Genomic DNA, 71810 nt, shown 5'->3' with positions numbered 1-71810 from the left:
AAGGGGAGTGTGTATGTTTGCTTTACAATTGTTGTGGCAGATTCATGCCTCAGCTCCACATTTTGTTTTAAAAAGGTCACACCGAGTGGATATGAAGTTTACTATCAACAAGAGATCGATTCCCAAATCATCCATTTGACTCTCCCTTATAAATCATGTGCTTTGTTGCATATTTTATCAAATATACTTTCAAGCCAGATGGAGGAAGGAGGATGTGGGAATCCCTCCACCATCTTGCAACTTTTATGTAAGTAGGTTTTCAAGAAAATCATCATTTCTCTTTTAAATATGTCTGGAACAGGCATGATGGTAGTGTCAACCTGTTGGAGTTTTTGTTGCTGGAAGAAGTTGTACAAAAGGATTGGTTTTTACATTGACCAGTTACTGAATCAAGCGCAGGAATACATTGGAAATTTAGCTGGGGGTTCCTTTTCCCAGCAGACTACTTCTAGAACGAGCTTGTACACTGAAGCTGACTCTTTTGCTCTCTTTTTGTTTCTTTCCTATTTTCTTGGCTTCTTTGCCACTATCTAGACAATTTTGGAACTTTGTTCCCAACTAAAATGGTTTCAATAGTCTGATTGTGATCATACATTTTTACAAGGAATTTTTAAAATCTTTCCTCGAGTCCAGAAAGTCAAGGACTTAGATCTTTTTCTTCCCTTATCAATATTGCCATGAAATTGATAAATAAAGACCAACTCTTTATTTTTGTTTTTAACCCACGTAGATAATTCCCATCCATTAATCCATTTTGTGGACCAATAGCTGCCATTCTGATGGAAGCTGTCACTTCTTAACAATAGGCATTCTGTGACTATGTTGACAGCACTTTGGGTGAAGATCCTAACTGGTCTTAGATATACATAGGGAGAAATTTGCTCAGCCAGTGTCAGTCTTAAGCATGCGTATCAGAAGATCTTTCTAGAGCTGGGAATTTTCCCATGAAAGGGATTCAGTTAGGGAAGAGATACTTGTGCCAGAGTTTTACATTCTTCTTGAACACTGCTTAAGGAACTTAGATGCCATGTCCATTTGGATCTCTGTCTGCACAGAACTTTGTCATGCCAGTGCTTTGAAATGCATCTTGAAGAGAATTCACTAGCACAGAATGAAAGAGAGTGGAAGGGGTTGGTGGGGCTAACCAGGCCCAACCCCCCTGCCTAAACCAGGATACCTAGAGCCTCTTGCCCAGGATTCTATCTGGGTGTACTTTTAATGTCTTCAAAGATCCAGGCTCCACAATCTTTCTGGGCAGTCTGTGCCGTGGTTCAGTCACCCTGACAGTAAAGAAACATTTACTGATGTTCAAAGGCAATCTCCTGTATTTCAGTGTGTGCCCACTGCCTCTTGTCTTTTCCCTCAGCATCACTGAAAAGACACTGATTCCCTCCCCTTTGCACTATTGCTTCCATATGTATGTGTGATGCCATGTAGAGGTACGTCAAAAACCTCCCTGAAGCCCAGGCAGATAATATTCCCTTCATCTACCAGTCAAGTTGATTCATCAGAGGAGTTTAAAGTGATGTTCAGCATGAAATTCCCCTGAAAAATCATGCTAACTACATTATTTGGTCATCTGTCATGTGCCTGGCAAGGATTTCCAGGAAGAGCTGCTTCATCAACTTCCTGGGGATAAAAAAGAGGCTGGCTGGTTTGTACTATGGCGAGTCCTCTTAATTGCCTTTTTTGAAGATGGGTGTCATTTGCTAACATCCACTCTTTAGCCTCTCTTGTCGTCTACATCTTAGCAAAACGCTTTTCCACTATGTCTGGCTAGGAAAAACTGTGCCAGCACAGAAAACATCTCCCATCGTGTTCTAGAAGTTGCACGGATGTCTGCCAAGTGTTTGGCAGGAAGAAAAGAAAAGTTGTCCAAAACAGCTTCCAATCGAATGTTCCTGTGATTGGAAAAGTCAGGAGAGTGCAAAGGTACTGTTTTCTATCAGTTGGCAAGGTGCGCACACAATCCCAGTGTTGTACAGCTTGCTTCTTCACCTTCCCGAAGCTGCCGCTCTCGCCGGCTGCCGGAGCCCAAGAAGCGGCTTCTTCGCGCAAAGACGATTGTGCCGCTCACAGTGCTCTCCTTAGCGCGGCTTCTGCCGAAAGACGCCCGGCAGCGGCTCTTACCTCCGGAGAGCATCCTACCTTCGTCTTTCGCGTCTTTTGTAGTCTACATCTTAGCAAAACGCTTTTCCACTATGTCTGGCTAGGAAAAACTGTGCCAGCACAGAAAACATCTCCCATCGTGTTCTAGAAGTTGCACGGATGTCTGCCAAGTGTTTGGCAGGAAGAAAAGAAAAGTTGTCCAAAACAGCTTCCAATCGAATGTTCCTGTGATTGGAAAAGTCAGGAGAGTGCAAAGGTACTGTTTTCTATCAGTTGGCAAGGTGCGCACACAATCCCAGTGTTGTACAGCTTGCTTCTTCACCTTCCCGAAGCTGCCGCTCTCGCCGGCTGCCGGAGCCCAAGAAGCGGCTTCTTCGCGCAAAGACGATTGTGCCGCTCACAGTGCTCTCCTTAGCGCGGCTTCTGCCGAAAGACGCCCGGCAGCGGCTCTTACCTCCGGAGAGCACCCTACCTTCGTCTTTAGCTCCTCTTCTCATCTACACCTCGGCAAAAAGCTTCTCCACTATGTCTGGCTAGGAAAAACTGTGCCAGCACAGAAAACATCTCCCATCGTGTTCTAGAAGTTGCACGGATGTCTGCCAAGTGTTTGGCAGGAAGAAAAGAAAAGTTGTCCAAAACAGCTTCCAATCGAATGTTCCTGTGATTGGAAAAGTCAGGAGAGTGCAAAGGTACTGTTTTCTATCAGTTGGCAAGGTGCGCACACAATCCCAGTGTTGTACAGCTTGCTTCTTCACCTTCCCGAAGCTGCCGCTCTCGCCGGCTGCCGGAGCCCAAGAAGCGGCTTCTTCGCGCAAAGACGATTGTGCCGCTCACAGTGCTCTCCTTAGCGCGGCTTCTGCCGAAAGACGCCCGGCAGCGGCTCTTACCTCCGGAGAGCATCCTACCTTCGTCTTTCGCGTCTTTTGTAGTCTACATCTTAGCAAAACGCTTTTCCACTATGTCTGGCTAGGAAAAACTGTGCCAGCACAGAAAACATCTCCCATCGTGTTCTAGAAGTTGCACGGATGTCTGCCAAGTGTTTGGCAGGAAGAAAAGAAAAGTTGTCCAAAACAGCTTCCAATCGAATGTTCCTGTGATTGGAAAAGTCAGGAGAGTGCAAAGGTACTGTTTTCTATCAGTTGGCAAGGTGCGCACACAATCCCAGTGTTGTACAGCTTGCTTCTTCACCTTCCCGAAGCTGCCGCTCTCGCCGGCTGCCGGAGCCCAAGAAGCGGCTTCTTCGCGCAAAGACGATTGTGCCGCTCACAGTGCTCTCCTTAGCGCGGCTTCTGCCGAAAGACGCCCGGCAGCGGCTCTTACCTCCGGAGAGCACCCTACCTTCGTCTTTAGCTCCTCTTCTCATCTACACCTCGGCAAAAAGCTTCTCCACTATGTCTGGCTAGGAAAAACTGTGCCAGCACAGAAAACATCTCCCATCGTGTTCTAGAAGTTGCACGGATGTCTGCCAAGTGTTTGGCAGGAAGAAAAGAAAAGTTGTCCAAAACAGCTTCCAATCGAATGTTCCTGTGATTGGAAAAGTCAGGAGAGTGCAAAGATACTGTTTTCTATCAGTTGGCAAGGTGCGCACACAATCCCAGTGTTGTACAGCTTGCTTCTTCACCTTCCCGAAGCTGCCGCTCTCGCCGGCTGCCGGAGCCCAAGAAGCGGCTTCTTCGCGCAAAGACGATTGTGCCGCTCACAGTGCTCTCCTTAGCGCGGCTTCTGCCGAAAGACGCCCGGCAGCGGCTCTTACCTCCGGAGAGCATCCTACCTTCGTCTTTCGCGTCTTTTGTAGTCTACATCTTAGCAAAACGCTTTTCCACTATGTCTGGCTAGGAAAAACTGTGCCAGCACAGAAAACATCTCCCATCGTGTTCTAGAAGTTGCACGGATGTCTGCCAAGTGTTTGGCAGGAAGAAAAGAAAAGTTGTCCAAAACAGCTTCCAATCGAATGTTCCTGTGATTGGAAAAGTCAGGAGAGTGCAAAGGTACTGTTTTCTATCAGTTGGCAAGGTGCGCACACAATCCCAGTGTTGTACAGCTTGCTTCTTCACCTTCCCGAAGCTGCCGCTCTCGCCGGCTGCCGGAGCCCAAGAAGCGGCTTCTTCGCGCAAAGACGATTGTGCCGCTCACAGTGCTCTCCTTAGCGCGGCTTCTGCCGAAAGACGCCCGGCAGCGGCTCTTACCTCCGGAGAGCATCCTACCTTCGTCTTTCGCGTCTTTTGTAGTCTACATCTTAGCAAAACGCTTTTCCACTATGTCTGGCTAGGAAAAACTGTGCCAGCACAGAAAACATCTCCCATCGTGTTCTAGAAGTTGCACGGATGTCTGCCAAGTGTTTGGCAGGAAGAAAAGAAAAGTTGTCCAAAACAGCTTCCAATCGAATGTTCCTGTGATTGGAAAAGTCAGGAGAGTGCAAAGGTACTGTTTTCTATCAGTTGGCAAGGTGCGCACACAATCCCAGTGTTGTACAGCTTGCTTCTTCACCTTCCCGAAGCTGCCGCTCTCGCCGGCTGCCGGAGCCCAAGAAGCGGCTTCTTCGCGCAAAGACGATTGTGCCGCTCACAGGGCTCTCCTTAGCGCGGCTTCTGCCGAAAGACGCCCGGCAGCGGCTCTTACCTCCGGAGAGCATCCTACCTTCGTCTTTCGCGTCTTTTGTAGTCTACATCTTAGCAAAACGCTTCTCCACTATGTCTGGCTAGGAAAAACTGTGCCAGCACAGAAAACATCTCCCATCGTGTTCTAGAAGTTGCACGGATGTCTGCCAAGTGTTTGGCAGGAAGAAAAGAAAAGTTGTCCAAAACAGCTTCCAATCGAATGTTCCTGTGATTGGAAAAGTCAGGAGAGTGCAAAGGTACTGTTTTCTATCAGTTGGCAAGGTGCGCACACAATCCCAGTGTTGTACAGCTTGCTTCTTCACCTTCCCGAAGCTGCCGCTCTCGCCGGCTGCCGGAGCCCAAGAAGCGGCTTCTTCGCGCAAAGACGATTGTGCCGCTCACAGGGCTCTCCTTAGCGCGGCTTCTGCCGAAAGACGCCCGGCAGCGGCTCTTACCTCCGGAGAGCATCCTACCTTCGTCTTTCGCGTCTTTTGTAGTCTACATCTTAGCAAAACGCTTTTCCACTATGTCTGGCTAGGAAAACCCGTGCCAGCACAGAAAACATCTCCCATCGTGTTCTAGAAGTTGCACGGATGTCTGTCAAGTGTTTGGGAGGAAGAAAAGAAAAGTTGTCCAAAACAGCTTCCAATCGAATGTTCCTGTGATTGGAAAAGTCAGGAGAGTGCAAAGGTACTGTTTTCTATCAGTTGGCAAGGTGCGCACACAATCCCAGTGTTGTACAGCTTGCTTCTTCACCTTCCCGAAGCTGCCGCTCTCGCCGGCTGCCGGAGCCCAAGAAGCGGCTTCTTCGCGCAAAGACGATTGTGCCGCTCACAGGGCTCTCCTTAGCGCGGCTTCTGCCGAAAGACGCCCGGCAGCGGCTCTTACCTCCGGAGAGCATCCTACCTTCGTCTTTCGCGTCTTTTGTAGTCTACATCTTAGCAAAACGCTTTTCCACTATGTCTGGCTAGGAAAAACTGTGCCAGCACAGAAAACATCTCCCATCGTGTTCTAGAAGTTGCACGGATGTCTGCCAAGTGTTTGGCAGGAAGAAAAGAAAAGTTGTCCAAAACAGCTTCCAATCGAATGTTCCTGTGATTGGAAAAGTCAGGAGAGTGCAAAGGTACTGTTTTCTATCAGTTGGCAAGGTGCGCACACAATCCCAGTGTTGTACAGCTTGCTTCTTCACCTTCCCGAAGCTGCCGCTCTCGCCGGCTGCCGGAGCCCAAGAAGCGGCTTCTTCGCGCAAAGACGATTGTGCCGCTCACAGTGCTCTCCTTAGCGCAGCTTCTGCCGAAAGACGCCCGGCAGCGGCTCTTACCTCCTGTGAGTGGCAGCTTCGGGAAGGTGAAGAAGCAAGCTGTACAACACTGGGATTGTGTGCGCACCTTGCCAACTGATAGAAAACAGTACCTTTGCACTCTCCTGACTTTTCCAATCACATGAACATTCGATTGGAAGCTGTTTTGGACAACTTTTCTTTTCTTCCACCCAAACACTTGGCAGACATCCGTGCAACTTCTAGAACACGATGGGAGATGTTTTCTGTGCTGGCACGGGTTTTCCTAGCCAGACATAGTGGAAAAGCGTTTTGCTAAGATGTAGACTACAAAAGACGCGAAAGACGAAGGTAGGATGCTCTCCGGAGGTAAGAGCCGCTGCCGGGCGTCTTTCGGCAGAAGCCGCGCTAAGGAGAGCACTGTGAGCGGCACAATCGTCTTTGCGCGAAGAAGCCGCTTCTTGGGCTCCGGCAGCCGGCGAGAGCGGCAGCTTCGGGAAGGTGAAGAAGCAAGCTGTACAACACTGGGATTGTGTGCGCACCTTGCCAACTGATAGAAAACAGTACCTTTGCACTCTGCTGACTTTTCCAATCACAGGAACATTCGATTGGAAGCTGTTTTGGACAACTTTTCTTTTCTTCCTGCCAAACACTTGGCAGACATCCGTGCAACTTCTAGAACACGATGGGAGATGTTTTCTGTGCTGGCACAGTTTTTCCTAGCCAGACATAGTGGAAAAGCGTTTTGCTAAGATGTAGACTACAAAAGACGGGAAAGACGAAGGTAGGATGCTCTCCGGAGGTAAGAGCCGCTGCCGGGCGTCTTTCGGCAGAAGCCGCGCTAAGGAGAGCCCTGTGAGCGGCACAATCGTCTTTGCGCGAAGAAGCCGCTTCTTGGGCTCCGGCAGCCGGCGAAAGCGGCAGCTTCGGGAAGGTGAAGAAGCAAGCTGTACAACACTGGGATTGTGTGCGCACCTTGCCAACTGATAGAAAACAGTACCTTTGCACTCTCCTGACTTTTCCAATCACAGGAACATTCGATTGGAAGCTGTTTTGGACAACTTTTCTTTTCTTCCTGCCAAACACTTGGCAGACATCCGTGCAACTTCTAGAACACGATGGGAGATGTTTTCTGTGCTGGCACAGTTTTTCCTAGCCAGACATAGTGGAAAAGCTTTTTGCCGAGGTGTAGATGAGAAGAGGAGCTAAAGACGAAGGTAGGATGCTCTCCGGAGGTAAGAGCCGCTGCCGGGCGTCTTTCGGCAGAAGCCGCGCTAAGGAGAGCCCTGTGAGCGGCACAATCGTCTTTGCGCGAAGAAGCCGCTTCTTGGGCTCCGGCAGCCGGCGAGAGCGGCAGCTTCGGGAAGGTGAAGAAGCAAGCTGTACAACACTGGGATTGTGTGCGCACCTTGCCAACTGATAGAAAACAGTACCTTTGCACTCTCCTGACTTTTCCAATCACAGGAACATTCGATTGGAAGCTGTTTTGGACAACTTTTCTTTTCTTCCTGCCAAACACTTGGCAGACATCCGTGCAACTTCTAGAACACGATGGGAGATGTTTTCTGTGCTGGCACAGTTTTTCCTAGCCAGACATAGTGGAAAAGCGTTTTGCTAAGATGTAGACTACAAAAGACGCGAAAGACGAAGGTAGGATGCTCTCCGGAGGTAAGAGCCGCTGCCGGGCGTCTTTCGGCAGAAGCCGCGCTAAGGAGAGCACTGTGAGCGGCACAATCGTCTTTGCGCGAAGAAGCCGCTTCTTGGGCTCCGGCAGCCGGCGAGAGCGGCAGCTTCGGGAAGGTGAAGAAGCAAGCTGTACAACACTGGGATTGTGTGCGCACCTTGCCAACTGATAGAAAACAGTACCTTTGCACTCTCCTGACTTTTCCAATCACAGGAACATTCGATTGGAAGCTGTTTTGGACAACTTTTCTTTTCTTCCTGCCAAACACTTGGCAGACATCCGTGCAACTTCTAGAACACGATGGGAGATGTTTTCTGTGCTGGCACAGTTTTTCCTAGCCAGACATAGTGGAGAAGCTTTTTGCCGAGGTGTAGATGAGAAGAGGAGCTAAAGACGAAGGTAGGGTGCTCTCCGGAGGTAAGAGCCGCTGCCGGGCGTCTTTCGGCAGAAGCCGCGCTAAGGAGAGCACTGTGAGCGGCACAATCGTCTTTGCGCGAAGAAGCCGCTTCTTGGGCTCCGGCAGCCGGCGAGAGCGGCAGCTTCGGGAAGGTGAAGAAGCAAGCTGTACAACACTGGGATTGTGTGCGCACCTTGCCAACTGATAGAAAACAGTACCTTTGCACTCTCCTGACTTTTCCAATCACAGGAACATTCGATTGGAAGCTGTTTTGGACAACTTTTCTTTTCTTCCTCCCAAACACTTGGCAGACATCCGTGCAACTTCTAGAACACGATGGGAGATGTTTTCTGTGCTGGCACAGTTTTTCCTAGCCAGACATAGTGGAAAAGCGTTTTGCTAAGATGTAGACGACAAGAGAGGCTAAAGAGTGGATGTTAGCATATGACACCCATCTTCAAAAAAGGCAATTAAGAGGACTCGCCATAGTACAAACCAGCCAGCCTCTTTTTTATCCCCAGGAAGTTGATGAAGCAGCTCTTCCTGGAAATCCTTGCCAGGCACATGACAGATGACCAAATAATGTAGTTAGCATGATTTTTCAGGGGAATTTCATGCTGAACATCACTTTAAACTCCTCTGATGAATCAACTTGACTGGTAGATGAAGGGAATATTATCTGCCTGGGCTTCAGGGAGGTTTTTGACATACCTCTACATGGCATCACACATACATATGGAAGCAATAGTGCAAAGGGGAGGGAATCAGTGTCTTTTCAGTGATGCTGAGGGTAAAGACAAGAGGCAGTGGGCACACACTGAAATACAGGAGATTGCCTTTGAACATCAGTAAATGTTTCTTTACTGTCAGGGTGACTGAACCACGGCACAGACTGCCCAGAAAGATTGTGGAGCCTGGATCTTTGAAGACATTAAAAGTACACCCAGATAGAATCCTGGGCAAGAGGCTCTAGGTATCCTGGTTTAGGCAGGGGGGTTGGGCCTGGTTAGCCCCACCAACCCCTTCCACTCTCTTTCATTCTGTGCTAGTGAATTCTCTTCAAGATGCATTTCAAAGCACTGGCATGACAAAGTTCTGTGCAGACAGAGATCCAAATGGACATGGCATCTAAGTTCCTTAAGCAGTGTTCAAGAAGAATGTAAAACTCTGGCACAAGTGTCTCTTCCCTAACTGAATCCCTTTCATGGGAAAATTCCCAGCTCTAGAAAGATCTTCTGATACGCATGCTTAAGACTGACACTGGCTGAGCAAATTTCTCCCTATGTATATCTAAGACCAGTTAGGATCTTCACCCAAAGTGCTGTCAACATAGTCACAGAATGCCTATTGTTAAGAAGTGACAGCTTCCATCAGAATGGCAGCTATTGGTCCACAAAATGGATTAATGGATGGGAATTATCTACGTGGGTTAAAAACAAAAATAAAGAGTTGGTCTTTATTTATCAATTTCATGGCAATATTGATAAGGGAAGAAAAAGATCTAAGTCCTTGACTTTCTGGACTCGAGGAAAGATTTTAAAAATTCCTTGTAAAAATGTATGATCACAATCAGACTATTGAAACCATTTTAGTTGGGAACAAAGTTCCAAAATTGTCTAGATAGTGGCAAAGAAGCCAAGAAAATAGGAAAGAAACAAAAAGAGAGCAAAAGAGTCAGCTTCAGTGTACAAGCTCGTTCTAGAAGTAGTCTGCTGGGAAAAGGAACCCCCAGCTAAATTTCCAATGTATTCCTGCGCTTGATTCAGTAACTGGTCAATGTAAAAACCAATCCTTTTGTACAACTTCTTCCAGCAACAAAAACTCCAACAGGTTGACACTACCATCATGCCTGTTCCAGACATATTTAAAAGAGAAATGATGATTTTCTTGAAAACCTACTTACATAAAAGTTGCAAGATGGTGGAGGGATTCCCACATCCTCCTTCCTCCATCTGGCTTGAAAGTATATTTGATAAAATATGCAACAAAGCACATGATTTATAAGGGAGAGTCAAATGGATGATTTGGGAATCGATCTCTTGTTGATAGTAAACTTCATATCCACTCGGTGTGACCTTTTTAAAACAAAATGTGGAGCTGAGGCATGAATCTGCCACAACAATTGTAAAGCAAACATACACACTCCCCTTCATATGCCCCCCCCTCCACACACACCTAGGCACACACAGAGATCAGCATAGCAGATCATGAACACCTTGGAAAAGACTGAAATGCTAAATGCCTCTCTTGATGGGCAAAAGAGCTGGTGCAGTAATTCAAATGCCTGGTACAAAAATTCTGTTTAATATTTAGCTCCTATTTAAAACACAGCTTTTCATTTCATTCTATTTACAGAATATTTTCATTTCATTTGTTTCTTTAAAATTACTTAGTTCTCACCTGTTGTATGTCTAGGAATATTTTCTTCCAAAAATAGAAAAAAATAGATGATATCTTTTCAGCAGAAAACATTGGTTGATACAATTTTAAACCATCATGATATGGAAGAATTCTTCTGTCCCTCTCGAAGGTGGAAGAAGCATTTGGATCACAGATCATCTACAATGAAATACTTGACATGTTTAAGATGCTTTCAATCAATTTTGATCGTCAATTGCTTATTTGTTGTAAACAGTAATTTTTCAGTGAAGGGAAAGTGTGTGTGGTATATCTACATGATATGTTCAAAGGCAGTTCCTACTAATGGCCAGGCTGAATTCCAGTAAATAATGTCCCGAATGATATTTTGCCGCCTTCTTTGGCACTTCATGAAATCTTACCCCGATGAAGTGCTGAAACACAGAGATTTTCTCTTAGAGAGTGTCTCATGTTGTAACCTATCCCATGGATTTTATGCTGTAATTCTTATCTCTTTTAAAATTTACTATCTTCTGTACAGTTTTCATGAAACTTTCTGTTACAGTAGTGAATAGCACAGATAAATGTCATTTTGTACAACTTTGAATTTACCCCAAGAGCTGAGAGAAAACTTGATCCTATACTTCAATCCGAGTTTCTTCTATAGTCCAACTTTGTTTCTCTACCATCAAGCTTCTCCTTTGTTGCTGCTCCAAGCCCCGTCCAAGGTGACCTTGAATACTTTCAGGGATGGGACACCCACAACTTCTCTGGGCAACCTGTTCCAGTGTTCCAGCACTCCCACAGTAAAAAAGGCCTTCCTTTCATCTAATATGTGTAGGAAATCATAAATCTAGGCATAGAAGCTTGGAGTGCAAATTTGAAATTCTTTGGATTTGAAGCACATTTTATATGAATACTGACTTACAGATGACTAAAAGATGTTGATGGGCATTTGAGCTGACAAGTTTTGAAAAAGTGCACGGAAATTAAAATTGAAACCACTAAAATTAAAAACTCCTTGCCATTTTCTTTTTCCTCTCCTATTCAAAATTGCATATGTCAGATATCAGTGCTTCATGCAAACCTCTCAGATGCTCTCAGAGAAAAAGCTTTTCTTTCAGACTAAGTTGCGGTTGACGTAGAACACTAGCAGGAGTGAAAGATTTTCTGGGCATCGGGGCAGCCCGTTCTCCTTGGATTTGTGTGCAGAATGCATTTTATCCAAACTGGAAAATAGATCCCAGCTCTGTTCTATTCATCATTCTTACTTCATCAGGCCAGAAGATTCTGTGAAAAGTAGCCTGTGGACCTTGAAGACAGCGCATGTGAACCAGATGAGAGGTGATAGAGAAGTTGAGGGAGAGAAGAAAGAGCATGAGGCTGAAACCAGAAAGTATTTCTCCACGTGATCATGGAAGATTGCAGGAGCCACTTGGTACTATCAAACCAGCCCAACTTGGCACTGGTGCCACCTTGGGTCTGGGAACCATCCTTCCTATCGTGGATTTTCAGGGGCCAGCCGGTCACTCTCAGCCATAGGCCCCAAACACAAACCACGGCCCTTTTCTCTGGAAAACAAAACTCAACTGCCCCTCTTCTGGATGGCAGATTGCAGGAGCCACTGGGTACTATGAAACCAGCCCTACTTGGCACTGGTGCCACCTTGGGTCTGGGAACCATCCTGCGTATCATGGATTTTCAGGAGCCAGCCGGCCACTGCCAGCCACAGGCCCCGAAACACAAACAACAGCCTTTTTCTCTGGCAAACAAAATTCAGCTGCCCCGCTTCTGGATGGCAGATTGCAGGAACCACTTGGTACTAACAAACCAGCCCGACTTGGCACTGGTGCCACCTTGGGTCTGGGAACCATCCTGCGTATTGTGGGTTGTCAGGAGCCAGCCGAACACTCTCGGCCACAGACCCCAATCAAAAACAACGGCCCGTTTCACAGGCAAACAAAACTCAGCTGCCCCGCTTCTGGATGGGAGATTGCAGGAGGCACTTGACACTGTGAAACCAGCCCCACTTGGCACTGGTGCCACCTTGGGTCTGGGAACCATGCTGCGTATCATGGATTTTCAGGAGCCAGCCGGCCACTCCCAGCCACAGGCCCCCAAACACAAACCACAGCCTTTTTCTCTGGCAAACAAAATTCAGCTGCCCCGCTTCTGGATGGCAGATTGCAGGAGCCACTTGGGACTATCACACCAGCACAACATGGCACTGCTGCCACCTTGGATCTGGGAACCATCCGTCCTATCGTGGATTTTCAGGGGCCAGCCGGTCACTCTCAGCCATAGGCCCCAAACACAAACCACGGCCCTTTTCTCTGGAAAACAAAACTCAGCTGCCCCGCTTCTGGATGGGAGATTGCAGGAGGCACTTGACACTGTCAAACCAGCCCCACTTGGCACTGGTGCCACCTTGGGTCTGGGAACCATGCTGCGTATCATGGATTTTCAGGAGCCAGCCGGCCACTCCCAGCCTCAGGCCCCCAAACACAAACCACAGCCTTTTTCTCTGGCAAACAAAATTCAGCTGCCCCGCTTCTGGATGGCAGATTGCAGGAGCCACTTGGGACTATCACACCAGCACAACATGGCACTGCTGCCACCTTGGATCTGGGAACCATCCTTCCTATCGTGGATTTTCAGGGGCCAGCCGGTCACTCTCAGCCATAGGCCCCAAACACAAACCACGGCCCTTTTCTCTGGAAAACAAAACTCAACTGCCCCTCTTCTGGATGGCAGATTGCAGGAGCCACTGGGTACTATGAAACCAGCCCTACTTGGCACTGGTGCCACCTTGGGTCTGGGAACCATGCTGCGTATCATGGATTTTCAGGAGCCAGCCGGCCACTGCCAGCCACAGGCCCCGAAACACAAACAACAGCCTTTTTCTCTGCCATCAAAATTCAGCTGCCCCGCTTCTGGATGGCAGATTGCAGGAACCACTTGGTACTAACAAACCAGCCCGACTTGGCACTGGTGCCACCTTGGGTCTGGGAACCATCCTGCGTATTGTGGGTTGTCAGGAGCCAGCCGAACACTCTCGGCCACAGACCCCAATCAAAAACAACGGCCCGTTTCACAGGCAAACAAAACTCAGCTGCCCCGCTTCTGGATGGGAGATTGCAGGAGGCACTTGACACTGTGAAACCAGCCCCACTTGGCACTGGTGCCACCTTGGGTCTGGGAACCATGCTGCGTATCATGGATTTTCAGGAGCCAGCCGGCCACTCCCAGCCACAGGCCCCCAAACACAAACCACAGCCTTTTTGTCTGGCAAACAAAATTCAGCTGCCCCGCTTCTGGATGGCAGATTGCAGGAGCCACTTGGGACTATCACACCAGCACAACATGGCACTGCTGCCACCTTGGATCTGGGAACCATCCGTCCTATCGTGGATTTTCAGGGGCCAGCCGGTCACTCTCAGCCATAGGCCCCAAACACAAACCACGGCCCTTTTCTCTGGAAAACAAAACTCAACTGCCCCTCTTCTGGATGGCAGATTGCAGGAGCCACTGGGTACTATGAAACCAGCCCTACTTGGCACTGGTGCCACCTTGGGTCTGGGAACCATGCTGCGTATCATGGATTTTCAGGAGCCAGTCGGCCACTGCCAGCCACAGGCCCCGAAACACAAACAACAGCCTTTTTCTCTGGCAAACAAAATTCAGCTGCCCCGCTTCTGGATGGCAGATTGCAGGAACCACTTGGTACTAACAAACCAGCCCGACTTGGCACTGGTGCCACCTTGGGTCTGGGAACCATCCTGCGTATCGTGGATTCTAAGGAGCCAGCTGGCCAGTCCCAGCCACAGGCCCCAAAACACACACAACGGTGCTTTTCCCTGGAAAACAAAACTCGCCTGCCAAACATTTGATGGCAGATTGCAGGAGCCACTTGGTACTATCAAACCAGCCCAACTTGGCACTGGTGCCACCATGGGTCTGGTCACCATCCTGCCTATCGTAGCTTTTCAGGAGCCAGCCGGTCACTCCCAGCCATAGGCCCTGAGACACAAACCTCGGCCCGTTTCCCTGGCAAACAAAAGTAAGCTGCCCCGCTTCTGGATGGCAGATTGCAGGAACCACTTGGTAGTATCAAACCAGCCCGACTTTGCACTGTTGCCACCTTGGGTCTGGGAACCATCCGGCGTATCGTGTGTTGAAAGGAGCCAGCCGGCCACTCCCAGCCACAGGCCTCCAATCAAAAACAACGGCGCTTTTCCCTGGAAAACAAAACTCAACTGCCCTTCTTCTGGATGGAAAATTGCAGGACGCACTTGGTACTACAAAAACAGCCAAACTAGGCGATGGTGCCACCATGGATCTGGGAACCATCCTGCGTATCGAGCTTCTTAAGGAGCCAGCCGGCCACTCCCAGCCATATGCCCCCAAAAACAAACCACGGAACTTTACTCTGGCAAACAAAGATCCGCTGCCCCCCGTCAGGATGGCAGATTGCAGGAGCCACTTGGTACTATCAAACGAGCCCGACTTGGCCCTGGTGCCACCTTGAGTCTGGGAACCATCCTGCGTATTGTGGATTGTCAGTAGCCAGTCGACCATTCTCGGCCACAGACCCCAATCAAAAACAACGGCCGGTTCACAGGCAAAAGAACTCAGCTGCCCCGTTTCTGGATGGGAGACTGCATGAGGCACTTGACACTGTCAAACCAGCCCCACTTGGCACTGGTGCCATCTTGGGTCTGGGAACCATGCTGCGTATCATGGATTTTCAGGAGCCAACTGGCCACTGCCAGCCACAGGCCCCCAAACACAAACCTCGGCCCGTTTACCTGGAAAACAAAAGTAAGCTACCCCGCTTCTGGATGGCAGATTGCAGGAACCACTTGGTACTATCAAACCAGCCCGACTTGGCACTGGTGCCATCTTGGGTCTGGGAACCATCCTGCGTATCGTGGATTCTAAGGAGCCAGCCGGCCACTCCCAGCCTCAGGCCCGCAAACACAAACAACGGCGCTTTTCCCTGGAAAACAAAACTCGCCTGCCAACGTTTTGATGGCAGATTGCAGGAGCCACTTGGTACTATCAAATCAGCCCAACTTGGCACTGGTGCCACCATGGGTCTGGTCACCATCCTGCCTATCGTAGCTTTTCACGAGCCAGCCGGTCACTCCCAGCCATAGGCCTCTAGACAAAAACCTCGGCCCGTTTCCCTGGCAAAAAAAAGTAAGCTACCCCGCTACTGGATGGCAGATTGCAGGAGCCACTTTGCACCATCAAACTAGCCCGACTTGGCACTGGTGCCACCTCTGGTCTGGGAACAATGCTGCGTATCGTGGATTCTAAGGAGCCAGCCGGCCACTCCCAGCCACAGGCCCCCAAACACAAACAACGGCGCTTTTTCCTGGAAAACAAAACTCGCCTGCCAACTTTTTGATGGCAGATTGCAGGAGCCACTTGGTACTATCAAACCAGCCCAACTTGGCACTGGTGCCACCATGGGTCTGGTCACCATCCTGCCTATCGTAGCTTTTCAGGACCTAGCAGGTCACTCCCAGCCATAGGCCCCCAGACAAAAAGCTCGGCCCATTTCCCTGGCAAACAAAAGTAAGCTGCCCCGCTTCTGGATGGCAGATTGCAGGATCCACTTGTTATAATCAAACCAGCCCAACTTGGCACTGGTGCCACCTTGGGTCTGGGAACCATCCTGCGTATCGTGGATTCTAAGGAGCCAGCTGGCCACTCCCAGCCACAGGCCCCCAGACACAAACAACGGCGCTTTTCCCTGGAAAACAAAACTCGCCTGCCAACTTTTTGATGGCAGATTGCAGGAGCTACTTGGTACTATCAAACCAGCCCAACTTGGCACTGGTGCCACCTCTGGTCGGGTCACCATCCTGCCTATCGTAGCTTTTCAGGAGCCAGCCGGTCACTCCCAGCCATAGGCCCCCAGACAAAAACCTCGGCCCGTTTCCCTGGCAAACAAAAGTAAGCTGCCCCGCTTCTGGATGGCAGATTGCAGGACGCAATTGGTACTATCAAACCAGCCCAACTTGGAAATGGTGCCACCTTGGGTCTGGGAACCATCCTGCGTATCGTGGATTCTAAGGAGCCAGCCGGTCACTCCCAGCCACAGGCCCCCAAATACAAACCACAGCGCTTTTCCCTGGAAAACAAAACTCGCCTGCCAACTTTTTGATGACAGATTGCAGGAGCCACTTGGTACTATCAAATCAGCCCAACTTGGCACTGGTGCCACCATGGGTCTGGTCACCATCCTGCCTATCGTAGCTTTTCAGGAGCCAGCCGGTCACTCCCAGCCATAGGCCCCCAGACACAAACCTCGGCCCGTTTCCCTGGCAAACAAAAGTAAGCTGCCCCGCTTCTGGATGGCAGATTGCAGGAGCCACTTTGCACCATCAAACTGGCCCGACTTGTCACTGGTGCCACCTCAGGTCTGGGAACCATCCTGAGTATCGTGGATTCCAATTAGCAAGACGACCACTCCCAGCCACAGGCCCCCAAACACAAAGAACGGCGCTTTTCCCTGGAAAACAAAACTCGCCTGCCAACTTTTTGATGGCAGATTGCAGGAGCCACTTGGTACTATCAAACCAGCCCAACTTGGCACTGGTGCCACCATGGGTCTGGTCACCATCCTGCCTATCGTAGCTTTTCAGGAGCCACCCGGTCACTCCCAGCCATAGGCCCCCAGACACAAAGCTCGGCCCGTTTCCCTGGCAAACAAAAGTAAGCTGCCCCGCTTCTGGATGGCAGATTGCAGGATCCACTTGTTATTATCAAACCAGCCCGACTTGGTACTGGTGCCACCTCTGGTCTGGGAACCATCCTGCGTATCGTGGATTCTAAGGAGCCAGCCGGCCACTCCCAGCCACAGGCCCCCAAAAAAAAACAACGGCGCTTTTCCCTGGAAAACAAAACTCGCCTTCCAACATTTTGATGGCAGATTGCAGGAACCACTTGGTACTATCAAACCAGCCCAACTTGGCACTGGTGTCACCTTGGGTCTGGGAACCATCCGGCGTATCGTGTGTTGAAAGGAGCCAGCCGGCCACTCCAGCCACAGGCCCCCAAACACAAACAACGGCGCTTTTCCCTGGAAAACAAAACTCGCCTGCTGACTTTTTGATGGAAGATTGCAGGAGCCACTTTGTACTTTGAAATCAGCCGAACATGGCTCTGGTGCCACCATGGGTCTGGTCACCATCCTGCCTATCGTAGCTTTTCACGAGCCAGCCGGTCACTCCCAGCCATAGGCCCCCAGACACAAAGCTCGGCCCGTTTCCCTGGCAAACAAAAGTAAGCTGCCCCGCTTCTGGATGGCAGATTGCAGGACGCACTTGGTACTATCAAACCAGCCCAACTTGGCACTGGTGCCACCTCAGGTCTGGGAACCATCCTGCGTATTGTGGATTCTAAGGAGCCAGCCGGCCACTCCCAGCCACAGGCCCCCAAACACAAACAACGGCGCTTTTCCCTAGAAAACAAAACTCGCCTGCCAAATTTTGATGGCAGATTACAGGAGCCACTTGGTACTATCAAACCAGCCCAACTTGGCACTGGTGCCACCATGGGTCTGGTCACCATCCTGCCTATCGTAGCTTTTCAGGAGCCAGCCGGTCACTCCCAGCCATAGACCCCAGACACAAAGCTCGGCCCGTTTCCCTGGCAAACAAAAGTAAGCTGCCCCGCTTCTGGATGGCAGATTGCAGGAGCCACTTTGCACCATCAAACTAGCCGGACTTGGCACTGGTGCCACCTCAGGTCTGGGAACCATCCTGCGTATCGTGGATTCTAAGGAGCCAGCTGGCCACTCCCAGCCACAGGCCCTCAAACACAAACAACGGCGCTTTTCCCTGGAAAACAAAACTCGCCTGCCAACGTTTTGATGGCAGATTGCAGGAGCCACTTGGTACTATCAAACCAGCCCAACTTGGCACTGGTGCCACCATGGGTCTGGTCACCATCCTGCCTATCGTAGCTTTTCAGGAGCCAGCCGGTCACTCCCAGCCATAGGCCCCCAGACAAATACCTCGGCCCGTTTCCCTGGAAAACAAAAGTAAGCTGCCCCACTTCTGGATGGCAGATTGCAGGACGCACTTGGTACTATCAAACCAGCCCGACTTGGCACTGGTGCCACGTCAAGTCTGGGAACCATCCTGCGTATCGTGGATTCTAAGGAGCCAGCCGGCCACTCCCAGCCACAGGCCCTCAAACACAAACAACGACGCTTTTCCCTGGAAAAGAAAACTCGCCTGCCAACTTTTTGATGGCAGATTGCAGGAGCCACTTGGTACTATCAAACCAGCCCAACTTGGCACTGGTGCCACCATGGGTCTGGTCACCATCCTGCCTATCGTAGCTTTTCAGGAGCCAGCCGGTCACTCCCAGCCATAGGCCCCAAGACACAAAGCTCGGCCCGTTTCCCTGGCAAAAAAAAGAAAGCTGCCCCGCTTCTGGATGGCAGATTGCCGGACGCACTTGGTACTATCAAACCAGCCCAATGTGGCACTGGTGCCACCTCTGGTCTGGGAACCATCCTGCGTATCGTGGATTCTAATTAGCCATCCGGCCACTCCCAGCCACAGGCCCCCAAACACAAACAACGACGCTTTTCCCTGGAAAACAAAACTCGCCTGCCAAATTTTGATGACAGATTGCAGGAGCCACTTGGTGCTATCAAACCAGCCCACCTTGGCACTGGTGCCACCATGGGTCTGGTCACCATCCTGCACATCGTAGCTCTTCAGGAACCAGCCGGTCATTCCCAGCCATAGGCCCCCAGACACAAAGCTCGACCCGTTTCCGTGGCAAACAAAAGTAAGCTGCCCCGCTTCTGGATGGCAGATTGCAGGAGCCACTTGGTATAATCAAACCAGCCCGACTTGGCACTGGTGCCACCTCTGGTCTGGGAACCATCCTGCGTATCGTGGATTCTAAGGAGCCAGCCGGCCACTCCCAGCCGCAGGCCCTCAAACCCAAAACACGGCGCTTTTCCCTGGAAAACAAAACTCGCCTGCCAAATTTTGATGGCAGATTGCAGGAGCCACTTGGTACTATCAAACCAGCCCAACTTGGCACTGGTGCCACCATGGGTCTGGTCACCATCCTGCCTATGGTAGCTTTTCAGGAGCCATCCGGTCACTCCCAGCCATAGGCCCCCAGACACAAACCTCGGCCCGTTTCCCTGGAAAACAAAAGTAAGCTGCCCCGCTTCTGGATGGCAGATTGCCGGAACCACTTGGTATTATCAAACCAGCCCAACTTGGCACTGGTGCCACCTTGGGTCTGGATACCATGCTGCGTATCGTGGATTCTAAGGAGCCAGCCGGCCACTCCCAGCCACAGGCCCCCAGACACAAACAACGGCGCTTTTCCCTGGAAAATAAAACTCGCCTGCCAAATTTTTGATGGCAGATTGCAGGAGCAACTTGCTACTATCAAATCAGCCCAACTTGGCACTGGTGCCACCATGGGTCTGGTCACCATCCTGCCTATCGTAGCTTTTCAGGAGCCAGCCGGTCACTCCCAGCCATAGGCCCCCAGACAAACACCTCGGCCATTTTCCCTGGCAAACAAAAGTAAGCTACCCCGCTTCTGCTTGGCAGATTGCAGGAGCCACTTTGCAGCATCAAACTAGCCCGACTTGGCACTGGTGCCACGTCAGGTCTGGGAACCATCCTGCGTATCGTGGATTCCAATTAGCAAGCCGGCCACTCTCAGCCACAGGCCCCCAAACACAAACAACGGCGCTTTTCCCTGGAAATCAAAACTCGCCTGCCAAATTTTTGATGGCAGATTGCAGGAGCCACTTGGTAATATCAAATCAGCCCAACTTGGCACTGGTGCCACCATGGGTCTGGTCACCATCCTGCCTATCGTAGCTTTTCAGGAGCCAGCCGGTCACTCCCAGCCATAGGCCCCCAGACACAAACCTCGGCCCGTTTCCCTGGCAAACAAAAGTAAGCTGCCCCGCTTCTGGATGGCAGATTGCAGGAGCCACTTTGCACCATCAAACTGGCCCGACTTGTCACTGGTGCCACCTCAGGTCTGGGAACCATCCTGCGTATCGTGGATTCCAATTAGCAAGACGGCCACTCCCAGCCACAGGCCCCCAAACACAAAGAACGGCGCTTTTCCCTGGAAAACAAAACTCGCCTGCCAACATTTTGATGGCAGATTGCAGGAAGCACTTGGTACTATCAAACCAGCCCAACCTGGCACTGGTGCCACCTTGGGTCTGGGAACCATCCGGCGTATCGTGTGTTGAAAGGAGCCAGCCGGCCACTCCAGCCACAGGCCCGCAGACACAAACAACGGCGCTTTTCCCTGGAAAACAAAACTCAGCTGCCCTGCTTCTGGATGGCAGATTGCAGGAACCACTTGGTACTATCAAACCAGCCCAACTTGGCACTGGTGCCACCATGGGTCTGGTCACCATCCTGCCTATTGTAGCTTTTCATGAGCCAGCCGGTCACTCTCAGCCATAGGCCCCGAGACACAAAACTCGGCCCGTTTCCCTGGCAAACAAAAGTAAGCTGCCCCGCTTCTGCATGGCAGATTGCAGGAGCTACTTAGTACTATCAAATCAGCCCGACTTGGCACAGGTGCCACCTTGGATCTGGGAACCATCCTGTGTATCGTGGATTTTCAGGGGCCAGCCAGCCACTCTCAGCCATATGCCCCCAAAAACAAACCACGGACCTTTTCTCTGGCAAACAAAAATCAACTGCCCCACTTCTGGATGGCAGATTGCAGGAGCCACTTGGGACTATCACACCAGCACAACATGGCACTGCTGCCAACTTGGATCTCGGAACAATCCTACGTATCGTACATATTCAGGAACCAGCCGAACACTCCCAGCCACAGGCCCCCAAACACAAACAAAGGCCCATTTCCCTGGAAAACAAAACTCAGCTGCCCCGCTTCTGGATGGCAGTTTGCAGGAGCCACTTGGGACTATCAAACCAGCCCGACTTGGTAATGGTACCACCTTGGATCTGGGAACCATCCGGCGTATCGTGGATTTTCAGGGGCCAGCCGGTCATTCCCAGCCATATGCCCCCAAACACAAACCTCGGCCCTTTTCTCTGGCAAACAAAACTCAACTGCCCCTCTTCTGGATGGCAAATTGCAGGACGCACTTGGTACTACACAAAGAGCCCGACTTGGCAGTGGTGCCACCTTGGCTCTGGGAACCATCCTGCGTATCGAGCATTTTAAGGAGCCAGCCGGCAATTCCCAGCCGTATGCCCCAAAAAGAAACCATGGACATTTTCTCTGGCAAAAAAAACTCAGCTGTCCCGCTTCTGGATGGCAGATTGCAGGAGTCACTTTGAACCCTACAACCAGCCTTACTTGGCACTGGTGCCACCTTGGATCTGGGAACCATCCTGCCTATCGTTGATTTTCAGGGGCCAGCCGGCCACTCTCAGCCATAGGCCCCCAAACACAAACCACAGCCCTTTTCTCTAGCAAACAAAATTCAACTGCCCCGCTTCTGGATGGCAAATTGCAGGAGCCACTGGGTACTACAAAAACAGCCTGACTTGGCACTGGTGCCACCTTGCGTCTGGTTACCATGCGGCGTATCGTGCATTTTAAGGAGCCAGGTGGCCACTCCCAGCCATATGCCCCCAAACACAACCCACGGGCCTTTTCTCTGGCAAACAAAACTCAGCTGCCCCGCTTCTGGATGGCAGATTGCAGGAGCCACTTGGTACTATCAAACCAGCCCAATTTGGCACTGGTGCCACCATGGGTCTGGTCACCATCCTGCCTATCGTAGCTTTTCAGGAGCCAGCCGGTCACTCCCAGCCGTAGGCCCACAGACACAAAACTCGGCCCGTTTCCCTGACAAACAAAAGTAAGCTGTCCCGCTTCTGGATGGCAGATTGCAGGAGCCACTTGCTACTATCAAACCACCCGACTTGGCACTGGTGCCACCTCTGGTCTGGGAACCATCCTGCGTATCGTAGATTCTAATTAGCCATCCGTCCACTCCCAGGCACAGGCCCCCAAACACAAAACAACGGCGCTTTTCCCTGGAAAACAAAACTCGTCTGCCATCTTTTTGATGGCAGATTGCCGGAGCCACTTGGTACTATCAAACCAGCCCAACTTGGCACTGGTGCCACCATGGGTCTGGTCACCATCCTGCCTATCGTAGCTTTTCAGGAGCCAGCCGGCCACTCCCTGCCACAGGCCCCCAAACACAAACAACGGCGCTTTTCCCTGGAAAACAAAATTCGCCTGCCAACTTTTTGATGGCAGATTGCAGGAGCCACTTGGTACTATCAAATCAGCCCAACTTGGCACTGGTGCCACCATGGGTCTGGCCAACATCCTGCCTATCGTAGCTTTTCAGGAGCCAGCCGGTCACTCCCAGCCATAGGCCCTCAGACCCAAACCTCGGCCCGTTTCCCTGGCAAACAAAAGTAAGCTGCCCCGCTTCTGGATGGCAGATTGCAGGAGCCACTTGGTAGTATCAAACCAGCCCTACTTGGTACTGGTGCCAACTTGGGTCTGGGAAACATCCTGCGTATCGTGGATTCTAAGGAGCCAGCCGGCCACTCCCAGCCACAGGCCCCCAAACACAAACAACGGCGCTTTTCCCTGGAAAACAAAACTCGCCTACCAACATTTTGATGGCAGATTGCAGGAGCCACTTGGTACTATCAAATCAGCCGAACTTGGCACTGGTGCCACCATGGGTCTGGTAACCATCCTGCCTATCGTACCTTTTCAGGAGCCAGCTGGTCACTCCCAGCCATAGGCCCCCAGACAAAAACCTCGGCTCCTTTCCCTGGCAAACAAAAGTAAGCAGCCCTGCTTCTGGATGGCAGATTGCAGGAGCCACTTTGCACCATCCAACTGGCCCGACTTGTCACTGTTGCCACCTCTGGTCTGGGAACCATCCTGCGTATCGTGGATTCTAATTAGCCAGCCGGCCACTCCCAGCCACAGGCCCCCAAACACAAACAACGGCGCTTTTCCCTGGAAAACAAAACTCGCCTGACAACTTTTTGATGGCAGATTGCAGGAGCCACTTGGTACTATCAAACCAGCCCAACTTGGCACTGGTGCCACCATGGGTCTGGTCACCATCCTGCCTATCGTAGCTTTTCAGGAGCCAGCCGGTCACTCCCAGCCATAGGCCCCCAGACACAAAGCTCGGCCCGTTTCCCTGGCAAACAAAAGTAAGCTGCCCCGCTTCTGGATGGCAGATAGTAGGACGCACTTGTTACTATCAAACCAGCCCGACTTGGCACTGGTGCCACCACTGGTCTGGGAACCATCCTGCGTATCGTGGATTCTAAGGAGCCAGCCGGCCAATCCCAGCCACAGGCACCCAAACACAAACAACGGCGCTTTTCCCTGGAAAACAAAACTCGCCTGACAACTTTTTGATGGCAGATTGCAGGAGCCACTTGGTACTATCAAACCAGCCCAACTTGGCACTGGTGCCACCATGGGTCTGGTCACCATCCTGCCTATCGTAGCTTTTCAGGAGCCAGCCGGTCACTCCCAGCCATAGGCCCCCAGACAAATACCTCGGCCCGTTTCCCTGGAAAACAAAAGTAAGCTGCCCCGCTTCTGGATGGCAGATTCCAGGACGCACTTGGTAGTATCAAACCAGCCCAACTTGGCACTGGTGCCACCTTGCGTCTGGGAACCATCCTGCGTATCGTGGATTCTAAGGAGCCAGCCGGCCACTCCCTGCCACAGGCCCCCAAACACAAACAACGGCGCTTTTCCCTGGAAAACAAACTCGCCTGCCAACTTTTTGATGGCAGATTGCAGGAGCCACTTGGTACTATCAAACCAGCCCAACTTGGCACTGGTGCCACCATGGGTCTGGTCACCATCCTGCCTATCGTAACTTTTCAGGAGCCAGCCGGTCACTCCCAGCCATAGGCCCCCAGACAAAAACCTCGGCCCGTTTCCCTGGCAAACAAAAGTAAGCTGCCCCGCTTCTGGATGGCAGATTCCCGGACGCACTTGGTACTATCAAACCAGCCCAACTTGGCACTGGTGCCACCTCTGATCTGGGAACCATGCTGAGTATCGTGGATTCTAAGGAGCCAGCCGGCCACTCCCAGCCACAAGCCCCCAAACACAAACAACGGCGCTTTTCCCTGGAAAACAAAACTCGCCTGCCAAGTTTTTGATGGCAGATTGCAGGAGCCACTTGGTACTATCAAACCAGCCCAACTTGGCACTGGTGCCGTCATGGGTCTGGTCACCATCCTGCCTATCGTAGCTTTTCACGAGCCAGCCGGTCACTCCCAGCCATAGGCCCGCAGACAAAAACCTCGGCCCGTTTCCCTGGAAAACAAAAGTAAGCTGCCCCGCTTCTGGATGGCAGATGGCAGGATCCACTTGGTACTATCAAACCAGCCCAACTTGGCACTGGTGCCACCTTGGGTCTGGGAACCATCCTGCGTATCGTGGATTCTAAGGGGCCAGCCGGTCGCTCCCAGCCACAGGCCCCCAAACAAAACCACAGGGCTATTTCCTGGAAAACAAAACTCGCCTGCCAAGTTTTTGATGGTAGATTGCAGGAGCCACTTGGTACTATCAAACCAGCCCAACTTGGCACTGGTGCCACCATGGGTCTGGTCACCATCCTGCCTATCGTAGCTTTTCAGGAGCCAGCCGGTCACTCCCAGCCATAGGCCCCGAGACACAAACCTCGGCCCGTTTCCCTGGCAAACAAAAGTAAGCTACCCCGCTTCTGGATGGCAGATTGCAGGAGCCACTTGGTACTATCAAACCAGCCCGACTTTGCACTGGTGCCACCTCAGGTCTGGGAACCATCCTGCGTATCGTGGATTCTAAGGAGCCAGCCGGCCACTCCCAGCCATAGGCCCCCAAACAAAAACAACGGCGCTTTTCCCTGGAAAACAAAACTTGCCTGCTAACATTTTGATGGCAGATTGCAGGAGCCACTTGGTACTATCAAACCAGCCCAACTTGGCACTGGTGCCACCATGGGTCTGGTCACCATCCTGCCTATCGTAGCTTTTCAGGAGCCAGCCGGTCACTCCCAGCCATAGGCCCCCAGACACAAAGCTCGACCCGTTTCCCTGGCAAACAAAAGCAAGCTGCCCCGCTTCTGGATGGCAGATTGCAGGAGCCACTTGGTACTATCAAACCAGCCCATCTTGGCATTGGTGCCACCTCTAGTCTGGGAACCATCCTGCGTATCGTGGATTCTAAGGAGCCAGCCGGTCACTCCCAGCCACAGGCCCCCAAACACAAACCACAGCGCTTTTCCCTGGAAAACAAAACTCGCCTGCCAACATTTTGATGGCAGATTGCAGGAGCCACTTGCTACTATCAAATCAGCCCAACTTGGCACTGGTGCCACCATGGGTCTGGTCACCATCCTGCCTATCGTAGCTTTTCAGGAGACAGCCGCTCCCTCCCTGCCATAGGCCCCCAGAGAAAAACCTCGGCCCATTTCCCTGGCAAACAAAAGTAAGCTGCCCCGCTTCTGGATGGCAGATTCCAGGACGCACTTGGTAGTATCAAACCAGCCCAACTTGGCACTGGTGCCACCTTGGGTCTGGGAACCATCCTGCGTATCGTGGATTCTAAAGAGCCAGCCGGTCACTCCCAGCCACAGGCCCCCAGACACAAACAACGGCGCTTTTCCCTGGACAACAAAACTCGCCTGCCAAATTTTGATGGCAGATTCCCGGAGCCACTTGGTACTATCAAACCAGCCCAACTTGACACTGGTGCCGTCATGGGTCTGGTCACCATCCTGCCTATCGTAGCTTTTCAGGAGCCAGCCGGTCACTCCCAGCCATAGGCCCCCAGACACAAAGCTCGGCCCGTTTCCCTGGCAAACAAAAGTAAGTTATCCCGCTTCTGGATGGCAGATTGCAGGAGCCACTTTTCACCATCAAACCAGCCCGACTTGGCATTGCTGCCACCTCTGGTCTGGGAACCATCCTGCGTATCGTGGATTCTAAGGAGCCAGCCGGCCACTCCCAGCCACAGGCACCCAAACACAAACAACGGCGCTTTTCCCTGGAAAACAAAACTCGCCTGACAACTTTTTGATGGCAGATTGCAGGAGCCACTTGGTACTATCAAACCAGCCCAACTTGGCACTGGTGCCACCATGGGTCTGGGAACCATCCTGCCTATCGTAGCTTTTCAGGAGCCAGCCGGTCACTCCCAGCCATAGGCCCCCAGACACAAACCTCGGCCCGTTTCCCTGGCAAACAAAAGTAAGCTACCCCGCTTCTGGATGGCAGATTGCAGGACGCACTTGGTACTATCAAACCAGCCCAACTTGGCACTGGTGCCACCTCAGGTCTGGGAACCATCCTGCGTATCGTGGATTCTAAGGAGCCAGCCGGCCACTCCCAGCCATAGGCCCCCAAACAAAAACAACGGCGCTTTTCCCTGGAAAACAAAACTTGCCTGCCAACTTTTTGATGGCAGATTGCAGGAGCCACTTGGTACTATCAAACCAGCCCAACTTGGCACTGGTGCCACCATGGGTCTGGTCACCATCCTGCCTATCGTAGCTTTTCAGGAGCCAGCCGGTCACTCCCAGCCGTAGGCCCACAGACACAAAACTCGGCCGGTTTCCCTGACAAACAAAAGTAAGCTGTCCCGCTTCTGGATGGCAGATTGCAGGAGCCACTTGCTACTATCAAACCACCCGACTTGGCACTGGTGCCACCTCTGGTCTGGGAACCATCCTGCGTATCGTAGATTCTAATTAGCCATCCGTCCACTCCCAGGCACAGGCCCCCAAACACAAACAACGGCGCTTTTCCCTGGAAAACAAAACTCGTCTGCCATCTTTTTGATGGCAGATTGCCGGAGCCACTTGGTACTATCAAACCAGCCCAACTTGGCACTGGTGCCACCATGGGTCTGGTCACCATCCTGCCTATCGTAGCTTTTCAGGAGCCAGCCGGCCACTCCCTGCCACAGGCCCCCAAACACAAACAACGGCGCTTTTCCCTGGAAAACAAAATTCGCCTGCCAACTTTTTGATGGCAGATTGCAGGAGCCACTTGGTACTATCAAATCAGCCCAACTTGGCACTGGTGCCACCATGGGTCTGGTCAACATCCTGCCTATCGTAGCTTTTCAGGAGCCAGCCGGTCACTCCCAGCCATAGGCCCCCAGACCCAAACCTCGGCCCGTTTCCCTGGCAAACAAAAGTAAGCTGCCCCGCTTCTGGATGGCAGATTGCAGGAGCCACTTGGTAGTATCAAACCAGCCCTACTTGGTACTGGTGCCAACTTGGGTCTGGGAAACATCCTGCGTATCGTGGACTCTAAGGAGCCAGCCGGCCACTCCCAGCCACAGGCCCCCAAACACAAACAAGGGCGCTTTTCCCTGGAAAACAAAACTCTCCTGCCAACTTTTTGATGGCAGATTGCAGGAGCCACTTGGTACTATCAAACCAGCCCAACTTGGCACTGGTGCCACCATGGGTCTGGTCACCATCCTGCCTATCGTAGCTTTTCAGGAGCCAGCCGGCCACTCCCAGCCATAGGCCCCCAGACACAAAGCTCGGCCCGTTTCCCTGGCAAACAAAAGTAAGCTGCCCCGCTTCTGGATGGCAGATTCCCGGACGCACTTGTTACAATCAAACCAGCCCAACTTGGCACTGGTGCCACCTCTGGTCTGGGAACCATGCTGAGTATCGTGGATTCTAAGGAGCCAGCCGGCCACTCCCAGCCACAGGCCCCCAAACACAAACAACGGCGCTTTTCCCTGGAAAACAAAACTCGCCTGCCGACTTTTTGATGGCAGATTGCAGGAGCCACTTGGTACTATCAAACCCGCCCAACTTGGCACTGGTGCTACCATGGGTCTGGTCACCATCCTGCCTATCGTAGCTTTTCAGGAGCCAGCCGGTCACTCCCCGCCATAGGCCCCCAGACACAAACCTCGGCCCGTTTCCCTGGCAAACAAAAGTAAGCTACCCCGCTTCTGGATGGCAGATTGCAGGACGCACTTGGTACTATCAAACCAGCCCAACTTGGCACTGGTGCCACCTCAGGTCTGTGAACCATCCTGCGTCTCGTGGATTCTAAGGAGCCAGCCGGCCACTCCCACCCATAGGCCCCCAAACAAAAACAACGGCGCTTTTCCCTGGAAAACAAAACTCGCCTGCCAACTTTTTGATGGCAGATTGCAGGAACCACTTGGTATTATCAAGCCAGCCCGACTTGGCACTGGTGCCACCTTGGGTCTGGGAACCATGCTGCGTATCGTGGATTCTAAGGAGCCAGCCGGTCACTCCCTGCCACAGGCCCCCAAACACAAACAACGGCGCTTTTCCCTGGAAATCAACACTCGCTTGCCGACTTTTTGATGGCAGATTGCAGGAGCCACTTGGTACTATCAAACCAGCCCAACTTGGCACTGGTGCCACCATGGGTCTGGTCACCATCATGCCTCTCGTAGCTTTTCAGGACCTAGCCGGTCACTCACAGCCCTAGGCCCCCAGACACAAACCTTGGCCCGTTTCCCTGGCAAACAAAAGTAAGCTGCCCCGTTTCTGGATGGCAGATTTCAGTAGCAACTTTGCACCATCAAACTGGCCCGACTTGTCACTGGTGCCACTTTAGGTCTGGGAACCATCCTGCGTATCGTGGATTCTAATTAGCCATCCGGCCACTCCCACCCACAGGCCCCCAAACACAAACAACGGCGCTTTTCCCTGGAAAACAAAACTCGCCTGCCAACTTTTTGATGGCAGATTGCAGGAGCCACTTGGTACTATAAAATCAGCCGAACTTGGCACTGGTGCCACCATGGGTCTGGTAACCATCCTGCCTATCGTACCTTTTCAGGAGCCAGCTGGTCACTCCCAGCCATAGGCCCCCAGACAAAAACCTCGGCTCCTTTCCCTGGCAAACAAAAGTAAGCAGCCCTGCTTCTGGATGTCAGATTGCAGGAGCCACTTTGCACCATCAAACTGGCCCGACTTGTCACTGTTGCCACCTCTGGTCTGGGAACCATCCTGCGTATCGTGGATTCTAATTAGCCAGCCGGCCACTCCCAGCCACAGGCCCCCAAACACAAACAACGGCGCTTTTCCCTGGAAAACAAAACTCGCCTGACAACTTTTTGATGGCAGATTGCAGGAGCCACTTGGTACTATCAAACCAGCCCAACTTGGCACTGGTGCCACCATGGGTCTGGTCACCATCCTGCCTATCGTAGCTTTTCAGGAGCCAGCCGGTCACTCCCAGCCATAGGCCCCCAGACACAAAGCTCGGCCCGTTTCCCTGGCAAACAAAAGTAAGCTGCCCCGCTTCTGGATGGCAGATAGTAGGACGCACTTGTTACTATCAAACCAGCCCGACTTGGCACTGGTGCCACCACTGGTCTGGGAACCATCCTGCATATCGTGGATTCTAAGGAGCCAGCCGGCCACTCCCACCCACAGGACCCCAAACACAAACAACGGCGCTTTTCCCTGGAAAACAAAACTCGCCTGACAACTTTTTGATGGCAGATTGCAGGAGCCACTTGGTACTATCAAACCAGCCCAACTTGGCACTGGTGCCACCATGGGTCTGGTCACCATCCTGCCTATCGTAGCTTTTCAGGAGCCAGCCGGTCACTCCCAGCCATAGGCCCCCAGACAAATACCTCGGCCCGTTTCCCTGGCAAACAAAAGTAAGCTGCCCCGCTTCTGGATGGCAGATTGCAGGACGCACTTGGTACTATCAAACCAGCCCGACTTGGCACTGGTGCCACCACTGGTCTGGGAACCATCCTGCGTCTCGTGGATTCTAAGGAGCCAGCCGGCCACTCCCTGCCACAGGCCCCCAAACACAAACAACGGCGCTTTTCCCTGGAAAACAAAACTCGCCTGCCAACTTTTTGATGGCAGATTGCAGGAGCCACTTGGTACTATCAAACCAGCCCAACTTGGCACTGGTGCCACCATGGGTCTGGTCACCATCCTGCCTATCGTAACTTTTCAGGAGCCAGCCGGTCACTCCCATCCATAGGCCCCCAGACAAAAACCTCGGCCCGTTTCCCTGGCAAACAAAAGTAAGCTGCCTTGCTTCTGGATGGCAGATTCCCGGACGCACTTGGTACTATCAAACCAGCCCAACTTGGCACTGGTGCCACCTCTGATCTTCGAACCATGCTGAGTATCGTGGATTCTAAGGAGCCAGCCGGCCACTCCCCGCCACAGGCCCCCAAACACAAACAACGGCGCTTTTCCCTGGAAAACAAAACTCGCCTGCCAAGTTTTTGATGGCAGATTGCAGGAGCCACTTGGTACTATCAAACCAGCCCAACTTGGCACTGGTGCCGTCATGGGTCTGGTCACCATCCTGCCTATCGTAGCTTTTCAGGAGCCAGCCGGTCACTCCCAGCCATAGGCCCCCAGACAAAAACCTCGGCCCGTTTCCCTGGCAAACAAAAGTAAGCTGCCCCGCTTCTGGATGGCAGATTGCAGGAACCACTTGGTACTATCAAACCAGCCCAACTTGGCACTGGTGCCACCATGGGTCTGGGAACCATCCTGTGTATCGTGGATTCTAATTAGCCATCCGTCCACTCCAGGCCATAGGGCCCCAGGCACAAACAACGGCGCTTTTACCTGGAAAACAAAACTCGCCTGCCAACTTTTTGATGGCCGATTGCAGGAACCACTTGGTATTATCTAGCCAGCCCAACTTGGCACTGGTGCCACCATGGGTCTGGTCACCATCCTGCCTATCGTAGCTTTTCAGGAGCCAGCCGGTCACTCCCTGCCATAGGCCCCCAGACACAAACCTCGGACCGTTTCCCTGGCAAACAAAAGTAAGCTGCCCCGCTTCTGGATGGCAGATTGCAGGAACCACTTGTTACTATCAAACCAGCCCAACTTGGCACTGGTGCCACCATGGGTCTGGGAACCATCCTGTGTATCGTGGATTCTAATTAGCCATCCGTCCACTCCAGGCCATAGGGCCCCAGGCACAAACAACGGCGCTTTTCCCTGGAAAACAAAACTCGCCAGCCAACTTTTTGATGGCCGATTGCAGGAACCACTTGGTATTATCAAGCCAGCCCGACTTGGCACTGGTGCCACCTTGGGTCTGGGAACCATGCTGCGTATCGTGGATTCTAAGGAGCCAGCCGGCCACTCCCTGCCACAGGCCCCCAAACACAAACAACGGCGCTTTTCCCTGGAAAACAAAACTCGCCTGCCAACTTTTTGATGGCAGATTGCAGGAGCCACTTGGTACTATCAAACCAGCCCAACTTGGCACTGGTGCCACCATGGGTCTGGTCACCATCCTGCCTATCGTAGCTTTTCAGGAGCCAGCCAGCCACCCCCAGCCAGAGGCCCCCAGACAAATATTTCGGCCCGTTTCCCTGGCAAACAAAAGTAAGCTGCCCCGCTTCTGCATGGCAGATTGCAGGAGCCACTTTGCACCGTCAAACCAGCCCAACTTGGCACTGGTGCCACCTCAGGTCTGGGAAACATCCTGCGTATCGTGGGTTCTAATTAGCCATCCGTCCACTCCAGGCCATAGGGCCCCAGGCACAAACAACGGCGCTTTTCCCTGGAAAACAAAACTCGCCTGCCAACTTTTTGATGGCCGATCGCAGGAACCACTTGGTATTATCAAGCCAGCCCAACTTGGCACTGGTGCCACCATGGGTCTGGTCACCATCCTGCCTATCGTAGCTTTTCAGGAGCCAGCCGGTCACTCCCAGCCATAGGCCCCCAGACAAAAACCTCGGCCCGTTTCCCTGGCAAACAAAAGTAAGCTGCCCCGCTTCTGGATGGCAGATTCCCGGACGCACTTGTTACTATCAAACCAGCCCAACTTGGCACTGGTGCCACCATGGGTCTGGGAACCATCCTGTGTATCGTGGATTCTAATTAGCCATCCGTCCACTCCAGGCCATACGGCCCCAGGCAAAAACAACGGCGCTTTTCCCTGGAAAACAAAACTCGCCTGCGAACATTTTGATGGCCGATTGCAGGAACCACTTGGTATTATCAAGCCAGCCCGACTTGGCACTGGTGCCACCTTGGGTCTGGGAACCATGCTGCGTATCGTGGATTCTAAGGAGCCAGCTGGCCACTCCCAGCCACAGGCCCCCAAACACAAACAACGACGCTTTTCCCTGGAAATCAACACTCGCTTGCCGACTTTTTGATGGCAGATTGCAGGAGCCACTTGGTACTATCAAACCAGCCCAACTTGGCACTGGTGCCACCATGGGTCTGGTCACCATCCTGCCTATCGTAGCTTTTCATGAGCCAGCCGGCCACTCCCAGCCATAGGCCCCCACACACAAACCTCGGCCCGTTTCCCTGGCAAACAAAAGTAAGCTGCCCCGCTTCTGGATGGCAGATTGCAGGACGCACTTGTTACAATCAAACCAGCCCTACTTGGCACTGGTGCTACCTCTGGTCTGGGAACCATGCTGAGTATCGTGGATTCTAAGGAGCCAGCTGGCCACTCCCAGCCACAGGCCCCCAAACACAAACAACGGCGCTTTTCCCTGGAAAACAAAACTCGCCTGCCAAGTTTTTGATGGCAGATTGCAGGAGCCACTTGGTACTATCAAACCAGCCCAACTTGGCACTGGTGCCGTCATGGGTCTGGTCACCATCATGCCTATCGTAGCTTTTCAGGAGCCAGCCGGTCACTTCCAGGCTTAGGCCCCCAGACACAATCCTCGGACCGTTTCCCTGGCAAACAAAAGTAAGCTGCCCCGCTTCTGGATGGCAGATTGCAGGAACCACTTGTTACTATCAAACCAGCCCAAGTTGGCACTGGTGCCACCATGGGTCTGGGAACCATCCTGTGTATCGTGGATTCTAATTAGCCATCCGTCCACTCCAGGCCATAGGGCCCCAGGCGCAAACAACGGCGCTTTTCCCTGGAAAACAAACTCGCCTGCCAAATTTTTGATGGCAGATTGCAGGAGCCACTTGGTACTATCAAACCAGCCCAACTTGGCACTGGTGCCACCATGGGTCTGGTCACCATCCTGCCTATCGTAGCTTTTCAGGAGCCAGCCGGTCACTCCCAGCCATAGGCCCCGAGACACAAACCTCGGCCCGTTTCCCTGGCAAACAAAAGTAAGCTGCCCCGCTTCTGGATGGCAGATTGCAGGACGCACTTGGTACTATCAAACCAGCCCAACTTGGCACTGGTGCCACCTCAGGTCTGGGAACCATCCTGCGTCTCGTGGATTCTAAGGAGCCAGCCGGCCACTCCCACCCATAGGCCCCCAAACAAAAACAACGGCGCTTTTCCCTGGAAAACAAAACTCGCCTGCCAACTTTTTGATGGCCGATTGCAGGAACCACTTGGTATTATCAAGCCAGCCCGACTTGGCACTGGTGCTACCTTGGGTCTGGGAACCATGCTGCGTATCGTGGATTCTAAGGAGCCAGCCGGCCACTCCCTGCCACAGGCCCCCAAACACAAACAACGGCGCTTTTCCCTGGAAATCAACACTCGCTTGCCGACTTTTTGATGGCAGATTGCAGGAGCCACTTGGTACTATCAAACCAGCCCAACTTGGCACTGGTGCCACCATGGGTCTGGTCACCATCATGCCTCTCGTAGCTTTTCAGGACCTAGCCGGTCACTCACAGCCATAGGCCCCCAGACACAAACCTTGGCCCGTTTCCCTGGCAAACAAAAGTAAGCTGCCCCGTTTCTGGATGGCAGATTTCAGTAGCAACTTTGCACCATCAAACTGGCCCGACTTGTCACTGGTGCCACTTTAGGTCTGGGAACCACCCTGCGTATCGTGGATTGTAATTAGCCATCCGGCCACTCCCACCCACAGGCCCCCAAACACAAACAACGGCGCTTTTCCCTGGAAAACAAAACTCGCCTACCAACATTTTGATGGCAGATTGCAGGAGCCACTTGGTACTATCAAATCAGCCGAACTTGGCACTGGTGCCACCATGGGTCTGGTAACCATCCTGCCTATCGTACCTTTTCAGGAGCCAGCTGGTCACTCCCAGCCATAGGCCCCCAGACAAAAACCTCGGCTCCTTTCCCTGGCAAACAAAAGTAAGCTGCCCTGCTTCTGGATGGCAGATTGCAGGAGCCACTTTGCACCATCAAACTGGCCCGACTTGTCATTGTTGCCACCTCTGGTCTGGGAACCATCCTGCGTATCGTGGATTCTAATTAGCCAGCCGGCCACTCCCAGCCACAGGCCCCCAAACACAAACAACGGCGCTTTTCCCTGGAAAACAAAACTCGCCTGACAACTTTTTGATGGCAGATTGCAGGAGCCACTTGGTACTATCAAACCAGCCCAACTTGGCACTGGTGCCACCATGGGTCTGGTCACCATCCTGCCTATCGTAGCTTTTCAGGAGCCAGCCGGTCACTCCCAGCCATAGGCCCCCAGACACAAAGCTCGGCCCGTTTCCCTGGCAAACAAAAGTAAGCTGCCCCGCTTCTGGATGGCAGACAGTAGGACGCACTTGTTAATATCAAACCAGCCCGACTTGGCACTGGTGCCACCACTGGTCTGGGAACCATCCTGCGTATCGTGGATTCTAAGGAGCCAGCCGGCCACTCCCAGCCACAGGCACCCAAACACAAACAACGGCGCTTTTCCCTGGAAAACAAAACTCGCCTGACAACTTTTTGATGGCAGATTGCAGGAGCCACTTGGTACTATCAAACCAGCCCAACTTGGCACTGGTGCCACCATGGGTCTGGTCACCATCCTGCCTATCGTAGCTTTTCAGGAGCCAGCCGGTCACTCCCAGCCATAGGCCCCCAGACAAATACCTCGGCCCGTTTCCCTGGAAAACAAAAGTAAGCTGCCCCGCTTCTGGATGGCAGATTGCAGGACGCACTTGGTACTATCAAACCAGCCCGACTTGGCACTGGTGCCACGTCAAGTCTGGGAACCATCCTGCGTATCGTGGATTCTAAGGAGCCAGCCGGCCACTCCCTGCCACAGGCCCCCAAACACAAACAACGGCGCTTTTCCCTGGAAAACAAAACTCGCCTGCCAACTTTTTGATGGCAGATTGCAGGAGCCACTTGGTACTATCAAACCAGCCCAACTTGGCACTGGTGCCACCATGGGTCTGGGAACCATCCTGCCTATCGTAACTTTTCAGGAGCCAGCCAGTCACTCCCAGCCATAGGCCCCCAGACAAAAACCTCGGCCCGTTTCCCTGGCAAACAAAAGTAAGCTGCCCCGCTTCTGGATGGCAGATTCCCGGACGCACTTGGTACTATCAAACCAGCCCAACTTGGCACTGGTGCCACCTCTGATCTGGGAACCATGCTGAGTATCGTGGATTCAAGGAGCCAGCCGGCCACTCCCAGCCACAGGCCCCCAAACACAAACAACGGCACTTTTCCCTGGAAAACAAAACTCGCCTGCCAAGTTTTTGATGGCAGATTGCAGGAGCCACTTGGTACTATCAAACCAGCCCAACTTGGCACTGGTGCCGTCATGGGTCTGGTCACCATCCTGCCTATCGTAGCTTTTCAGGAGCCAGCCGGTCACTCCCAGCCATAGGCCCCCAGACAAAAACCTCGGCCCGTTTCCCTGGCAAACAAAAGTAAGCTGCCCCGCTTCTGGATGGCAGATTGCAGGAACCACTTGTTACTATCAAACCAGCCCAACTTGGCACTGGTGCCACCATGGGTCTGGGAACCATCCTGTGTATCGTGGATTCTAATTAGCCATCCGTCCACTCCAGGCCATAGGGCCCCAGGCACAAACAACGGCGCTTTTCCCTGGAAAACAAAACTTGCCTGCCAACTTTTTGATGGCCGATTGCAGGAACCACTTGGTATTATCAAGCCAGCCCGACTTGGCACTGGTGCCACCTTGGGTCTGGGAACCATGCTGCGTATCGTGGATTCTAAGGAGCCAGCCGGCCACTCCCTGCCACAGGCCCCCAAACACAAACAACGGCGCTTTTCCCTGGAAAACAAAACTCGCCTGCCAAGTTTTTGATGGCAGATTGCAGGAGCCACTTGGTACTATCAAACCAGCCCAACTTGGCACTGGTGCCACCATGGGTCTGGTCACCATCCTGCCTATCGTAGCTTTTCAGGAGCCAGCCAGCCACCCCCAGCCAGAGGCCCCCAGACAAATATTTCGGCCCGTTTCCCTGGCAAACAAAAGTAAGCTGCCCCGCTTCTGGATGGCAGATTGCAGGACGCACTTGGTACTATCAAACCAGCCCAACTTGGCACTGGTGCCACCTCAGGTCTGGGAACCATCCTGCGTCTCGTGGATTCTAAGGAGCCAGCCGGCCACTCCCACCCATAGGCCCCCAAACAAAAACAACGGCGCTTTTCCCTGGAAAACAAAACTCGCCTGCCAACTTTTTGATGGCCGATTGCAGGAACCACTTGGTATTATCAAGCCAGCCCGACTTGGCACTGGTGCTACCTTGGGTCTGGGAACCATGCTGCGTATCGTGGATTCTAAGGAGCCAGCCGGCCACTCCCTGCCACAGGCCCCCAAACACAAACAACGGCGCTTTTCCCTGGAAATCAACACTCGCTTGCCGACTTTTTGATGGCAGATTGCAGGAGCCACTTGGTACTATCAAACCAGCCCAACTTGGCACTGGTGCCACCATGGGTCTGGTCACCATCATGCCTCTCGTAGCTTTTCAGGACCTAGCCGGTCACTCACAGCCATAGGCCCCCAGACACAAACCTTGGCCCGTTTCCCTGGCAAACAAAAGTAAGCTGCCCCGTTTCTGGATGGCAGATTTCAGTAGCAACTTTGCACCATCAAACTGGCCCGACTTGTCACTGGTGCCACTTTAGGTCTGGGAACCACCCTGCGTATCGTGGATTGTAATTAGCCATCCGGCCACTCCCACCCACACGCCCCCAAACACAAACAACGGCGCTTTTCCCTGGAAAACAAAACTCGCCTACCAACATTTTGATGGCAGATTGCAGGAGCCACTTGGTACTATCAAATCAGCCGAACTTGGCACTGGTGCCACCATGGGTCTGGTAACCATCCTGCCTATCGTACCTTTTCAGGAGCCAGCTGGTCACTCCCAGCCATAGGCCCCCAGACAAAAACCTCGGCTCCTTTCCCTGGCAAACAAAAGTAAGCAGCCCTGCTTCTGGATGGCAGATTGCAGGAGCCACTTTGCACCATCAAACTGGCCCGACTTGTCATTGTTGCCACCTCTGGTCTGGGAACCATCCTGCGTATCGTGGATTCTAATTAGCCAGCCGGCCACTCCCAGCCACAGGCCCCCAAACACAAACAACGGCGCTTTTCCCTGGAAAACAAAACTCGCCTGACAACTTTTTGATGGCAGATTGCAGGAGCCACTTGGTACTATCAAACCAGCCCAACTTGGCACTGGTGCCACCATGGGTCTGGTCACCATCCTGCCTATCGTAGCTTTTCAGGAGCCAGCCGGTCACTCCCAGCCATAGGCCCCCAGACACAAAGCTCGGCCCGTTTCCCTGGCAAACAAAAGTAAGCTGCCCCGCTTCTGGATGGCAGATAGTAGGACGCACTTGTTAATATCAAACCAGCCCGACTTGGCACTGGTGCCACCACTGGTCTGGGAACCATCCTGCGTATCGTGGATTCTAAGGAGCCAGCCGGCCACTCCCAGCCACAGGCACCCAAACACAAACAACGGCGCTTTTCCCTGGAAAACAAAACTCGCCTGACAACTTTTTGATGGCAGATTGCAGGAGCCACTTGGTACTATCAAACCAGCCCAACTTGGCACTGGTGCCACCATGGGTCTGGTCACCATCCTGCCTATCGTAGCTTTTCAGGAGCCAGCCGGTCACTCCCAGCCATAGGCCCCCAGACAAATACCTCGGCCCGTTTCCCTGGAAAACAAAAGTAAGCTGCCCCGCTTCTGGATGGCAGATTGCAGGACGCACTTGGTACTATCAAACCAGCCCGACTTGGCACTGGTGCCACGTCAAGTCTGGGAACCATCCTGCGTATCGTGGATTCTAAGGAGCCAGCCGGCCACTCCCTGCCACAGGCCCCCAAACACAAACAACGGCGCTTTTCCCTGGAAAACAAAACTCGCCTGCCAACTTTTTGATGGCAGATTGCAGGAGCCACTTGGTACTATCAAACCAGCCCAACTTGGCACTGGTGCCACCTCTGGTCTGGGAACCATCCTGCCTATCGTAACTTTTCAGGAGCCAGCCAGTCACTCCCAGCCATAGGCCCCCAGACAAAAACCTCGGCCCGTTTCCCTGGCAAACAAAAGTAAGCTGCCCCGCTTCTGGATGGCAGATTCCCGGACGCACTTGGTACTATCAAACCAGCCCAACTTGGCACTGGTGCCACCTCTGATCTGGGAACCATGCTGAGTATCGTGGATTCAAGGAGCCAGCCGGCCACTCCCAGCCACAGGCCCCCAAACACAAACAACGGCACTTTTCCCTGGAAAACAAAACTCGCCTGCCAAGTTTTTGATGGCAGATTGCAGGAGCCACTTGGTACTATCAAACCAGCCCAACTTGGCACTGGTGCCGTCATGGGTCTGGTCACCATCCTGCCTATCGTAGCTTTTCAGGAGCCAGCCGGTCACTCCCAGCCATAGGCCCCCAGACAAAAACCTCGGCCCGTTTCCCTGGAAAACAAAAGTAAGCTGCCCCGCTTCTGGATGGCAGATTGCAGGACCCACTTGTTACTATCAAACCAGCCCAACTTGGCACTGGTGCCACCATGGGTCTGGGAACCATCCTGTGTATCGTGGATTCTAATTAGCCATCCGTCCACTCCAGGCCATAGGGCCCCAGGCACAAACAACGGCGCTTTTCCCTGGAAAACAAAACTTGCCTGCCAACTTTTTGATGGCCGATTGCAGGAACCACTTGGTATTATCAAGCCAGCCCGACTTGGCACTGGTGCCACCTTGGGTCTGGGAACCATGCTGCGTATCGTGGATTCTAAGTAGCCAGCCGGCCACTCCCTGCCACAGGCCCCCAAACACAAACAACGGCGCTTTTCCCTGGAAAACAAAACTCGCCTGCCAAGTTTTTGATGGCAGATTGCAGGAGCCACTTGGTACTATCAAACCAGCCCAACTTGGCACTGGTGCCACCATGGGTCTGGTCACCATCCTGCCTATCGTAGCTTTTCAGGAGCCAGCCAGCCACCCCCAGCCAGAGGCCCCCAGACAAATATTTCGGCCCGTTTCCCTGGCAAACAAAAGTAAGCTGCCCCGCTTCTGCATGGCACATTGCAGGAGCCACTTTGCACCGTCAAACCAGCCCAACTTGGCACTGGTGTCACCATGGGTCTGGGAACCATCCTGTGTATCGTGGGTTCTAATTAGCCATCCGTCCACTCCAGGCCATAGGGCCCCAGGCACAAACAACGGCGCTTTTCCCTGGAAAACAAAACTCGCCTGCCAACTTTTTGATGGCCGATTGCAGGAACCACTTGGTATTATCAAGACAGCCCAACTTGGCACTGGTGCCACCATGGGTCTGGTCACCATCCTGCCTATCGTAGCTTTTCAGGAGCCAGCCGGTCACTCCCAGCCATAGGCCCCCAGACACAAACCTCGGACCGTTTCCCTGGCAAACAAAAGTAAGCTGCCCCGCTTCTGGATGGCAGATTGCAGGAACCACTTGGTACTATCAAACCAGCCCAACTTGGCACTGGTGCCACCATGGGTCTGGGAACCATCCTGTGTATCGTGGATTCTAATTAGCCATCCGTCCACTCCAGGCCATAGGGCCCCAGGCACAAACAACGGCGCTTTTCCCTGGAAAACAAAACTCGCCTGCCAACTTTTTGATGGCCGATTGCAGGAACCACTTGGTATTATCAAGCCAGCCCGACTTGGCACTGGTGCCACCTTGGGTCTGGGAACCATGCTGCGTATCGTGGATTCTAAGGAGCCAGCCGGCCACTCCCAGCCACAGGCCCCCAAACACAAACAACGACGCTTTTCCCTGGAAATCAACACTCGCTTGCCGACTTTTTGATGGCAGATTGCAGGAGCCACTTGGTACTATCAAACCAGCCCAACTTGGCACTGGTGCCACCATGGGTCTGGTCACCATCCTGCCTATCGTAGCTTTTCAGGAGCCAGCCGGCCACTCCCAGCCATAGGCCCCCAGACACAAACCTCGGCCCGTTTCCCTGGCAAACAAAAGTAAGCTGCCCCGCTTCTGGATGGCAGATTCCCGGACGCACTTGTTACAATCAAACCAGCCCAACTTGGCACTGGTGCCACCTCTGGTCTGGGAACCATGCTGAGTATCGTGGATTCTAAGGAGCCAGCCGGCCACTCCCAGCCACAGGCCCCCAAACACAAACAACGGCGCTTTTCCCTGGAAAACAAAACTCGCCTGCCAAGTTTTTGATGGCAGATTGCAGGAGCCACTTGGTACTATCAAACCAGCCCAACTTGGCACTGGTGCCGTCATGGGTCTGGTCCACATCCTGCCTATCGTAGCTTTTCACGAGCCAGCCGGTCACTTCCAGGCTTAGGCCCCCAGACACAATCCTCGGACCGTTTCCCTGGCAAACAAAAGTAAGCTGCCCCGCTTCTGGATGGCAGATTGCAGGAACCACTTGGTACTATCAAACCAGCCCAAGTTGGCACTGGTGCCACCATGGGTCTGGGAACCATCCTGTGTATCGTGGATTCTAATTAGCCATCCGTCCACTCCAGGCCATAGGGCCCCAGGCGCAAACAACGGCGCTTTTCCCTGGAAAACAAAACTCGCCTGCCAAATTTTTGATGGCAGATTGCAGGACGCACTTGGTACTATCAAACCAGCCCAACTTGGCACTGGTGCCACCTCAGGTCTGGGAACCATCCTGCGTCTCGTGGATTCTAAGGAGCCAGCCGGCCACTCCCACCCATAGGCCCCCAAACAAAAACAACGGCGCTTTTCCCTGGAAAACAAAACTCGCCTGCCAACTTTTTGATGGCCGATTGCAGGAACCACTTGGTATTATCAAGCCAGCCCGACTTGGCACTGGTGCCACCTTGGGTCTGGGAACCATGCTGCGTATCGTGGATTCTAAGGAGCCAGCCGGCCACTCCCTGCCACAGGCCCCCAAACACAAACAACGGCGCTTTTCCCTGGAAATCAACACTCGCTTGCCGACTTTTTGATGGCAGATTGCAGGAGCCACTTGGTACTATCAAACCAGCCCAACTTGGCACTGGTGCCACCATGGGTCTGGTCACCATCATGCCTCTCGTAGCTTTTCAGGACCTAGCCGGTCACTCACAGCCATAGGCCCCCAGACACAAACCTTGGCCCGTTTCCCTGGCAAACAAAAGTAAGCTGCCCCGTTTCTGGATGGCAGATTTCAGTAGCAACTTTGCACCATCAAACTGGCCCGACTTGTCACTGGTGCCACTTTAGGTCTGGGAACCATCCTGCGTATCGTGGATTCTAATTAGCCATCCGGCCACTCCCACCCACAGGCCCCCAAACACAAACAACGGCGCTTTTCCCTGGAAAACAAAACTCGCCTACCAACATTTTGATGGCAGATTGCAGGAGCCACTTGGTACTATCAAATCAGCCGAACTTGGCACTGGTGCCACCATGGGTCTGGTAACCATCCTGCCTATCGTACCTTTTCAGGAGCCAGCTGGTCACTCCCAGCCATAGGCCCCCAGACAAAAACCTCGGCTCCTTTCCCTGGCAAACAAAAGTAAGCAGCCCTGCTTCTGGATGGCAGATTGCAGGAGCCACTTTGCACCATCAAACTGGCCCGACTTGTCACTGTTGCCACCTCTGGTCTGGGAACCATCCTGCGTATCGTGGATTCTAATTAGCCAGCCGGCCACTCCCAGCCACAGGCCCCCAAACACAAACAACGGCGCTTTTCCCTGGAAAACTAAACTCGCCTGACAACTTTTTGATGGCAGATTGCAGGAGCCACTTGGTACTATCAAACCAGCCCAACTTGGCACTGGTGCCACCATGGGTCTGGTCACCATCCTGCCTATCGTAGCTTTTCAGGAGCCAGCCGGTCACTCCCTGCCACAGGCCCCCAGACACAAAGCTCGGCCCGTTTCCCTGGCAAACAAAAGTAAGCTGCCCCGCTTCTGGATGGCAGATAGTAGGACGCACTTGTTACTATCAAACCAGCCCGACTTGGCACTGGTGCCACCACTGGTCTGGGAACCATCCTGCGTATCGTGGATTCTAAGGAGCCAGCCGGCCACTCCCAGCCTCAGGCACCCAAACACAAACAACGGCGCTTTTCCCTGGAAAACAAAACTCGCCTGACAACTTTTTGATGGCAGATTGCAGGAGCCACTTGGTACTATCAAACCAGCCCAACTTGGCACTGGTGCCACCATGGGTCTGGTCACCATCCTGCCTATCGTAGCTTTTCAGGAGCCAGCCGGCCACTCTCAGCCATATGCCCCCAAAAACAAACCACGGACCTTTTCTCTGGCAAACAAAAATCAGCTGCCCCACTTCTGGATGGCAGATTGCAGGAGCCACTTGGGACTATCACACCAGCACAACATGGCACTGCTGCCACCTTGGATCTGGGAACAATCCTGCGTATCGTACATATTCAGGAACCAGCCGAACACTCCCAGCCACAGGCCCCCAAACACAAACAACGGCCCTTTTCTCTGGCAAACAAAACTCAACTGCCCCTCTTCTCGATGGCAAATTGCAGGACGCACTTGGTACTACAAAAAGAGCCCGACTTGGCAGTGGTGCCACCTTGGCTCTGGGAACCATCCTGCATATCATGCATTTTAAGGAGCCAGCCGGCAATTCCCAGCCGTATGCCCCAAAAAGAAACCATGGACCTTTTCTCTGGCAAAAAAAACTCAGCTGTCCCGCTTCTGGATGGCAGATTGCAGGAGTTACTTTGAACCATACAACCAGCCTTACTTGGCACTGGTGCCACCTTGGATCTGGGAACCATCCTGCCTATCGTTGATTTTCAGGGGCCAGCCGGCCACTCTCAGCCATAGGCCCCCAAACACAAACCACAGCCCTTTTCTCTAGCAAACAAAATTCAACTGCCCCGCTTCTGGATGGCAAATTGCAGGAGCCACTGGGTACTACAAAAACAGCCTGACTTGGCACTGGTGCCACCTTGCGTCTGGTTACCATGCGGCGTATCGTGCATTTTAAGGAGCCAGGTGGCCACTCCCAGCCATATGCCCCCAAACACAACCCACGGCCCTTTTCTCTGGCAAACAAAACTCAGCTGCCCCGCTTCTGGATGGCAGATTGCAGGAGACACTTGGTACTATCAAACCAGCCCGACTTGGCACTGGTGCCACCTTGGGTCTGGGAACCATCCTGCGTATTGTGGATTGTCAGGAGACAGCCGACCACTCTCGGCCACAGAGCCCAATCAAAAACAAAGGTCCGTTTCCCTGGCAAAAAAAACTCAGCTGCCCCGCTTCTGGATGGGAGATTGCAGGAGGCACTTGACACTGTCAAACGAGCCCCACTTGGCACTGGTGCCACCTTGGGTCTGGGAACCATGCTGCGTATCGTGGATTTTCAGGAGCCAGCCGGCCACTCCCAGCCACAGGCCCCCAAACACAAACCAGAGCCTTTTTCTCTGGCAAACAAAACTCAGCTGCCCCGCTTCTGGATGGCAGATTGCAGGAGCCACTTGGTACTATCAAACCAGCCCGACTTGGCACTGGTGCCACCTTGGGTCTGGGAACCATCCTGCCTATCGTGGATTTTAAGGAGCCAGCCGGCTACTCCCAGCCACAGGCCCCCAACAAAAACCACGGCCCTTTTTTCTCGCAAACAAAACTTAGCTGCCTCACTTCTGGATGGCAGATTGCAGGAGCCACTTGGTGTAATCAAACCAGCCCGACTTGGCACTGGTGCCACCTTGGGTCTGGGAACCATCCTGCGTATCGTGGATTCTAAGGAGCCAGCCGGCCACTCCCAGCCACAGGCCCCCAAACAAAATCAACGGCGCTGTTCCCTGGAAAACAAAACACGCCTGCCAACTTTTTGATGGAGTTTGCAGGAGCCACTTGGTACTATCAAACCAGCCCGACTTGGCACTGGTGCCACCTTGGGTCTGGGAAACATCCTGCGTATCGTGGATTCTTAGGAGCCAGCCGGCCACTCCTAGCCACAGGCCCCCAAACAAAAACCTAGGCCTATTTCTCTGGCAAACAAAAGTAAGCTGCCCTGCTTCTGGATGGCAGATTGCAGGAGACACTTGGTACTATCAAACCAGCCCGACTTGGCACTGGTGCCACCTTGGATCTGGGAACCATGCTCTGTATCGTGGATATTCAGGGGCCAGCCGGCCACTCTCAGCCATATGTCCCCAAACAGAAACCTCAGCCCGTTTCTCTGGCAAACAAAACTCAACTGCCCCTCTTCTGGATGGCAAATTGCAGGATGAACTTGATACTAAAACCGCAGGCCGACTTGGTAGTGGTGACACCTTGGGCCTGGGAACCATCATGCGTATCGAGCATTTTAAGGAGCCAGCCGGCCACTCCCATCAATATGCCCCCAAAAACAATCCACGGAATTTTTCTCTGGCAAACAAAAATCAGCTGCCCCGCTTCTGGATGGCAGATTGCAGGAGCCACTTTGCACCATCAAACCAGCCCGACTTGGCACTGGTGCCACATTGCATCTGGGAACCATGCTGCCTAGCGTGGATTTTCAGGAGCCAGCCGGCCACTCTCAGATATATGCCCCCAAACAAAACCCACGGCCCGTTTCCCTGGCAAACAAAATTAAGCTGCCCCGCTTCTGGATGGCAGATTGCAGGACGCACTTGGTAGTATCAAACCAGCAAAACTTGGCACTGGTGCCACCTTGGGTCTGGGAACCATCCTGCATATCGTGGGTTCAAAGGAGCCAGCCGGCCACTCCCAGCCACAGGCCCCCAAATACAAACAATGTCGCTTTTCCCTGGAAAACAAAACTCGCCTGCCAACTTTTTGATGGCAGATTGCCGGAGCCACTTGGTACTATCAAACCAGCCCAACTTGGCACTGGTGCCACCATGGGTCTGGTAACCATCCTGCCTATTGTAGCTTTCCAGGAGCCAGCCGGTCTCTCCCAGCCATAGGTCCCCAGTCACAAACCTCGGCCCGTTTCCCTGGCAAACAAAAGTAAGCTACCCCGCTTCTGGATGGCAGATTGCAGGAGCCACTTGGTACTATCAAACCAGCAAAACTTGGCACTGGTGCCACCTTGGGTCTGGGAACCATGCTGCGTAACACAGATTCTAAGGCGCCAGTCGGCCACTACGAGCCACAAGCCCCCAAACACAAACAACGGCGCTATTCTCTGGTAAACAAAACTCAACTGCCCCTCTTCTGGATGGCAAATTGCAGGACGCACTTGGTACTAAAAAAACAGCCCGACTTGGCACTGGTGCCCCCTTGGGTCTGGGAACCATCCTGCGTATCGATCTTTTTAATGAGACAGCCGGCCACTCCCAGCCATATGCCCCCAAACACAACCCACGGCCCTTTTCTCTGGCAAACAAAACTCAACTGCACCGCTTCTGGATGGCAGATTGCAGGAGCCACTTGGTACTATCAAACCAGCCCGACTTGGCACTGGTGCCACCTTGGGTCTGGGAACCATCCTGCGTATTGTGGGTTGTCAGGAGCCAGCCGAACACTCTCGGCCACAGACCCCAATTAAAAACAACGGCCCGTTTCACAGGCAAACAAAACTCAGCTGCCCCGCTTCTGGATGGGAGATTGCAGGAGGCACTTGACACTGTGAAACCAGCCCCACTTGGCACTGGTGCCACCTTGGGTCTGGGAACCATACTGCGTATCATGGATTTTCAGGAGCCAGCCGGCCACTCCCAGCCACAGGCCCCCAAACACAAACCACAGCCTTTTTGTCTGGCAAACAAAATTCAGCTGCCCCGCTTCTGGATGGCAGATTGCAGGAGCCACTTGGGACTATCACACCAGCACAACATGGCACTGCTGCCACCTTGGATCTGGGAACCATCCTTCCTATCGTGGATTTTCAGGGGCCAGCCGGTCACTCTCAGCCATAGGCCCCAAACACAAACCACGGCCCTTTTCTCTGGAAAACAAAACTCAACTGCCCCTCTTCTGGATGGCAGATTGCAGGAGCCACTGGGTACTATGAAACCAGCCCTACTTGGCACTGATGCCACCTTGGGTCTGGGAACCATGCTGCGTATCATGGATTTTCAGGAGCCAGCCGGCCACTGCCAGCCACAGGCACCGAAACACAAACAACAGCCTTTTTCTCTGGCAAACAAAATTCAGCTGCCCCGCTTCTGGATGGCAGATTGCAGGAACCACTTGGTACTAACAAACCAGCCCGACTTGGCACTGATGCCACCTTGGGTCTGGGAACCATCCTGCGTATCGTGGATTCTAAGGAGCCAGCTGGCCACTCCCAGCCACAGGCCCCAAAACACACACAACGGTGCTTTTCCCTGGAAAACAAAACTCGCCTGCCAAACATTTGATGGCAGATTGCAGGAGCCACTTGGTATTATCAAACCAGCCCAACTTGGCACTGGTGCCACCATGGGTCTGGTCACCATCCTGCCTATCGTAGCTTTTCAGGAGCCAGCCAGCCACCCCCAGCCAGAGGCCCCCAGACAAATATTTCGGCCCGTTTCCCTGGCAAACAAAAGTAAGCTGCCCCGCTTCTGGATGGCAGATTGCAGGAGCCACTTTGCACCATCAAACCAGCCCAACTTGGCACTGGTGCCAACTCAGGTCTGGGAACCATCCTGCGTATCGTGGGTTCTAAGGAGCCAGCTGGCCACTCCCAGCCACAGGCCCCCAAACACAAACAACGGCGCTTTTCCCTGGAAAACAAAACTCGCCTGCCAACTTTTTGATGGCAGATTGCAGGAGCCACTTGGTACTATCAAACCAGCCCAACTTGGCACTGGTGCCACCATGGGTCTGGTCACCATCCTGCCTATCGTAGCTTTTCAGGAGCCAGCCGGTCACTCCCAGCCATAGGCCCCCAGACACAAACCTCGGCCCGTTTCCCTGGCAAACAAAAGTAAGCTGCCCCGCTTCTGCATGGCAGATTGCAGGAGCTACTTAGTACTATCAAACCAGCCCGACTTGGCACTGGTGACACCTCTGGTCTGGGAACCATCCTGCCTATCGTGGATTTTCAGGGGCCAGCCGGCCACTCTCAGCCATATGCCCCAAAAACAAACCACGGCCCTTTTCTCTGGCAAACAAAACTCAACTGCCCCTCTTCTGGATGGCAAATTTTAGGACGCACTTTGTACTACGAAAACCGCCCGACGTGGCACTGGTGCCACCTTGTGTCAGGGAACCATCCTGCATATCGAGCTTTTTAAGGAGCCAGCCGGCCACGCCCAGCCATATACCCCCAAAAACAAACCACGGACCATTTCTCTTGGAAACAAAAATCCGCTGCCCCGCGTCTGGATGGCAGATTGCAGGAGCCACTTTGCACCATCAAACCAGCCCGACTTGGCACTGGTGCCACCTTGGGTCTGGGAACAATCCTGCATATCGTGGATTCTAAGGAGCCAGCCGGCCACTCCCTGCCACAGGCCCCCAAACACAAACAACGGCGCTTTTCCCTGGAAAATAAAATTCGCCTGCCAGCTTTTTGATGGCAGATTGCAGGAGCCACTTGGTACTATCAAATCATCCCAACTTGGCACTGGTGCCACTATGGGTCTGGGAACCATCCTGCCTATTGTAGCATTTCAGGAGCCAGCCGGTCACTCCCAGCCATAGGCCCCCAGACACAAACCTCGGACCGTTTCCCTGGCAAACAAAATTAAGCTGCCCCGATTCTGGATGGCAGATTGCAGGAGCCACTTGGTTGTGTCAAACCAGCCCGACTTGGCACTGGTGCCACCTTGGGTCTGGGAACCATCCTGCGTAACGTGGATTCTAAGCAGCCACCCGGCCACTCTGAGCCACAGGCCCCCAAACACAAACAACGGCGCTTTTCCCTGGAAAACAAAACTCGCCTGCCAACTTTTTGATGGTAGATTGCAGGAGCCACTTGGTACTATCAAACCAGCCCAACTTGGCACTGGTGCCACCTCTGGTCTGGGAACCATCCTGCCTATCGTAGCTTTTCAGGAGCCAGCCGGTCACTCCCAGCCATAGACCCCCAGACACAAACCTCGGCCCGTTTCCCTGGAAAACAAAAGTAAGTTACCCCGATTCTGGATGGCAGATTGCAGGAGCCACTTGGTACTATCAAATCAGCCCAACTTGGCACTGGTGCCACCATGGGTCTGGTAAACATCCTGCCTATCGTAGCTTTTCAGGAGCCAGCCGGTCACTCCCTGCCATAGGCCCCCGGACACAAACCTCGGCCCGTTTCCCTGGCAAACAAAAGTAAGCTGCCCCGCTTTTGGTGGCAGATTGCAGGATGCACTTGGTACTTACAAACCAGCCCGACTTGGCCCTGGTGCCACCTTGGCTCTGGGAACCATGCTGCGTAACGTAGATTCTACGAGGACAGGCGGCCATTCCCAGCCACAGGCCTCTAAACAAAAACAACGGCGCTTTTCCCTGGAAAACAAAACTCGCCTGCCAACTTCTTGATGGCAGATTGCAGGAGCCACTTGGTACTATCAAACCAGCCCAACTTGGCACTGGTGCCACCATGGGTCTGGTCACCATCCTGCCTATCGTAGCTTTTCAGGAGCCAGCCGCTCACTCCCAGCCATAGGCCCCCAGACAAATACCTCGGCACGTTTCCCTGGCAAACAAAAGTAGGCTGCCCCGCTTCTGGATGGCAAATTGCAGGACGCACTTGGTACTACGAAAACAGCCCGACTTGGCACTGATGCCACCTTGGGTCAGGGAACAATCCTGCGTATAGAGCTTTTTAAGGAGCCAGCCGGCCACGTCCAGTCATATACCCCCAAAAAAAAAACCACGGAACTTTTCTCCAGCAAACAAAAATCCGCTGCCCCGCGTCTGGATGGCAGATTGCAGGAGCTATTTAGTATTATCAAACCAGCCCGACTTGGCACTGGTGGCACCATGAGTCTGGTAACCATCCTGCCTATCGTAGGTTTTCACGAGCCTGCCGGTCACTCCCAGCCATAGGCCCCCAGACAAATACCTCGGCCCGTTTCCCTGGGAAACAAAAGTAAGCTGTCCCGCTTCTGGATGGCAGATTGCAGGAGGCACTTGGTACTATCAAACCAGCCCAACTTGTTCCCAGACCCAAGGTGGCACCAGTGCCAAGTGGGGCTGGTTTGATGGTGCAACGTGGCTCCTGCAATCTGCCATCCAAAAGCGGGGCAGCTTACTTTTGTTTGCCAGGGAAACGGGCCGAGGTTTGTGTCTGGGGGTCTATGGCTGGGAGTGACCGGCTGGCTCCTGAAAAGCTACGATAGGCAGGATGGTTCCCAGACCAGAGGTGGCACCAGTGCCAAGTTGGGCTGGTTTGATAGTACCAAGTGGCTCCTGCAATCTGCCATCAAAAAGTTGGCAGGCGAGTTTTGTTTTCCAGGGAAAAGCGCCGTAGATTTTGTTTGGGGGCCTGTGGCTCAGAGTGGCCGGGTGGCTGCTTAGAATCCACGATACGCAGGATGGTTCCCAGACCCAAGGTGGCACCAGTGCCAAGTCGGGCTGGTTTGACACAACCAAGTGGCTCCTGCAATCTGCCATCCAGAATCGGGGCAGCTTAATTTTGTTTGCCAGGGAAACGGTCCGAGGTTTGTGTCTGGGGGCCTATGGCTGGGAGTGACCGGCTGGCTCCTGAAAAGCTACGATAGGCAGGATGGTTCCCAGACCCATAGTGGCACCAGTGCCAAGTTGGGATGATTTGATAGTACCAAGTGGCTCCTGCAATCTGCCATCAAAAAGTTGGCAGGCGAGTTTTGTTTTCCAGGGAAAAGCGCCGTTGTTTGTGTTTGGGGGCCTGTGGCTGGGAGTGGCCGGCTGGCTCCTTAGAATCCACGATATGCAGGATTGTTCCCACACCCAAGGTGGCACCAGTGCCAAGTCGGGCTGGTTTGATGGTGCAAAGTGGCTCCTGCAATCTGCCATACAGACGCGGGGCAGCGGATTTTTGTTTCCAAGAGAAATGGTCCGTGGTTTTTTTTCGGGGGTTTATGGCTGGGCGTGGCCGGCTGGCTCCTTAAAAAGCTCGATATGCAGGATGGTTCCCTGACACAAGGTGGCACCAGTGCCACGTCGGGCGGTTTTCGTAGTACAAAGTGCGTCCTAAAATTTGCCATCCAGAAGAGGGGCAGTTGAGTTTTGTTTGCCAGAGAAAAGGGCCGTGGTTTGTTTTTGGGGGCATATGGCTGAGAGTGGCCGGCTGGCTCCTGAAAAGCTACGATAGGCAGGATGTTTACCAGACCCATTGTGGCACCAGTGCCAAGTTGGGCTGATTTGATAGTACCAAGTGCCTCCTGCAATCTGCCATCCAGAATCGGGGTAGCTTACTTTTGTTTTCCAGGGAAACGGGCCGAGGTTTGTGTCTGGGGGTCTATGGTTGGGAGTGGCCGGCTGGCTCCTTAGAAACCACGATACGCAGCATGGTTCCCAGACAAGAGGTGGCACCAGTGCCAAGTTGGGCTGGTTTGATACTACCAAGTGGTTCCTGCAATCTGCCATCCAGAAGCGGGGCAGCTTACTTTTGTTTGCCAGGGAAAAGCGCCGTTGTTTGTGTTTGGGGGCCTGTGGCTGGGAGTGGCCGGCTGGCTGCTTAGAATCCACGATACGCAGGATGGTTCCCAGACGTGAGGTGGCGCCAGTGCCAAGTCGGGCTGGTTTGATAGTACCAAGTGCGTCCTGCAATCTGCCATCCAGAAGCGGGGCAGCTTACTTTTGTTTGCCAGGGAAACGGGCCGAGGTTTGTGTCTCGGGGCCTATGGCAGGGAGTGACCGGCGGGCTCCTGAAAGCTACGATAGGCAGGATGGTGACCAGACCCATGGTGGCACCAGTGCCAAGTTGGGCTGGTTTGATAGTACCAAGTGGCTCCTGCAATCTGACATCAAAAAGTTGGCAGGCGAGTTTTGTTTTCCAGGGAAAAGCGCCGTTGTTTGTGTTTGGGGGCCTGTGGTTGGGAGTGGCCGGCTGGCTCCTTAGACACCACGATACGCAGGATGGTTCCCAGACCAGAGGTGGCACCAGTGCCAAGTCCGGCTGGTTTGATAGTACCAAGTGGCTCCTGCAATCTGCCATCCAGAAGCGGGGCAGCTTACTTTTGTTTGCCACGGAAACGGGCCGTTGTTTGTGTTTGGGGGCCTGTGGCTGGGAGTGGCCGACTGGCTCCTTAGAATCCACGATACGCAGGATGGTTCCCAGACCAGAGGTGGCACCAGTGCCAAGTCGGGCTGGTTTGATAGTACCAAGTGGTTCCTGCAATCTGCCATCCAGAAGCAGGGCAGCTTACTTTTGTTTGCCAGGGAAACGTGCCGAGGTTTTTGTCTGGGGGCCTATGGCTGCGAGTGACCGGCTGGCTCCTGAAAAGCTACGATAGGCAGGATGGTGACCAGACCCATGGTGGCACCAGTCCCAAGTTGGGCTGGTTTGATAGTACCAAGTGGCTCCTGCAATCTGCCATCAAAATTTGGCAGGCGAGTTTTTTTTTCCAGGGAAATGCGCCGTTGTTGTGTTTAGCGGCCTGTGGCTGGGAGTGGCCGGCTGGCTCCTTAGAATCCACCATACGCAGGATGGTTCCCAGACCCAAGGTGGCACCAGTGCCTAGTCGGGATAGTTTGATGGTGCAAAGTGGCTCCTGCAATCTGCCATCCAGAAGCGGGGCAGCTTACTTTTGTTTGCCAGGGAAAAGGGCCGAGCTTTGTGTCTCGGGGCCTATGGCTGGGAGTGACCGGCTGGCTCCTGAAAAGCTACGATAGGCAGGATGGTGACCAGACCCAAGGTGGCACCAGTGCCAAGTTGGGCTGGTTTGATAGTACCAAGTGGCTCCTGCAATCTGCCATCAAAAAGTTGGCAGGCGAGTTTTGTTTTCCAGGGAAAAGCGCCGTTGTTTGTGTTTGGGGGCCTGTGGCTGGGAGTGGCCGGCTGGCTCATTAGAATCCACGATACGCAGGATGGTTCCCAGACTTGTCGTGGCACCAGTGCCAAGTCGGGCTGGTTTGATAGTACCAAGTGGATCCTGCAATCTGCCATCCAGAAGCGGGGCAGCTTACTTTTGTTTGCCAGGGAAACGGGCCGAGGATTTGTCTGGGGGCCTATGGCTGGGAGTGACCGGCAGGCTCGTGAAAACCTACGATAGGCAGGATGGTGACCAGACCCATGGTGGCAGCAGTGCCAAGTTGGGCTGGTTTGATAGTACCAAGTGGCTCCTGCAATCTGCCATCAAAAAGTTGGCAGGCGAGTTTTGTTTTCCAGGGAAAAGCGCCGTTGTTTGTGTTTGGGAGCCTGTGGCTGGGAGTGGCCGGCTGGCTCTTTAGAATCCACGATACGCAGGATGGTTCCCAGACCAGTGGTGGCACCAGTGCCAAGTCGGGCTGGTTTGATAGTAACAAGTGCGTCCTCCAATCTGCCATCCAGAAGCGGGGCAGCTTACTTTTGTTTTCCAGGGAAACGGGCCGAGGTTTTTGTCTGGGGGCCTATGGCTGGGAGTGACCGGCTGGCTCGTGAAAAGCTACGATAGGCAGGATGGTGACCAGACCCATGGCGGCACCAGTGCCAAGTTGGGCTGGTTTGATAGTACCAAGTGGCTCCTGCAATCTGCCATCAAAAAGTTGGCAGGCGAGTTTTGTTTTCCAGGGAAAAGCGCCGTTGTTTGTGTTTGGGGGCCTGTGGCTGGGAGTGGCCGGCTGGCTCCTTAGAATCCACGATACGCAGGATGGTTCCCAGACCAGAGGTGGCACCAGTGCCAAGTCGGGCTGGTTTGATAGTACCAAGTGGCTCCTGCAATCTGCCATCCAGAAGCGGGGCAGCTTACTTTTGTTTGCCAGGGAAACGGGCCGAGGTTTGTGTCTGGGGGCCTATGGCTGGGAGTGACCGGCTGGCTCCTGAAAAGCTACGATAGGCAGGATGGTGACCAGACCCATGGTGGCACCAGTGCCAAGTTGGGCTGGTTTGATAGTACCAAGTGGCTCCTGCAATCTGCCATCAAAAAGTTGGCAGGCAAGTTTTCTTTACCAGGGAAAAGCGCCGTTGTTTTTGTTTGGGGGCCTATGGCTGGGAGTGGCCGGCTGGCTCCTTAGAATCCACGATACGCAGGATGGTTCCTAGACTTGACGTGGCACCAGTGCCAAGTTGGGCTGGTTTGATAGTACCAAGTGCGTCCTGCAATCTGCCATCCAGAAGTGGGGTAGCTTACTTTTGTTTGCCAGGGAAACGGGCCGAGGTTTGTGTCTCGAGGCATATGGCCGGGAGTGACCGGCTGGCTCCTGAAAAGCTACGATAGGCAGGATGGTGACCAGACCCATGGTGGCAGCAGTGCCAAGTTGGGCTGGTTTGATAGTACCAAGTGGCTCCTGCAATCTGCCATCAAAAAGTTGGCAGGCGAGTTTGTTATCCAGGGAAAAGCGCCGTTGTTTGTGCCTGGGGCCCTATGGCCTGGAGTGGACGGATGGCTAATTAGAACCCACGATACACAGGATGGTTCCCAGACCCATGGTGACACCAGTGCCAAGTTGGGCTGGTTTGATAGTACCAAGTGGATCCTGCAATCTGCCATCCAGAAGCGGGGCAGCTTACTTTTGTTTGCCAGGGAAACGGTCCGAGGATTGTGTCTGGGGGCCTAAGCCTGGAAGTGACCGGCTGGCTCGTGAAAAGCTACGATAGGCAGGATGGTGACCAGACCCATGACGGCACCAGTGCCAAGTTGGGCTGGTTTGATAGTACCAAGTGGCTCCTGCAATCTGCCATCAAAAACTTGGCAGGCGAGTTTTGTTTTCCAGGGAAAAGCGCCGTTGTTTGTGTTTGGGGGCCTGTGGCTGGGAGTGGCCGGCTGGCTCCTTAGAATCCATGATACTCAGCATGGTTCCCAGACCAGAGGTGGCACCAGTGCCAAGTTGGGCTGGTTTGATAGTACCAAGTGGTTGCTGCAATCTGCCATCCAGAAGCGGGGCTGCTTACTTTTGTTTGCCAGGGAAACGGGCCGAGGTTTGTGTCTGGGGGCCTATGGCTGGGAGTGACCGGCTGGCTCCTGAAAAGCTACGATAGGCAGGATGGTGACCAGACCCATGGTGGCACCAGTGCCAAGTTGGGCTGGTTTGATAGTACCAAGTGGCTCCTGCAATCTGCCATCAAAAAGTTGGCAGGCAAGTTTTCTTTACCAGGGAAAAGCGCCGTTGTTTTTGTTTGGGGGCCTATGGCTGGGAGTGGCCGGCTGGCTCCTTAGAATCCACGATACGCAGGAGGGTTCCTAGACTTGACGTGGCACCAGTGCCAAGTTGGGCTGGTTTGATAGTACCAAGTGCGTCCTGCAATCTGCCATCCAGAAGTGGGGTAGCTTACTTTTGTTTGCCAGGGAAACGGGCCGAGGTTTGTGTCTCGGGGCATATGGCTGGGAGTGACCGGCTGGCTCCTGAAAAGCTACGATAGGCAGGATGGTGACCAGACCCATGGTGGCAGCAGTGCCAAGTTGGGCTGGTTTGATAGTACCAAGTGGCTCCTGCAATCTGCCATCAAAAAGTTGGCAGGCGAGTTTGTTATCCAGGGAAAAGCGCCGTTGTTTGTGCCTGGGGCCCTATGGCCTGGAGTGGACGGATGGCTAATTAGAACCCACGATACACAGGATGGTTCCCAGACCCATGGTGACACCAGTGCCAAGTTGGGCTGGTTTGATAGTACCAAGTGGATCCTGCAATCTGCCATCCAGAAGCGGGGCAGCTTACTTTTGTTTGCCAGGGAAACGGTCCGAGGATTGTGTCTGGGGGCCTAAGCCTGGAAGTGACCGGCTGGCTCGTGAAAAGCTACGATAGGCAGGATGGTGACCAGACCCATGACGGCACCAGTGCCAAGTTGGGCTGGTTTGATAGTACCAAGTGGCTCCTGCAATCTGCCATCAAAAACTTGGCAGGCGAGTTTTGTTTTCCAGGGAAAAGCGCCGTTGTTTGTGTTTGGGGGCCTGTGGCTGGGAGTGGCCGGCTGGCTCCTTAGAATCCATGATACTCAGCATGGTTCCCAGACCAGAGGTGGCACCAGTGCCAAGTTGGGCTGGTTTGATAGTACCAAGTGGTTGCTGCAATCTGCCATCCAGAAGCGGGGCTGCTTACTTTTGTTTGCCAGGGAAACGGGCCGAGTATTGTGTCTGGGGGCCTATGGCTGGGAGTGACCGGCTGGCTCCTGAAAAGCTACGATAGGCAGGATGGTGACCAGACCCATGGTGGCACCAGTGCCAAGTTGGGCTGATTTGATAGTACCAAGTGGCTCCTGCAATCTGCCATCAAAATATTGGCAGGCGAATTTTGTTTTCCAGGGAAAAGCGCCGTTGTTTGTGTTTGGGGGCCTGTGGCAGGGAGTGGCCGGCTGGCTCCTGAAAAGCTACGATAGGCAGGATGTTGACCAGACCCATGGTGGCACCAGTGCCAAGTTGGGCTGGTTTGATAGTAGCAAGTGGCTCCGGCAATCTGCCATCAAAAAGTTGGCAGACGAGTTTTGTTTTCCAGGGAAAAGCGCCGTTGTTTGTGTTTGGGGGCCTGTGGCTGGGAGTGGCCGGCTGGCTGCTTAGAATCTACCATACGCAGGATAGTTCCCAGACCAGAGGTGGCACCAGTGCCAAGTCGGGCTGGTTTGATAGTACCAAGTGCGTCCTGCAATCTGCCATCCAGAAGCGGGACAGCTTACTTTTGTTTGTCAGGGAAACGGGCCGAGCTTTGTGTCTCTGGGCCTACGGCTGGGAGTGACTGGCTGGCTCCTGAAAAGCTACGATAGGCAGGATGGTGACCAGACCCATGGTGGCACCAGTGCCAAGTTGGGCTGGTTTGATAGTACCAAGTGGCTCCTGCAATCTGCCATCAAAAAGTTGGCAGGCACGTTTTGTTTTCCAGGGAAAAGCGCCGTTGTTTTTGTTTGGGGGCCTATGGCTGGGAGTGGCCGGCTGGCTCCTTAGAATCCACGATACGCAGGATGGTTCCCAGACCTGAGGTGGCACCAGTGCCAAGTTGGGCTGGTTTGATAGTACCAAGTGCATCCTGCAATCTGCCATCCAGAAGCGGGGTAGCTTACTTTTGTTTGCCAGGGAAACGGGCCGAGGTTTGTGTCTCGGGGCCTATGGCTGGGAGTGACCGGCTGGCTCCTGAAAAGCTACGATAGGCAGGATGGTGACCAGACCCATGGTGGCACCAGTGCCAAGTTGGGCTGGTTTGATAGTACCAAGTGGCTCCTGCAATCTGCCATCAAAAACTTGGCAGGCGAGTTTGTTATCCAGGGAAAAGCGCCGTTGTTTGTGTTTGGGGGCCTGTGGCTGGGAGTGGCCGGCTGGCTCCTTAGAATCCATGATACGCAGGATGGTTCCCAGACCAGAGGTGGCACCAGTGCCAAGTCGGGCTGGTTTGATGGTGAAAAGTGGCTCCTGCAATCTGCCATCCAGAAGCGGGATAACTTACTTTTGTTTGCCAGGGAAACGGGCCGAGCTTTGTGTCTGGGGGCCTATGGCTGGGAGTGACCGGCTGGCTCCTGAAAAGCTACGATAGGCAGGATGGTGACCAGACCCATGGTGGCACCAGTGTCAAGGTGGGCTGGTTTGATAGTACCAAGTGGCTCCGGCAATCTGCCATCAAAATTTGGCAGGCGAGTTTTGTTTTCCAGGGAAAAGCGCCGTTGTTTGTGTTTGGGGGCCTGTGGGTGGGAGTGGCCGGATGGCTAATTAGAATCCACGATACGCAGCATGGTTCCCAGACCTGAGGTGGCACCAGTGCCAAGTCGGGCTAGTTTGATGGTGCAAAGTGGCTCCTGCAATCTGCCATCCAGTAGCGGGGCAGCTTGCTTTTGTTTGCCAGGGAAACGGGCCGAGGTTTGTGTCTGGGGGCCTATGGCTGGGAGTGACCGGCTGGCTCCTGAAAAGCTACGATAGGCAGGATGGTGACCAGACCCATGGTGGCACCAGTGCCAAGTTGGGCTGGTTTGATAGTACCAAGTGGCTCCTGCAATCTGCCATCAAAAAGTTGGCAGGCGAGTTTTGTTTTCCAGGGAAAAGCACCGTTGTTTGTGTTTGGGGGCCTGTGGCTGGGAGTGGCCGGCTGGCTGCTTAGAATCCACGATACGCAGGATGGTTCCCAGACGTGAGGTGGCGCCAGTGCCAAGTCGGGCTGGTTTGATACTACCAAGTGCGTCCTGCAATCTGCCATCCAGAAGCGGGACAGCTTACTTTTGCTTGCCAGGGAAACGGGCCGAGCTTTGTGTCTGGGGGCCTATGGCTGGGAGTGACCGGCTGGCTCCTGAAAAGCTACGATAGGCAGGATGGTGACCAGACCCATGGTGGCACCAGTGCCAAGTTGGGCTGGTTTGATAGTACCAAGTGGCTCCTGCAATCTGCCATCAAAAATTGGCAGGCGAGTTTTGTTTTCCAGGGAAAAGCGCCGTTGTTGTGTTTAGGGGCCTGTGGCTGGGAGTGGCCGGCTGGCTCCTTAGAATCCACCATACGCAGGATGGTTCCCAGACCCAAGGTGGCACCAGTGCCTAGTCGGGATAGTTTGATGGTGCAAAGTGTCTCCTGCAATCTGCCATCCAGAAGCGGGGCAGCTTACTTTTGTTTGCCAGGGAAAAGGGCCGAGCTTTGTGTCTCGGGGCCTATGGCTGGGAGTGACCGGCTGGCTCCTGAAAAGCTACGATAGGCAGGATGGTGACCAGACCCAAGGTGGCACCAGTGCCAAGTTGGGCTGGTTTGATAGTACCAAGTGGCTCCTGCAATCTGCCATCAAAAAGTTGGCAGGCGAGTTTTGTTTTCCAGGGAAAAGCTCCGTTGTTTGTGTTTGGGGGCCTGTGGCTGGGAGTGGCCGACTGGCTCATTAGAATCCACGATACGCAGGATGGTTCCCAGACTTGTCGTGGCACCAGTGCCAAGTCGGGCTGGTTTGATAGTACCAAGTGGATCCTGCAATCTGCCATCCAGAAGCGGGGCAGCTTACTTTTGTTTGCCAGGGAAACGGGCCGAGGATTTGTCTGGGGGCCTATGGCTGGGAGTGACCGGCTGGCTCCTGAAAAGCTACGATAGGCAGGATGGTGACCAGACCCATGGTGGCAGCAGTGCCAAGTTGGGCTGGTTTGATAGTACCAAGTGGCTCCTGCAATCTGCCATCAAAAAGTCGGCAGGCGAGTTTTGTTTTCCAGGGAAAAGCGCCGTTGTTTGTGTTTGGGAGCCTGTGGCTGGGAGTGGCCGGCTGGCTCTTTAGAATCCACGATACGCAGGATGGTTCCCAGACCAGTGGTGGCACCAGTGCCAAGTCGGGCTGGTTTGATAGTACCAAGTGCGTCCTGCAATCTGCCATCCAGAAGCGGGGCAGCTTACTTTTGTTTTCCAGGGAAACGGTCCGAGGTTTTTGTCTGGGGGCCTATGGCTGGGAGTGACCGGCTGGCTCGTGAAAAGCTACGATAGGCAGGATGGTGACCAGACCCATGGCGGCACCAGTGCCAAGTTGGGCTGGTTTGATAGTACCAAGGGGCTCCTGCAATCTGCCATCAAAAAGTTGGCAGGCCAGTTTTGTTTTCCAGGGAAAAGCGCCGTTGTTTGTGTTTGGGGGCCTGTGGCTGGGAGTGGCCGGCTGGCTCCTTAGAATCCACGATACGCAGGATGGTTCCCAGACCAGAGGTGGCACCAGTGCCAAGTCGGGCTGGTTTGATAGTACCAAGTGGCTCCTGCAATCTGCCATCCAGAAGCGGGGCAGCTTACTTTTGTTTGCCAGGGAAACGGGCCGAGCATTGTGTCTGGGGGCCTATGGCTGGGAGTGACCGGCTGGCTCCTGAAAAGCTACGATAGGCAGGATGGTGACCAGACCCATGGTGGCACCAGTGCCAAGTTGGGCTGGTTTGATAGTACCAAGTGGCTCCTGCAATCTGCCATCAAAAAGTTGGCAGGCGAGTTTGTTATCCAGGGAAAAGCGCCGTTGTTTGTGCCTGGGGCCCTATGGCCTGGAGTGGACGGATGGCTAATTAGAATCCACGATACACAGGATGGTTCCCAGACCCATGGTGACACCAGTGCCAAGTTGGGCTGGTTTGATAGTACCAAGTGGTTCCTGCAATCTGCCATCCAGAAGCGGGGCAGCTTACTTTTGTTTGCCAGGGAAACGGTCCGAGGATTGTGTCTGGGGGCCTAAGCCTGGAAGTGACCGGCTGGCTCGTGAAAAGCTACGATAGGCAGGATGGTGACCAGACCCATGACGGCACCAGTGCCAAGTTGGGCTGGTTTGATAGTACCAAGTGGCTCCTGCAATCTGCCATCAAAACTTGGCAGGCGAGTTTTGTTTTCCAGGGAAAAGCGCCGTTGTTTGTGTTTGGGGGCCTGTGGCTGGGAGTGGCCGGCTGGCTCCTTAGAATCCACGATACTCAGCATGGTTACCAGACCAGAGGTGGCACCAGTGCCAAGTTGGGCTGGTTTGATAGTACCAAGTGGTTGCTGCAATCTGCCATCCAGAAGCGGGGCAGCTTACTTTTGTTTGCCAGGGAAACGGGCCGAGGTTTATGTCTGGGGGCCTATGGCTGGGAGTGACCGGCTGGCTCCTGAAAAGCTACGATAGGCAGGATGGTGACCAGACCCATGGTGGCACCAGTGCCAAGTTGGGCTGATTTGGTAGTACCAAGTGGCTCCTGCAATCTGCCATCAAAAAGTTGGCAGGCGAATTTTTTTTTCCAGGGAAAAGCGCCGTTGTTTGTGTTTGGGGGCCTGTGGCAGGGAGTGGCCGGCTGGCTCCTGAAAAGCTACGATAGGCAGGATGGTGACCAGACCCATGGTGGCACCAGTGCCAAGTTGGGCTGGTTTGATAGTACCAAGTGGCTCCGGCAATCTGCCATCAAAAAGTTGGCAGACGAGTTTTGTTTTCCAGGGAAAAGCGCCGTTGTTTGTGTTTGGGGGCCTGTGGCTGGGAGTGGCCGGCTGGCTGCTTAGAATCTACCATACGCAGGATGGTTCCCAGACCAGAGGTGGCACCAGTGCCAAGTCGGGCTAGTTTGATGGTGCAAAGTGGCTCCTGCAATCTGCCATCCAGAAGCGGGGCAGCTTGCTTTTGTTTGCCAGGGAAACGGGCCGAGGTTTGTGTCTGGGGGCCTATGGCTGGGAGTGACCGGCTTGCTCCTGAAAAGCTACGATAGGCAGGATGGTGACCAGACCCATGGTGGCACCAGTGCCCAGTTGGGCTGGTTTGATAGTACCAAGTGGCTCCTGCAATCTGCCATCAAAAACTTGGCAGGCGAGTTTTGTTTTCCAGGGAAAAGCGCCGTTGTTTGTGTTTGGGGGCCTGTGGCTGGGAGTGGCCGGCTGGCTGCTTAGAATCCACGATATGCAGGATGGTTCCCAGACGTGAGGTGGCGCCAGTGCCAAGTCGCCTGGTTTGATACTACCAAGTGCGTCCTGCAATCTGCCATCCAGAAGCGGGACAGCTTACTTTTGCTTGCCAGGGAAACGGGCCGAGCTTTGTGTCTGGGGGCCTATGGCTGGGAGTGACCGGCTGGCTCCTGAAAAGCTACGATAGGCAGGATGGTGACCAGACCCATGGTGGCACCAGTGCCAAGTTGGGCTGGTTTGATAGTACCAAGTGGCTCCTGCAATCTGCCATCAAAAATTGGCAGGCGAGTTTTGTTTTCCAGGGAAAAGCGCCGTTGTTTGTGTTTGGGGGCCTGTGGCTGGGAGTGGCCGGATGGCTAATTAGAATCCACCATACGCAGGATGGTCCCCAGACCCAAGGTGGCACCAGTGCCTAGTCGGGATAGTTTGATGGTGCAAAGTGGCTCCTGCAATCTGCCATCCAGAAGCGGGGCAGCTTACTTTTGTTTGCCAGGGAAAAGGGCCGAGCTTTGTGTCTCGGGGCCTATGGCTGGGAGTGACCGGCTGGCTCCTGAAAAGCTACGATAGGCAGGATGGTGACCAGACCCAAGGTGGCACCAGTGCCAAGTTGGGCTGGTTTGATAGTACCAAGTGGCTCCTGCAATCTGCCATCAAAAAGTTGGCAGGCGAGTTTTGTTTTCCAGGGAAAAGCTCTGTTGTTTGTGTTTGGGGGCCTGTGGCTGGGAGTGGCCGACTGGCTCATTAGAATCCACGATACGCAGGATGGTTCCCAGACTTGTCGTGGCACCAGTGCCAAGTCGGGCTGGTTTGATAGTACCAAGTGGATCCTGCAATCTGCCATCCAGAAGCGGGGCAGCTTACTTTTGTTTGCCAGGGAAACGGGCCGAGGATTTGTCTGGGGGCCTATGGCTGGGAGTGACCGGCTGGCTCCTGAAAAGCTACGATAGGCAGGATGGTGACCAGACCCATGGTGGCAGCAGTGCCAAGTTGGGCTGGTTTGATAGTACCAAGTGGCTCCTGCAATCTGCCATCAAAAAGTCGGCAGGCGAGTTTTGTTTTCCAGGGAAAAGCGCCGTTGTTTGTGTTTGGGTGCCTGTGGCTGGGAGTGGCCGGCTGGCTCTTTAGAATCCACGATACGCAGGATGGTTCCCAGACCAGTGGTGGCACCAGTGCCAAGTCGGGCTGGTTTGATAGTAACAAGTGCGTCCTGCAATCTGCCATCCAGAAGCGGGGCAGCTTACTTTTGTTTTCCAGGGAAACGGTCCGAGGTTTTTGTCTGGGGGCCTATGGCTGGGAGTGACCGGCTGGCTCGTGAAAAGCTACGATAGGCAGGATGGTGACCAGACCCATGGCGGCACCAGTGCCAAGTTGGGCTGGTTTGATAGTACCAAGGGGCTCCTGCAATCTGCCATCAAAAACTTGGCAGGCGAGTTTTGTTTTCCAGGGAAAAGCGCCGTTGTTTGTGTTTGGGGGCCTGTGGCTGGGAGTGGCCGGCTGGCTCCTTAGAATCCACGATACGCAGGATGGTTCCCAGACCAGAGGTGGCACCAGTGCCAAGTCGGGCTGGTTTGATAGTACCAAGTGGCTCCTGCAATCTGCCATCCAGAAGCGGGGCAGCTTACTTTTGTTTGCCAGGGAAACGGGCCGAGCTTTGTGTCTGGGGGCCTATGGCTGGGAGTGACCGGCTGGCTCCTGAAAAGCTACGATAGGCAGGATGGTGACCAGACCCATGGTGGCACCAGTGCCAAGTTGGGCTGGTTTGATAGTACCAAGTGGCTCCTGCAATCTGCCATCAAAAAGTTGGCAGGCGAGTTTGTTATCCAGGGAATAGCGCCGTTGTTTGTGCCTGGGGCCCTATGGCCTGGAGTGGACGGATGGCTAATTAGAATCCACGATACACAGGATGGTTCCCAGACCCATGGTGACACCAGTGCCAAGTTGGGCTGGTTTGATAGTACCAAGTGGTTCCTGCAATCTGCCATCCAGAAGCGGGGCAGCTTACTTTTGTTTGCCAGGGAAACGGTCCGAGGATTGTGTCTGGGGGCCTAAGCCTGGAAGTGACCGGCTGGCTCCTGAAAAGCTACGATAGGCAGGATGGTGACCAGACCCATGACGGCACCAGTGCCAAGTTGGGCTGGTTTGATAGTACCAAGTGGCTCCTGCAATCTGCCATCAAAACTTGGCAGGCGAGTTTTGTTTTCCAGGGAAAAGCGCCGTTGTTTGTGTTTGGGGGCCTGTGGCTGGGAGTGGCCGGCTGGCTCCTTAGAATCCACGATACTCAGCATGGTTCCCAGACCAGAGGTGGCACCAGTGCCAAGTTGGGCTGGTTTGATAGTACCAAGTGGTTGCTGCAATCTGCCATCCAGAAGCGGGGCAGCTTACTTTTGTTTGCCAGGGAAACGGGCCGAGGTTTATGTCTGGGGGCCTATGGCTGGGAGTGACCGGCTGGCTCCTGAAAAGCTACGATAGGCAGGATGGTGACCAGACCCATGGTGGCACCAGTGCCAAGTTGGGCTGATTTGGTAGTACCAAGTGGCTTCTGCAATCTGCCATCAAAAAGTTGGCAGGCGAATTTTTTTTTCCAGGGAAAAGCGCCGTTGTTTGTGTTTGGGGGCCTGTGGCAGGGAGTGGCCGGCTGGCTCCTGAAAAGCTACGATAGGCAGGATGGTGACCAGACCCATGGTGGCACCAGTGCCAAGTTGGGCTGGTTTGATAGTACCAAGTGGCTCCGGCAATCTGCCATCAAAAAGTTGGCAGGCGAGTTTGTTTTCCAGGGAAAAGCGCCGTTGTTTGTGTTTGGGGGCCTGTGGCTGGGAGTGGCCGGCTGGCTGCTTAGAATCTACCATACGCAGGATGGTTCCCAGACCAGAGGTGGCACCAGTGCCAAGTCGGGCTAGTTTGATGGTGCAAAGTGGCTCCTGCAATCTGCCATCCAGAAGCGGGGCAGCTTGCTTTTGTTTGCCAGGGAAACGGGCCGAGGTTTGTGTCTGGGGGCCTCTGGCTGGGGGTGGCTGGCTGGCTCCTGAAAAGCTACGATAGGCAGGATAGTGACCAGACCCATGGTGGCACCAGTGCCAAGTTGGGCTGGTTTGATAGTACCAAGTGGCTCCTGCAATCTGCCATCAAAAACTTGGCAGGCGAGTTTTGTTTTCCAGGGAAAAGCGCCGTTGTTTGTGTTTGGGGGCCTGTGGCTGGGAGTGGCCGGCTGGCTGCTTAGAATCCACGATATGCAGGATGGTTCCCAGACGTGAGGTGGCGCCAGTGCCAAGTCGCCTGGTTTGATACTACCAAGTGCGTCCTGCAATCTGCCATCCAGAAGCGGGACAGCTTACTTTTGCTTGCCAGGGAAACGGGCCGAGCTTTGTGTCTGGGGGCCTATGGCTGGGAGTGACCGGCTGGCTCCTGAAAAGCTACGATAGGCAGGATGGTGACCAGACCCATGGTGGCACCAGTGCCAAGTTGGGCTGGTTTGATAGTACCAAGTGGCTCCTGCAATCTGCCATCAAAAATTGGCAGGCGAGTTTTGTTTTCCAGGGAAAAGCGCCGTTGTTTGTGTTTGGGGGCCTGTGGCTGGGAGTGGCCGGCTGGCTCCTTAGAATCCACGATACGCAGGATGGTTCCCAGACCTGAGGTGGCACCAGTGCCAAGTCGGGCTAGTTGGATGGTGCAAAGTGGCTCCTGCAATCTGCCATCCAGAAGCGGGGCAGCTTACTTTTGTTTTCCAGGGAAACGGGCCGAGGTTTGTGTCTGGGGGCCTATGGCTGGGAGTGACCGGCTGGCTCCTGAAAAGCTACGATAGGCAGGATGGTGACCAGACCCATGGTGGCACCAGTGCCAAGTTGGGCTGATTTGATAGTAGCAAGTGGCTCCTGCAATCTGCCATCAAAAAGTCGGCAGGCGAGTTTTGTTTTCCAGGGAAAAGCGCCGTTGTTTGTGTCTGGGGGCCTGTGGCAGGGAGTGACCGGCTGGCTCCTTAGAATCCACGATACGCAGGATGGTTCCCAGACCAGAGGTGGCACCAGTGCCAAGTTGGGCTGGTTTGATAGTACCAAGTGCGTCCTGCAATCTGCCATCCAGAAGCGGGGCAGCTTACTTTTGTTTGCCAGGGAAACGGGTCGAGCTTTGTGTCTGGGGGCCTATGGCTGGGAGTGACCGGCTGGCTCCTGAAAAGCTACGATAGGCAGGATGGTGACCGGACCCATGGTGGCAACAGTGCCAAGTAGGGCTGGTTTGATAGTACCAAGTGGCTCCGGCAATCTGCCATCAAAAAGTTGGCAGGCAAGTTTTGTTTTCCAGGGAAAAGCGCCGTTGTTTTTTTTGGGGGGCCAATGGCTGGGAGTGGCCGGCTGGCTCCTTAGAATCTACGATACGCAGGATGGTTCCCAGACCAGAGGTGGCACCAGTGCCAAGTCGGGCTGGTTTGATAGTACCAAGTGCGTCCTGCAATCTGCCATCCAGAAGCGGGGTAGCTTACTTTTGTTTGCCCGGGAAACGGGCCGAGGTTTTTGTCTCGGGGCCTATGGCTGGGAGTGACCGGCTGGCTCCTGAAAAGCTACGATAGGCAGGATGTTGACCAGACCCATGGTGGCACAAGTGCCAAGTTCGGCTTGTTTGATAGTACCAAGTGGCTCCTGCAATCTGCCATCAAAATGTTGGCAGGCGAATTTTGCTTTCCAGGGAAAAGCGCCGTTGTTTGTGTTTGGGGGCCTGTGGCAGGGAGTGGCCGGCTGGCTCCTGAAAAGCTACGATAGGCAGGATGGTGACCAGATCCAAGGTGGCACCTGTGCCAAGTCGGGCTGATTTGATAGTACTAAGTAGCTCCTGCAATCTGCCATGCAGAAGCGGGGCAGCTTACTTTTGTTTGCCAGGGAAACGGGACGAGGTTTGTGTTTGGGGGCCTATGGCTGAGAGTGACCGGCTGGCTCCTGAAAAGCTACAATAGGCAGGATGGTGACCAGACCCATGGTGGCACCAGTGCCAAGTTCGGCTGGTTTGATAGTACCAAGTGGTTCCTGCGATCTGCCATCCAGAAGCAGGGCAGCTGAGTTTTGTTTGCCAGAGAAAAGGGCCTTGGTTTGTGTTTGGGGGCATATGGCTGGGTGTGGCCAGCTGGCTCCTTAAAATGCACGATATGCAACATGGCTCCCAGACCCAAGGTGGCACCAGTGCCAAGTTGGGCTGGTTTGATAGTACCAAGTGGCTCCTGCAATCTTCCATGATCACGTGGAGAAATACTTTCTGGTTTCAGCCTCATGCTCTTTCTTCTCTCCCTCAACTTCTCTATCACCTCTCATCTGGTTCACATGCGCTGTCTTCAAGGTCCACAGGCTACTTTTCACAGAATCTTCTGGCCTGATGAAGTAAGAATGATGAATAGAACAGAGCTGGGATCTATTTTCCAGTTTGGATAAAATGCATTCTGCACACAAATCCAAGGAGAACGGGCTGCCCCGATGCCCAGAAAATCTTTCACTCCTGCTAGTGTTCTACGTCAACCGCAACTTAGTCTGAAAGAAAAGCTTTTTCTCTGAGAGCATCTGAGAGGTTTGCATGAAGCACTGATATCTGACATATGCAATTTTGAATAGGAGAGGAAAAAGAAAATGGCAAGGAGTTTTTAATTTTAGTGGTTTCAATTTTAATTTCCGTGCACTTTTTCAAAACTTGTCAGCTCAAATGCCCATCAACATCTTTTAGTCATCTGTAAGTCAGTATTCATATAAAATGTGCTTCAAATCCAAAGAATTTCAAATTTGCACTCCAAGCTTCTATGCCTAGATTTATGATTTCCTACACATATTAGATGAAAGGAAGGCCTTTTTTACTGTGGGAGTGCTGGAACACTGGAACAGGTTGCCCAGAGAAGTTGTGGGTGTCCCATCCCTGAAAGTATTCAAGGTCACCTTGGACAGGGCTTGGAGCAGCAACAAAGGAGAAGCTTGATGGTAGAGAAACAAAGTTGGACTATAGAAGAAACTCGGATTGAAGTATAGGATCAAGTTTTCTCTCAGCTCTTGGGGTAAATTCAAAGTTGTACAAAATGACATTTATCTGTGCTATTCACTACTGTAACAGAAAGTTTCATGAAAACTGTACAGAAGATAGTAAATTTTAAAAGAGATAAGAATTACAGCATAAAATCCATGGGATAGGTTACAACATGAGACACTCTCTAAGAGAAAATCTCTGTGTTTCAGCACTTCATCAGGGTAAGATTTCATGAAGTGCCAAAGAAGGCGGCAAAATATCATTCGGGACATTATTTACTGGAATTCAGCCTGGCCATTAGTAGGAACTGCCTTTGAACATATCATGTAGATATACCACACACACTTTCCCTTCACTGAAAAATTACTGTTTACAACAAATAAGCAATTGACGATCAAAATTGATTGAAAGCATCTTAAACATGTCAAGTATTTCATTGTAGATGATCTGTGATCCAAATGCTTCTTCCACCTTCGAGAGGGACAGAAGAATTCTTCCATATCATGATGGTTTAAAATTGTATCAACCAATGTTTTCTGCTGAAAAGATATCATCTATTTTTTTCTATTTTTGGAAGAAAATATTCCTAGACATACAACAGGTGAGAACTAAGTAATTTTAAAGAAACAAATGAAATGAAAATATTCTGTAAATAGAATGAAATGAAAAGCTGTGTTTTAAATAGGAGCTAAATATTAAACAGAATTTTTGTACCAGGCATTTGAATTACTGCACCAGCTCTTTTGCCCATCAAGAGAGGCATTTAGCATTTCAGTCTTTTCCAAGGTGTTCATGATCTGCTATGCTGATCTCTGTGTGTGCCTAGGTGTGTGTGGAGGGGGGGGCATATGAAGGGGAGTGTGTATGTTTGCTTTACAATTGTTGTGGCAGATTCATGCCTCAGCTCCACATTTTGTTTTAAAAAGGTCACACCGAGTGGATATGAAGTTTACTATCAACAAGAGATCGATTCCCAAATCATCCATTTGACTCTCCCTTATAAATCATGTGCTTTGTTGCATATTTTATCAAATATACTTTCAAGCCAGATGGAGGAAGGAGGATGTGGGAATCCCTCCACCATCTTGCAACTTTTATGTAAGTAGGTTTTCAAGAAAATCATCATTTCTCTTTTAAATATGTCTGGAACAGGCATGATGGTAGTGTCAACCTGTTGGAGTTTTTGTTGCTGGAAGAAGTTGTACAAAAGGATTGGTTTTTACATTGACCAGTTACTGAATCAAGCGCAGGAATACATTGGAAATTTAGCTGGGGGTTCCTTTTCCCAGCAGACTACTTCTAGAACGAGCTTGTACACTGAAGCTGACTCTTTTGCTCTCTTTTTGTTTCTTTCCTATTTTCTTGGCTTCTTTGCCACTATCTAGACAATTTTGGAACTTTGTTCCCAACTAAAATGGTTTCAATAGTCTGATTGTGATCATACATTTTTACAAGGAATTTTTAAAATCTTTCCTCGAGTCCAGAAAGTCAAGGACTTAGATCTTTTTCTTCCCTTATCAATATTGCCATGAAATTGATAAATAAAGACCAACTCTTTATTTTTGTTTTTAACCCACGTAGATAATTCCCATCCATTAATCCATTTTGTGGACCAATAGCTGCCATTCTGATGGAAGCTGTCACTTCTTAACAATAGGCATTCTGTGACTATGTTGACAGCACTTTGGGTGAAGGTCCTAACTGGTCTTAGATATACATAGGGAGAAATTTGCTCAGCCAGTGTCAGTCTTAAGCATGCGTATCAGAAGATCTTTCTAGAGCTGGGAATTTTCCCATGAAAGGGATTCAGTTAGGGAAGAGACACTTGTGCCAGAGTTTTACATTCTTCTTGAACACTGCTTAAGGAACTTAGATGCCATGTCCATTTGGATCTCTGTCTGCACAGAACTTTGTCATGCCAGTGCTTTGAAATGCATCTTGAAGAGAATTCACTAGCACAGAATGAAAGAGAGTGGAAGGGGTTGGTGGGGCTAACCAGGCCCAACCCCCCTGCCTAAACCAGGATACCTAGAGCCTCTTGCCCAGGATTCTATCTGGGTGTACTTTTAATGTCTTCAAAGATCCAGGCTCCACAATCTTTCTGGGCAGTCTGTGCCGTGGTTCAGTCACCCTGACAGTAAAGAAACATTTACTGATGTTCAAAGGCAATCTCCTGTATTTCAGTGTGTGCCCACTGCCTCTTGTCTTTTCCCTCAGCATCACTGAAAAGACACTGATTCCCTCCCCTTTGCACTATTGCTTCCATATGTATGTGTGATGCCATGTAGAGGTATGTCAAAAACCTCCCTGAAGCCCAGGCAGATAATATTCCCTTCATCTACCAGTCAAGTTGATTCATCAGAGGAGTTTAAAGTGATGTTCAGCATGAAATTCCCCTGAAAAATCATGCTAACTACATTATTTGGTCATCTGTCATGTGCCTGGCAAGGATTTCCAGGAAGAGCTGCTTCATCAACTTCCTGGGGATAAAAAAGAGGCTGGCTGGTTTGTACTATGGCGAGTCCTCTTAATTGCCTTTTTTGAAGATGGGTGTCATTTGCTAACATCCACTCTTTAGCCTCTCTTGTCGTCTACATCTTAGCAAAACGCTTTTCCACTATGTCTGGCTAGGAAAAACTGTGCCAGCACAGAAAACATCTCCCATCGTGTTCTAGAAGTTGCACGGATGTCTGCCAAGTGTTTGGCAGGAAGAAAAGAAAAGTTGTCCAAAACAGCTTCCAATCGAATGTTCCTGTGATTGGAAAAGTCAGGAGAGTGCAAAGGTACTGTTTTCTATCAGTTGGCAAGGTGCGCACACAATCCCAGTGTTGTACAGCTTGCTTCTTCACCTTCCCGAAGCTGCCGCTCTCGCCGGCTGCCGGAGCCCAAGAAGCGGCTTCTTCGCGCAAAGACGATTGTGCCGCTCACAGTGCTCTCCTTAGCGCGGCTTCTGCCGAAAGACGCCCGGCAGCGGCTCTTACCTCCGGAGAGCATCCTACCTTCGTCTTTAGCTCCTCTTCTCATCTACACCTCGGCAAAAAGCTTCTCCACTATGTCTGGCTAGGAAAAACTGTGCCAGCACAGAAAACATCTCCCATCGTGTTCTAGAAGTTGCACGGATGTCTGCCAAGTGTTTGGCAGGAAGAAAAGAAAAGTTGTCCAAAACAGCTTCCAATCGAATGTTCCTGTGATTGGAAAAGTCAGGAGAGTGCAAAGGTACTGTTTTCTATCAGTTGGCAAGGTGCGCACACAATCCCAGTGTTGTACAGCTTGCTTCTTCACCTTCCCGAAGCTGCCGCTCTCGCCGGCTGCCGGAGCCCAAGAAGCGGCTTCTTCGCGCAAAGACGATTGTGCCGCTCACAGTGCTCTCCTTAGCGCGGCTTCTGCCGAAAGACGCCCGGCAGCGGCTCTTACCTCCGGAGAGCATCCTACCTTCGTCTTTCGCGTCTTTTGTAGTCTACATCTTAGCAAAACGCTTTTCCACTATGTCTGGCTAGGAAAAACTGTGCCAGCACAGAAAACATCTCCCATCGTGTTCTAGAAGTTGCACGGATGTCTGCCAAGTGTTTGGCAGGAAGAAAAGAAAAGTTGTCCAAAACAGCTTCCAATCGAATGTTCCTGTGATTGGAAAAGTCAGGAGAGTGCAAAGGTACTGTTTTCTATCAGTTGGCAAGGTGCGCACACAATCCCAGTGTTGTACAGCTTGCTTCTTCACCTTCCCGAAGCTGCCGCTCTCGCCGGCTGCCGGAGCCCAAGAAGCGGCTTCTTCGCGCAAAGACGATTGTGCCGCTCACAGTGCTCTCCTTAGCGCAGCTTCTGCCGAAAGACGCCCGGCAGCGGCTCTTACCTCCTGAAAGTGGCAGCTTCGGGAAGGTGAAGAAGCAAGCTGTACAACACTGGGATTGTGTGCGCACCTTGCCAACTGATAGAAAACAGTACCTTTGCACTCTCCTGACTTTTCCAATCACAGGAACATTCGATTGGAAGCTGTTTTGGACAACTTTTCTTTTCTTCCTGCCAAACACTTGGCAGACATCCGTGCAACTTCTAGAACACGATGGGAGATGTTTTCTGTGCTGGCACAGTTTTTCCTAGCCAGACATAGTGGAGAAGCTTTTTGCCGAGGTGTAGATGAGAAGAGGAGCTAAAGACGAAGGTAGGATGCTCTCCGGAGGTAAGAGCCGCTGCCGGGCGTCTTTCGGCAGAAGCCGCGCTAAGGAGAGCCCTGTGAGCGGCACAATCGTCTTTGCGCGAAGAAGCCGCTTCTTGGGCTCCGGCAGCCGGCGAGAGCGGCAGCTTCGGGAAGGTGAAGAAGCAAGCTGTACAACACTGGGATTGTGTGCGCACCTTGCCAACTGATAGAAAACAGTACCTTTGCACTCTCCTGACTTTTCCAATCACAGGAACATTCGATTGGAAGCTGTTTTGGACAACTTTTCTTTTCTTCCTGCCAAACACTTGGCAGACATCCGTGCAACTTCTAGAACACGATGGGAGATGTTTTCTGTGCTGGCACAGTTTTTCCTAGCCAGACATAGTGGAGAAGCTTTTTGCCGAGGTGTAGATGAGAAGAGGAGCTAAAGACGAAGGTAGGATGCTCTCCGGAGGTAAGAGCCGCTGCCGGGCGTCTTTCGGCAGAAGCCGCGCTAAGGAGAGCCCTGTGAGCGGCACAATCGTCTTTGCGCGAAGAAGCCGCTTCTTGGGCTCCGGCAGCCGGCGAGAGCGGCAGCTTCGGGAAGGTGAAGAAGCAAGCTGTACAACACTGGGATTGTGTGCGCACCTTGCCAACTGATAGAAAACAGTACCTTTGCACTCTCCTGACTTTTCCAATCACAGGAACATTCGATTGGAAGCTGTTTTGGACAACTTTTCTTTTCTTCCTGCCAAACACTTGGCAGACATCCGTGCAACTTCTAGAACACGATGGGAGATGTTTTCTGTGCTGGCACAGTTTTTCCTAGCCAGACATAGTGGAAAAGCGTTTTGCTAAGATGTAGACGACAAGAGAGG

Source organism: Melospiza melodia, chromosome 3, assembly GCF_035770615.1.
Source record: "Melospiza melodia melodia isolate bMelMel2 chromosome 3, bMelMel2.pri, whole genome shotgun sequence".
Lineage (NCBI taxonomy): Eukaryota > Metazoa > Chordata > Aves > Passeriformes > Passerellidae > Melospiza > Melospiza melodia.
The sequence above is the reverse complement of the archived record's forward strand: the minus strand, read 5'-3'. Positions refer to the sequence as shown.